This window comes from Hemitrygon akajei, chromosome 20 (assembly GCF_048418815.1).
Source record: "Hemitrygon akajei chromosome 20, sHemAka1.3, whole genome shotgun sequence".
NCBI lineage: Eukaryota > Metazoa > Chordata > Chondrichthyes > Myliobatiformes > Dasyatidae > Hemitrygon > Hemitrygon akajei.
In genome coordinates this window covers 71,339,797-71,411,885 of record NC_133143.1, presented here as the reverse complement: position 1 = coordinate 71,411,885, position 72,089 = coordinate 71,339,797, and the positions used below count along the sequence as shown (strand labels likewise).

Sequence of the window (72,089 nt, the reverse complement as noted above, 5' to 3'; positions counted from 1 at the left end):
TGGTCAAAGGAAGAATGCCTGTTTTAAAAAAACAGAAGTTGTTACTATATGAGTGGTCATTGATAATGATCGTTGACGTGGCAGCAATTATAGTAAAATTGATGAGATGATTCAGATTTAGAATTATTTGTCACATGCACATCAAAACAAACAGTGAAATGTGGTGAGGATGTGCTGGGGGCAGCCCACAAGTGTCGCCACATATTCTGGCACTAACATAACATGTCACAATGTTCAGCAGAACAACACAAACAACAACAAAACAAGCCCCTTTCCCACCCTCCCACCACTCACACACTCACAGACAGGTCTCCAACTCTATATACTCTGGTTCTTGAAGGGAGAGGCCGGGCTAATCTCTGAAATTTACTGGCCCGTGCACGAATCACTGAAATGTCCTGGAACACAACAGAAGCTAATCAAGGTCTGATGAACGGTCTGAGCTTCATGGCCACTATTTCTTATCACTGTCCCCACCTCCCAGTGAATAAGCAAATGATTAGCACGAAGGTCCCCAGAAGTGGAGGGGTCAATGTGAAATAAAACAATGAAGGGTGCACAAAAATAATGCTTGTATAGGATTTTTACAAAAATGTCTTTGTTCACTTTGTGTGGGCTGGAAATCAGTAGTTCAAGTTGTTTTGGGGAAAAGACTACTAATTTTATATAAGACCACAGGACATAGGCACAGAATTAGGCCATTCGGCCTATCAATTCTGCTCCACCATTCCATCATAGTTGATTTATTATCCCTCCCAACCCCTATCTTCCTGCTTTCTCCCTGTAGCCTCCACTTTAAACATACTTAATGACTTGGCCTCCTCAGCCATCTGTGCCAAAGAATTCCACGGATTCACAACCTTCTGACTAAAGAAATTCCTCCTCATCTCTGTTCTAAATGGATGTCCCTATAACCTGAGGCTGTGTCCTCTGGTCCTGGACTCCCCCACTATCGGAAACATCCGCTCCACATCCATTCTATCTAGGCCATTCAATATTCAACAAATTTCAATGAGATCTCCCTTCATTCTTCTAAACTCCAGTGAATACAGGCCCAGAGCCATCAAATGCTTCTCATACATTAACCTTTTCATTCCTGGGATCATTCTCGTGAGCCTCCTCAGGACCATCTCCAATGTCAGCATATCCTTTCTTAGGTAAGAGGCCCAATAGTGAGGGGAACAGACAGGAGATTCTGTGGATGTGAATGGGACACCCGGGTGGTATGTTGCCTCCCAGTTGCCAGGGTCAAGGATGTCTCAGATCATGTCCACAACATTTTGGAGGGGGGGGAGCCAGATGTCTTGGTACATATTGGTACCAATGACATAGGAAGGAAAAGCAAAGAGGTCCTGAAAAGAGAATTTAGAGAGCTAGGTAGAAAGTTGAGAAGCAGGACTTCCAGAGTAGCAATTTCTGGATTGCTGCCTGTGCCACGCACCAGTGAGGGTAGAAACAGGGTGACTTGGCAGATAAATGCGTGGCTAAGAAGCTGGTGCAAGGGGCAGGGTTTCAGATTCTTGGATTATTGGGATCTCTTCTGGGGGAGGTAAGACCTGTTCAAAAGTGATGGTTTGCACTTGAACCCGAGGGGGACCAATATTCTCACGGACAGGTTTGTTAGAGCTGATGGGGAGGGTTTAAACTAACTTGGTAGAGGGGTGGGAACTGGAGTGAAGGGACTCAGGATAGGACGGATAGTGAAATTAAAGATAGAGTGCAGTCAGACTGTCAGGAGGGGCAGGCAGTTGATGGGACTCAGGTCCAGCCAGCAGGCTGAGTATCAAAACATTAGGGATGCAGAGTCAGAAAGGATAGCAAAACGGTACTCAAGGTGTTGTATCTAAATGCACGTACTATCAGAAATAAGGTGGATCATCTTGTTGCACTATTAGAGATTGCCAGGTATGATGTTGTGGCCATCACTGAGTCGCGGCTGAAGGATGGTTGTAATTGGGAGCTGAATGTCCAAGGTTACGCGTTATATCAGAGGGATAGGAAGGTAGGCAGAGGTGCTGGTGTGGCTTGACTGGTAAAGAATAGCATTAAATTAGTAGAAAGATATGACATAGGATCAGAAGATGTTGAATCCTTGTGGGTTGAGTTAAGAAACTGCAAGGGTAAAAGGACATTGATGGCAGTTATATAACCTGCCTCCTAACAGTGGCTGGGAGGAGAACCACAGATTACAACAGGAAATGTAAAAGGCGAGTCAAAAGGGCAATGTTATAGTAGTCATAGGAGATTTTAACATTCAGGTCGATTGGAAAAATCAGATTGGTAATGGATCTCAAGAGAGTGAGTTTGTTGAATGCCTAAAAGATGGCTTTTTAGAGCAGTTTGTCGTTTGAACCTACCAGGGGATCAGCTATTCTGGATTGGGTGTTATGTAATGAACCGGAGGCAATTAGGGAGCTTAAGGTAAAAGAACCCTTAGAAACCAGTGATCACAATATGATTGTGTTCTACTTGAAATTTGATAGGGGGAAAGTAAAGTCTGATGTAGCAGTATTTCAGTGGGGTAAGGGTAATTACAGTGGTATGAGAGAGGAGTTGGCCAAAGTAAATTGGAAGGAGTTACTGACAGGGACGTCAGCAGAGCAGCAATGACATGCATTTCTGGGGGAAAAAATGAGGAAGGTGCAAGACATGTGTATTCCAAAAATGAAGAAATACTCAAATAGTAAAATAGTACAACTGTGGCTGACAAGGGAAGTCAAAGCTATTGTAAAAACAAGTGAAAGAGCATACAACAAAGCAAAAATTAGTGGAAAAATAGAGGATTGGGAAGTTTTTGAAAACCTAGAGAGAGCAACTAAAAAGTCATTAAAAGGGAGAAGATGAAATATGAAAGCAAGCTAGCAAATAATATCAAAGTGGATATTAAAAGCTTTTTCAAGTATGCTAAAAATAAAAGAGAAATGAGAGTGAATATAGCACCACCAGAAAATGAGGCAGGAGAAATAATAATGGGGGACAAGGAGATGACTGATGAACTAAATGAGTATTTTGCATCAGTCTTCACTGTGGAAGACACTAGCAGTGTGCCAGATGTTGTAGTGTGTGAAGGAAGAGAAGTGGGTGCAGTTACTGTTACAAGGGAGAAGGTGCTCAAAAAGCTGACAGACCTAAAGGTACGTAAGTCACCCAGACCAGAGGAACTGCACCCTAGGGTTTTGAATGAGATACTGTTAGAGATTGTGGTGGCATTAGAAATGATCTTTCAAAAATCATTGAACTCTGGCACGGTGCCAGAGGACTGGAAAATTGCAAATGTCACTCCAATCTTTAAGAAAGTTGGAAGGCAGCAGAAAGGAAATTACAGACCAGTTAGCCAGACCTCAGCGGTTGGGAAGATGTTAGAGTTAATTGTCAAGGATGAGGTGATGGAGTACTTGGTGACACAGGACAAGATAGTACAAAGTCAGCATGGTTTCCTTCAGGGAAAATCCTGCCTGACGAACCTGTTGGAATTCTTTGAGGAGATTACAAGTGGGATAGATAAAGGGGATGCAGTGGATGTTGTATATTTGGACTTTTAGAAGACCTTCGACCTTTGCTTACCAAGTTAAGAGCCCATGGTATTACAGGAAAGTTACTAACATGGCTAGAGCACTGGCTGATTGGTAGGAAGCAGTGAGTGGGAATAAAAGGATCCTTTTCTAGTTGGCTGCCAGTGAGTAGTGATGTTCTACAGGGGTCGATGTCCGGACCACTTCTTTTTATGCTGTATATAAATGATTTAGATGATGGAATAGATGGTTTTGTTGCCAATTTTGCAGATGATATGAAGATTGATGGAGGGCAGGTAGTGTTGAGGAATGCAGAAGGACTTAGACAGATCAGGAGAATAGGCAATAAAGTGGCAAATGAAATACAATGTTGGAAAATGCATGGTCATGCACTTTAGTAGTAGAAATAAATGTGTGGACTATTTTCTAAATGGGGAGAAAATCCAAATATCTGAGATGCAAAGGGACTTGGGAATCCTTGTGCAGAACACCCTGAAAGTAAACTTGCAGATAGAGTCAGTGGTGAGGAAGGAAAATGCCATGTTAACATTCATTTCAAGGCGTCTAGAATACAAGAGCAAGGATGTGATGTTGAGGCTTTATAAGGCACTGGTGAACCTTCAACTTGAGTATTGTGAACAGTTTTGGGCCCCTCATCTTAGAAAAGATGTGCTGGCATTGGTGAGGGTCCAGAGGAGGTTCACAAGGATGATTCCAGGAATGAAAGGGTTATCGTATGAGGAATGTTTGATGGCTCTGGGTCTGTACTCGCTGGAATTCAGAAGGATGAGGGGGGATCTCATTGAAACCTTTCGAATGTTGAAAGGCCTAGACAGAGTGGATGTGAAAAGGATGTTTCCCATGGTGGGAGAGTCTAGGACAAGAGGACACAGCCTCAGGATAGAGGGGCACTTTTTCAAAACAGAGATGCAGACAAATCTCTTTCGCCAAAGGGTGGTGAATTTGTGGAATTTGTTGCCACATGCAGCAGTGGAGGCCAGGTCGTTGGGTATATTTAAGGAAGAGATTAATAGGTTCTTGATTGGACATGGCATCAAAGTTTATGGAGAGAAGCCTGGGAACTGGGGTTGAGGAGGAGAAAAAAAGTATCAGGTATGATTGAATGGTGGAGCAGACTCGATGGGCCAGATGGCCTAATTCTGCTCCTATGTCTTATGGTCTTATATAATACAGGTCCTCATCCTTTTGACAGGAATTGAGAAATGACTCTAAGCGAAATGTTTACATTTGTAGGAGGTTTAGAGTCAGCAGTCATCATTTAACAATTAGGAGGCTAAGCGTCAGAAAAGCAGGAAATCCCATCATTTGGAATCTTTTTCTATGTCAGTTAATTCACAGAGAAGATTTCTCTGTTTTTTATAATAAAGTCATTAACCTATTTGTTTTAGAACAGGGAAAATTCAGCTCTGAAGGGTAATAAAATTAGGGGAAAAAAACTGATCAGTCCATGCAGCTGAGCGTGTAATCTAATACAGACAATGATTCGGATGGTTGTTTTTCGTTAAGCATGATTTAAAGGAGTTATTCCAAGCACACATAGCAGATAAATACTTTAGAGCAGATAGAACATAGACCACTCTAACTGCCTTTATCTGTTTTTCATCATTTTTCCAGTTCAATCCAAATATGATGGTGCGGTTGAAATTTTATGGTGAAATTGATTTGCCTTGCTTTACTTTAACAATTGTAAAACCTCAGGGAAACAAAAATGTCTTGGCTTTTATTTTAATTCATATGTAAAAACTAGGAACAGCTGTGGTGAATTTAAATTAGAGAAAAGACAAAGGATGCCACGTGAGAAAAACAAAATACAATAATTTGACCCTCATCTGGCAAGGCTACACCATCTTCCAAAACATCAATCATCTGATGTGCACGTTTGTGTGAACTGAGACTTCGCTAGCTGTCTTCTGTATCGTCCCTGACTGGAACTGGCAACATGATGAGTTTCAAAAAGGCAAAGTTCTGAACCTGAATTACAATTGCAGAAGCTTTCTCGAAATAATTTAATTAACCTCCACTTCCCTCTAGTCTAGAGAACGCCAGAAATTCAGAGCCATATACAAGATGGGGTTCCGGGCATCTGAGTTTAGAAGGACCTCTTTCTTTCTTTCTTTATTTATCTATCTATTTAGAACCATAGAACATTACAGCACAGAAACAGGCCTTTTGGCCCTTCTTGGCTGTGCTGAACCATTTTTCTGCTTAGTCCCACTGACCTGCACCTGGGCCATATCCGTCCAAACCCCTCTCATCCATGTACCTGTCAGAGTTTTTCTTAAATGTTAAAAGTGAGCCCGCATTTGTAACTTCATCTGGCAGCTCATTCCACACTCCCACCACTCTCTGTGTGAAGAAGCCCTCACCAATGTTCCCTTTAAACTTTTCCCCCTTCACCCTTAAACCATGTCCTCTGGTTTTTTTTCTCCCCTAGCCTCAGTGGAAAAAGCCTGCTTGCATTCACTCTGTCTATACCCATCATAATTTTATATACCTCTATCAAATCTCCCCTCATTCTTCTACGCTCCAGGGAATAAAGTCCTAACCTATTCAACCTTTCTCTGTAACTCAGTTTCTCAAGTCCCGGCAACATCCTTGTAAACCTTCTCTGCACTCTTTCAACCTTATTAATATCCTTCCTGTAATTCGGTGACCAAAACTGCACACAATACTCCAAATTTGGCCTCACCAATGCCTTATACAACCTCACCATAACATTCCAACTCTTATACTCAATACTTTGATTTATAAAGGCCAATGTACCAAAAGCTCTCTTTACTACCCTATCTACCTGTGGCGCCACTTTTAAGGAATTTTATATCTGTATTCCCAGATCCCTCTGTTCTACTGCACTCCTCAGTGCCCTACCATTTACCTTATATGTTCTACTTTGGTTTTTCCTTCCAAATTACCTCACACTTGTCTGCATTAAACTCCATCTGCCATTTTTTTGCCCATTTTTCCAGCTGGTCCAAATCCCTCTGCAAGCTTTGAAAACCTTCCTCACTGTCCACTACACCTCCAATCTTTATATCATCAGTAAATTTGCTGATCCAATTTACCACATTATCATCCAGAGCATTGATATAGATGACAAATAACAATGGACCCAGCACTGATCCTTGTGGCACACCAATAGTCACAGGCCTCCACTCAGAGAAGCAATCCTCCACTACCACTCTCTGGCTTCTCCCATTGAGCCAGTGTCTAATCCAATTTACTACCTCTCCATGTATACCTAGCGACTGAATCTTCCTAACTAACCTCCCATGCGGGACCTTATCAAAGGCCTTACTGAAGTCCATGTAGACAACATCCACTGCCTTCCCTTCATCCACTTTCCTGGTAACCTCCTCGAAAAACTCTAATAGATTGGTTAAGCATGACCTACCACGCACAAAGCCATGTTGACTCTCCCTTATAAGTCCCTGTCTATCTAAATACTTGTAGATCCTATCTCTTAGTACTCCTTCCAATAATTTACCTACTACCGACGTCAAACTTACCGGCCTATAATTTCCCAGATTACTTTTAGAGCTTTTTTTAAACAACAGAACAACATGAGCTATCCTCCAATCCTCCGGCACCTCACCTGTAGATACCAACATTTTAAATATATCTGCCAGGGCCCCTGCAATGTCAACACTAGTCTCCTTCAATGTCCAAGGGAATACCCTGTCAGGTCCTGGGGATTTATCTGCTCTGATTTGCCTCAAGATAGCAAGCACCTCCTCCTCTTCAATCTATATAGGTTCCATAACCTCCCTACTTGTTTGCCTTATTTGCATTGACTCCATGCCAGTTCCTTTAATACAGACGCAAAAAAAAATTTAAAATCTCCCCTATTCCTTTTGGTTCCATACATAGCCGACCACTCTGATCTTCAAGAGGACCAATTTTATTCCTTACTTTCCTTTTGCTCTTGATATACCTGTAGAAGCTCTTTGGATTATCCTTCACCTTGACTGCCAAAGCAACCTCATGTCTTCTTTTAGCCCTCCTGATCTCTTTAAATTTTTTTTTTGCACTTTTTATATTCCTCAAGTACCTTATTTGCTCCGTTTCCTATACATGTCATATATCTCTCTCTCTCTCTTCTTCTTTATAAGAGTTCCAATATTCTTAGAGAACCAAGGTTCCTTATTCTTATTCACTTTGCCTTTAATCCTGACAGGAACATACAAACTCTGCACTCTCAAAATTTCTCCTTTGAAGGCCTCCCACTTACCAACGACATCCTTGCCAGAGAACAACCTGTCCCAATCCACGTTTTTTAGATCCTTTCTCATTTCTTCATGTTTGGCCTTTTTCCAGTTTAGGACCTCAACCCGAGGACCAGATCTATCTTTATCCATGATCAAGCTGAAACTAATGGTGTTATGATCACTGGAACCAAAGTGTTCCCCTACACACAATTCCGTCAACTGTCCTAACTCGTTTCCTAATAGGAGATCTAACATTGCATTCTCTCTAGTCGGTACCTCTATATATTGATTTAGAAAACTTTCCTGAACACATTTTACAAACTCTAACCCATCTAGACCTTTAACAGTATGGGAGTGCCAATCAATACGTGGAAAATTAAAATCCCCTACTATCACAACTTTATTTACTTATTATTTATCTGTCTGTTTATTTATCTATCTATGTATCTATCATTTCTTTCTTTCTTACATCCAAGGAAGTAAAACTCTTTATGTTCCGTCTCTGTCACTATGTACAAACAATAAGGAAGGAAATGTGGGAGGATATTGTCCAGACACTAAACTTGTAGACATAATTGTTTTGTATACATGTATGTACAGTCAGATATGCAATCAGATCAAAGATACCCTGGTGGAAGAAGCTGTCCCAGAGCCTGTTGGTCCTGGCCTTAATGCTACGGTACTATTTGCCAGATGGAAACAGCTGAAACAGTTTGTGGTTAGGGTGGCTGGAGTCCCTGATGATCCTCCAGGCCCTTTTTACGCAGCTGCTACTGTAAATATCCTGAATAGAGGCAAGTTTATGTCTACAGATTCACTGGGCTGTCCACATCACTCTCTGCAGTGTCCTGCGATGGAGGGAAGTACAGTTCCCGTACCAGCCAGTGACACAGCCAGTCAGGATGCTCTTGATGATGCCCCTGTAGAATGTCCTGAGGATTTGGGGACTCGTGCCAAACTTCTTTAGCCATCTGAGGTGAAAAAGGCACTGTACTGCTTTTTCATCACATAGCCAGTATGTACTGTCCAGGTGAGATCCTCAGCGATGTGTATACCAACGAATTTGAAACTACTCACCCTCTCAATTACTGTCCCATCGATGTCAATAGAGGCTTATCTGTCTCCATTCCTCCTGTAATCCATGATCAGCTGCACACACAAAATGCTGGTGGAACGCAGCAGGCCAGGCAGCATCTATAGGAAGAAGTGCTGTTGACGTTTTGGGCCGAGACCCTTCGTCAGGACTAACTGAAAGAAAAGTTAGTAAGAGATTTGAAAGTAGGACAGGGAGGGGAAAATGCGAAATGATAGGAGAAGACCGGAGGGGGTGGGGTGAAGCTAAGAGCTGGAAAGGTGATTGGCAAAAGGGATACAGAGCTGGAGAAGGGAAAGGATCATGGGACGGGAGGCCTAGGGAGAAAGAAAGGGGGAGGGGAGCACCAGAGGGAGATGGAGAACAGCCAAAGAGTGATGGGCAGAGAGAAAAAAAAGGAGGGGGGAAAATAAATAAATTAGGGATGGGGTAAGAAGGGGAGGAGAGGCATTAATGGAAGTTAGAGAAGTCAAGGAGCCATGATCAGTTCCTTCGTTTTTTCCACATTGAGGGAGAGGTTGTTTTCTTGGCACCACTGTGTCAGGGCATTGACTTCTCCTCTGCAAGCTGTCTCATCATTGCCTGAAATAAGGCCAATCAATGTTTTGTCATCTGTACATTTGATCAGGAGATTGGAGCTTTGTGAAGGAACACAATCATGGGTGTATAGGAGGGGGCTCAGGACACAGACTGGGAGGGCTCCTGTGTTGAGGGTCAGAGGGACAGAGGTGACGGAAACTATCCTTACCCTTTTCTGGCAAATTAACAGCAAGTCCAGGATCCAGTTGTACAAGGCAGGGTGCAGGCCAAGGTCTCTGAGCTTTTTGTCGAGCCTGGGGGAAATTATGGTGTTGAATGCTGAACTGTAGTCCACAAACAGCATTCTTACATCAGCATCCCTCCTCTCCAAGTGTGTAAGGACGATGTGTAGAGCTGTCATCTGTTGATCGGTTGTGTTTGTGGGCAAATTGTAGGGGGTTCAGTGTGGGTGGTAGCATGTTGCAGATGTAGTCCTTGACCAGCCTCTCAGAGCATTTGCTTATAATTGAGGTGAGTGTGACAGAACACCAATTGTTCAGACATCACAAACAAGAGAAAATCTGCAGATGCTGGGAACTCAAGCAACACACACAAAATGCTGGAGGAACTCAGCAGGCCAAGCAGCATCTATGGAAAAAAGTACAGTCGATGTTAGGGCTGAAATTCTTTGGCAGGACTGGAGAAAGAAAACTGAGGAGTAGATTTAAAAGGTGGGGGGAGGGGAGAGAGAGAACCACCAGATGATAGGTGAAACCTGGAGGGGGAGGGATGAAGTAAAGAGCTGGGAAGTTGATTGGTGAAAGTGACAGAAGGCCATGGAAGAAAGGAAAGGGGGGAGGAGCACCAGAGGGAGGTGATGGTTGGGTAAGGAGATATCATGAGAGAGGGAAAGGAGGTTGGGAAATTGTGGTGAACTACATATACCTGTCTGGACACGCCCCCTGCTGACTGCTCCTGCGGCTCCTCCCACAGACCCCTGTATAAAGGCGATTGAGGTCTGAGCCCGGCCTCTCAGTCTCCAGGATGTAGTATGGTGGTCAACCACTGCTTGTTCCTTCTTCCAGTCAATAAAAGCCGATATCGCGCCTTTACGTCTCAGAGAGAGTTATTGATGGTGCATCAGAAATGGAGGTGGAGAGGTCTGGGGGACATTACTGGAAGTTTGAGAAATTGATGTTTATGTCATCAGGTTGGAGGCTACCCAGAGTATGAGGTATTGATCCTCTGATCTATGTGTGACCTTATCATGACAGTGGAGGAGGCCACAGATAGACATGAGAATGGGAATGGGAAGTGGAATTAAAATGGATGGCCACTGGGAGATGCCATTTGTTCTGGCGGATGGAGCATAGGTGCTTGGCAAAATAATCTCCCAATCTACATTGGGTTCAGACATGTTACCTTGGTTTTCTTTACAGGGACAATGGTGGATGTTTTGAAGCAGGAAGGCATTACACACTGGGAGAGGGAGAGATTAAAACCCCTTAGTCTTGTAAAAACGTTGTCATGTTCACTCATGGAAACATAATACAGAGTTTGTTATGGCCTCTTAGTACCTTATATATATATTTTTGTGCCTTTTATTTGGCAACTGGTCAGATTCCTTCTGAAAATCCAAGCTCTGCATCCACACATCCCCCTCCATCTTTTCATGTGATTAAATGACTTGAGCAAGTTGCCAAGCTCAACTTATCTTTCAAAAAACCGGAATCAGAATCAGGTTGATCATCACTGACTTGTATGATGTGAGCAACACACACAAAATGCTGGTCCGGCAGTATCTATGGAGGGGAATAAATAGTCTTTTGGGCCAAGATCCTTCATCGGAACTGCAAAGGGAAGTGGAAGAAACCAGATAAGGTCTCCCTATGTACGACCCTGATTTTCATTATCCTGTACAATTCTATCGGTGTCAAAGTGATTGTTGTGGTGCATCTGATGTGCTTGTGCAGTGGGTAGTGCTTGTTGCTCTCACTTTCAGCTTCTACCGCTGGCTAGCAGTCTTGCGAAAAGGAGAGCTGAATGTGTAAGTTTCTCCCTGCCAGTACACAGCCTCTCTAACAGCAAGCCTCACGTAATGCCTCCTCGCTGGCAACACATGGAAACTGAACTCCTTTTGGACTCAGGCTGAACTACAGAAGATGGGGAGGAGATGTGGCCCCTGCACACGTAGCATGCAGGCTCACCCTTGTGTGGACACACCCTGGTGCTCGTGAACCAGATCCCCAGCTATGGGTAAATAGCCCCACTGCTTTGTGGGCAGACACAGGACAGATGAAGGCTACGGGAGTAAACCGAGACAGAAAATCTGGTGTGGAGCCCCTAAGGCAGCTGGACGTTAGTGAACGTCCTTCCAGTAGCTCCTACAGCCAAGTTGGTGCCAAACGTATTGCTTCAGAAGCTTTCCTTTGGATTACATGGTGAAGCCGAGAGGGGGATCTTGACAACTGGGCATCTCAGGATCTCCATACCTTCTGCAGGGATTGTGATCATAATCATCATCACCCATTGTCCTCCGAGACAGATGGATGCCAACGACGACAACAATTCTAACAATTTTTGATTTTTCTTTGTTGCCATTCAATGCTTCAATTCATTGCTTGCTTGCGCAATTAGCAAGCTAACATCAAAGTTGATTTTATTAATTAATAAGGATTTGGAAGATGGGAATTTAATTTGTGTTTATTTTGGATTGTAAACATAGATAAGTTCTGCATCATTCTGTGAAGATCCACCTAGCATGAAGATTTCAATTTTATTGAGATCTTAACAAGTTCATAACAAGTTCATTATGGGAGGAATATACTGAACGACTGTAAAAACAATAGAAAATTAGTCCTTTAGTGTTCAAAGGTTGAAAGTGATTTAACTCAGTCTGAGGTTAGTTCTTAAATATGAATTAAATGCAGTATGAATGTATAAGATATTGAATTACCAGTGGAGGACTTGGAAATCACATAAGACACCAAACAAGTAGTGTCTGTCATGTCAAGAACAAAAACATAGTTTACAACAAATATCTATTCTGTAAGGCACAAAAACCAACCAGTGAAAGTAATCTATCTATGGGTACCAAGAGAACTGAAGGAATGGAAGTTTGGGGCCAAGATTTGTCATCAGGTCCTAACCTACTGAGTTCCGCCAACATTTGGTGTGTTGCTCTGAATTTCCAGCATCTGCAGAATCTCTTGTGTTCATTTGATGTAAATGTTTTTGTTTTGTGACAGCAGTACAATACAAAGACATAAAATTACTCTAAATCACATCATTAAATAAAAGACGCAGAAAAGAGGAATAATGAGGTAGTGTTCATGGATTGTTCAGACATCTGGCGGATGGCAGAGGGGAAGAAGCTCTTCTGAATTAATTGATTTTGTTTGATTAAACTTCATAAATGACTATTTCTTCCTTGATATAGACTCCGGCATCTTTCCAAAGACAGGTGGTAAACTCACAGGCTGTGGGTTACTGTTTGATTGTCTCCATCCCTTTTTGAACAATAGAGCCACAATGCAAATTTTTAATCTCCTGGTAGATCCTCACAGCTAAGTCAGTGTGGTAAAATTACAGCCAATGGCTTCACTATCTCTGCATCGCTTGATCTAAATTGTTTGCTGTAGGTAATTGGGATCAGTTGACCTGTCTACAGTTACTTTCCCAATACCCAACCCTTGTGTTATTACTGTTGTTACAACTTCTTCCTGTGTTTAACACTTGCCTATCAGATATTATTTCTCCAGTTTAAAGAGTCCCACATTTACCCAAACTCTTTTCCTCCTTTTCATTGATGATGGTGGCATTCATTAAGGACCCTCATCACCCAGGTCATGCCTTGTTCTCATTGTTACCATCAGGAAGGAGGTACAGAAGTGTGAAGGCACACACTCAACAATTCAGGAACAGCTTCTTTCTCTCCACTATCCAATTTTTGAATGGACATTGAACCCATAAACACTACTTCACTATTTTTAAATTTCCATTTCTACATTGTTAACTATTTATATATTGTATATACTTAGTGCAATTCATGCTTTTTCTATTATATATTGATTATTACTGCTGCCACAAAGTCAACAAATTTCACAACATGTGCTGATGATATTAAACCTGATTCTGATTCTGATACATTTGTGGTTCATTTTGACATTACTTCCATATTTTTATCATTATCAATTATTCCCACCTTAATTAACCTTTTAGTTTCTTGGTGAAAGTTCCTGCAACGTTCTCATTCCTTCCACCTATCATTTAACAGCTTCTCACTTCACTCATCCCACCCCTGCACCCCCCCCCCCAATCACCCACCTTCCCCCTCACCTGGTCTCATGTATCACCTGCCAGATTCGACTCCTTCTCCTCCATTCACCTTCTTATTCTGGCTCCTGCCCCCTTTATTTCCAGTGCTAGAAAACTACAGCACAGATGCAGGCTCTTTGGCCCATCTAGTCCATGCTAAACCACTAAACTGCCTGGTACCATTGACCTGCACCCAGACCATAGTCCTCCATACCCCTCCCGTCCATCCAATCTTCTCTTAAATGCTGTAATCAAAGTCACATCCATCACTTGCGCTGACAGCTCTTTGAGTGAAGAAGTATCTTCTCATGTCCCCCTTCCACCTCTGGAGAACGATACTGGAGAGATAGTCATGGGAAACAGCAAACTGGCAGATGAACTGAACAGTAAACACAAAGTACACTGCAGATGCTGTGGTCAAATCAACACGTACAAACAAGCTGGATGAACTCAGCAGGTCGGGCAGCATCCGTTGAAACGAGCAGTCAACGTTTCAGGCCGAGACCCTTCATCAGGACTGAAGAAGGAGGGGGCAGGGGCCCTATAAAGAAGGTGGGGGGAGGGTGGAACATGCCAGGTGAAAAACCAATCAGAGGAAAGATCAAGGGATAGGTTAGGGAAAGCAGGGAGGGGATAGGCAGGAGAGGTGAAGAAGGAATGTAATGGGAAAGCACTATGGATAGTAGAAGACAGAATCATGAGAGAGGTGATAGGCTGCTGGAAGAGGAGGCAGAGTGAAAGTGGAATGGGGGAAGGTGAACTGAATAAATATTTAGCATCAGTCTTCACTGTGGAAGAGACTAACAATATGGTGAAAATTCAAGGTGTCAGGGGTCATGAAGTGTGTGAAGTTACCATAACTAGAGAGAAGGTTCTTGGGAAACTGAAGGTAGATAAATCACCTGGACCAGATGGTGTACACCCCACAGTTCTGAATTAGGTGGCTGAAGGATTGTGGAGGCATTAGCAAAGATCTTTCAAGTGTCACTAAATTCTGGAATGGTTCTGGAAGACTGGAAAATTGCAAACGTCACTACACTCTTGAAGAAGGGAGAGAGGCAGAAGAAAGGAAACTGTAGACCAGTTAGTCTGACCTCAGTGGTTGGGAAGATGTTGAGTCAATTATTAATGATGAGGTCTCAGGGTACTTGGAGGCTCATGATAAAATAGGCCATAGTCAGCATAGTTTCCTCAAGGGAAAATTTTGCCTTAAAATCTGTTGGAATTCTTTGAAGAAATAACAAGCAGGATAGACAAAGGAGAATTGGTTGATGTTGTGTACTGGATTTAGGCACATGAGGCTGCTTAACAAGATATGAGCCCATGGTATTACGGGAAAGATTCTAGCATGGATAAAACGGTGGCTGATTGGGAGGAGGCAAAGAGGGGTCTAAAGGGAGCCTTTTCTGGTTGGCTACCGGGGACTAGTGATGCTCCACAAGGATCTGTGTTGGGGCTGATTCTTTTTGTTTATATATCAAAGATTTGGATGATAAAATTGATGGCTTTGTTGCAAAGTTTGCAGATGCTATGAAGATAGGTGGAGGGCAGGTGGTTTTGAGGAAGTAGAAAGGCTCAGAAGGACTTTAGACAAATTAAGAGAATGGGCAAAGAAATGGCAGATGGAAGACTGTGGGAAGTGTATGATCATGGACTTTGTTAGAAGAAATGAAAGTGTTGACTATTTTCTAAATGAAGAGAAAATACAAAAACAATTGAGGAGCAAAGTACTTGTGAGCTGTGTAAAAGATTTCCTAAAGGTTAATTTGCAGTCAGTGGTGAGGAAGGCAAATGGAATGTTAGCATTCATTTCAAGAGGACAAGAATATAAAAGCAAGGATGTAATGTTGAGACTTTATAAAGTACTGTTGAGGCCTCACTTGGTGTATTGTGAACAATTTTGGGCCCCTCATCTTAGAAAGGATTTGCTGAAACTGGAGAGGGTTCAGAAGAGGTTCACAAAAATAATTCCAGGATTGAATAGTTTGTCATATGGAGAGTGTTTGATGTCTCTGGGCCTCTGATCACTAGAATTCAGAAGAATGAGGAGTGACCTCATTGAAACCTATTGAATGGTGAAAGGCCTTGATAGACTGGATGTGGAGAGGATGGTTCCTTTGTTGGGAGAGTCTAACACCAGAAGACACAGTCTCAGAATAGAGGAGCGTCCTTTTAGAATGGAGATTAGGTGGAATTTCTTCAGCCAGAGAATGCTCAATTCCTGTACTCAATTCTTTGCCACAGACAGCTGTGGGGGCCAAGCCTTTATGTATATATAAGGGAGATGTTGATAGATTCTTGATTGGTCAGGGAATGAAGGGGTATAGGGAGAAAGCAGGGGATTAGGGCTGAGAGGAAAATTGGATCAGCCATGATAAAATGGCAGAGCAGACTTGATGGGCCAAATTTCCTAATTCTTCTCTTATACCTTATGGTCTTATGTTCTTAACCCATAAACTCTAGTTGTAGTCTCACCCAACATCAGTGGGCAAAACCTTCTTGCATTGACCCTATCTGTAACCCTCATAATTTTGTATACCTCTATCAAATCCCCCTCAATTCCCTATGTTCCAGGCAATAAAGTTCTAATCTATTCAACCTTTCCTTATAATTCCTGTCCTCCAGACCCAACAACAATCCTTATAAATTTTATCTGAACTCTTTCAGTCTTATTTACATCTTTCCTGTAGGTCGGTGACCAAAACTGCACACAATACTCCAAATTAGGCCTTACCAATATCTTAAACAACTTCAACATAACATCCCAACTCCTGTACTCAATACTTTGATCTTTGAAGGCCAATGTGCCAAAAGCTTTCTTTACAATCCTATCTATCTGTGATTCCACTTTCAATAAATTATGGACCTGTATTTTCAGATATCTCTTTTCTATCACACTCCTCAGTGCCCTACCGCTCACTGTGTAAGACCTACTCTGGTCAGTCCTCTTCACACCTCACACTTGTCTACATTAAATTCCAGCTGGTGCAGATCCCGTTGCAAGCTTTAATAGTCTTCCTTGCTGTCCACTACACCCTCAATCTTGGTGTGAACTTCAAATTTGCTGATCCATGAACCACATTATCATCGAGATCCTTGTTATAGATGACAAACAAGGGTGAAACATTGACTTTTTATTAATTTTCATAGATACTGCCTGATCTGCTGAGTTCCTCCAGCATTTTGTTGGCGCTTCTCAAAATTTCCAACATCTGCTGAACCTCATGTGGCTACCAAAGAACAAGTGTGACTATCTGTTGAAAGATCTTTAATCTAAACTATTATCTCTGTTTCTCTCTCCACAGATGCTGAGTACTTCTGGAATTTTCTGTATTTACTCTGTATTTCCAAAATGTAGTTTTTGTTCAGGATTCAAGATTGTTTAATACCATTTCCTGTACACAAGTGTAAAGGAAAATGAAATAATTGTTACTCTGGATCTAATATACCAGAAAAAAACACAATTAGATAAAGAATACAATACTAATAAAACACACAATAAAAATAAATACATAAGATACCTTACATACGTAGACTGAATGTATGTCCATTAAGTGACGCTTGGCACAGGAGGTCTTTGATATGTCCTTGATGGTGGGTAGGCTGGTGCTGGGTGATGTGCTGGGCAGTTTTGACTACCTGTAGTAAAGCCTTGCAGTTGCCACAGTGCAGCTTCTGTCCCATGCAGTGATGTGGCTTGTCAGGATGCTCTCTACAGCTCATCTGAGGAATAACGTGAGTATAGAGGTGCAATTATAATGGATGCTTGATCCTTCAGGTGTGACCAACACCTGACCATGACAATGCAAAATTTGAAAACACATACCAATAGGCTCAAGGACAGTTTCTATCCCACCGTTATCAGATTCTTGAATGAGCCTCCTGTACGATAAGATGGACTCTTGGCCTTGCAATCAAACGTTGTAATGATCTGGCATTTTATTGTTTACCTGCACTGCACTTTCTCTGCTACAGTTTATTTTGTTTTGTTATTGTTTGACTTTGTACTACCTCAATGCACTGTGTAATGATCTGATCTGTATAACGATATGTAAGGAAAGCTTTTCAGTGTAACTGGGTACATGTGACAACAATAATCCAATACCAATACCAATACTGGGAGATTGCTTGTGAATTTAGTCAGGATATCTCTTGTTCCTCCGAAACACATAATACCAAAGCAGGTTTGGACACAGACTAGATTTGACATTGATCATCAGTATACCTTACCAGTAGGGATTCTCAACAATCATCAGCTTCCAGCAAACAAGCTCCCAGGGATGAGGGGGTCAGTTGAGATCGTAAGACATAGCAGCAGAACGAGGCCATTCAGCCTATCGAGACTGCTTCACCATTTGATTTATTCTCCTTCCCAACCCCGTTCTCCTGCCTTCTCCCCGTAATGTTTGATATCTTGACAACAAAAGAATCTATCAACCTCTGTTTTAAATATATTTGATGACTTAGCCTCCACAGCCATCTGTGGCAATGAATTCCACAGATTCACCACACTCTGACAAAAGAAATCCCTCCTTATCTCTGTTCTAAAGGGTCGCCCTTCTATTCTGAGGCTGTGCCCTCTGGTCCTGGACTCTCCCACTATAGGAAACATCCGCCCCACATCCACTCTATCTAGGCCTTTCAATACTTGATTGGTTTTAATGAGACTCCCTCCTCGTTCTCCTAAACTCCAGTGAGTACAGGCCCAGAGCCATCAAGCTCTCTTCATATGTTCAAAATTCAATGTTCAAAGTAAATTTATTATCAAAGTACATAGATGCCACCATATACAACCCTGAGATTCATTTCTTGTGGGCATACTCAATAAATCTATAGAATAATAACCATTACAGAATCAATGAAAAACTGCCCAAATAGGGTGTTCAACCAGAATGCAGAAGACAACAAATAGTGCAAATGCAAAAGAAGAAATAATAAAATAACTAACTAACCAAGTAAATAATAAATAAATAAATAAATAGATAGATAAATAAATGGATAGATAGATGAATGAATGAATAAATAAATAAATAAATAAATAGATAAGCAATAAATATTGAGAACCATGAGATGAAAAGTTCTTGAAAGTGAGTCCTTTGGTTGTGGGAACATTTCAGTAATAGGCAAGTGAAGTTGAGTCAAGTTATCACCTTTGGTTCAAGAGCCTGATGGTTGAGTGGTAATAACTGTTCCTGAACCTGGTGCTGTGAGTCCTAAGGCTTCTGTACCTTCTTTTTGATGGTAGCAGTGAGAAGAAAGCCCAATCTGAGTGGTGGGGGTCCCTGATGATGGATTCTGCATTCCTATGAAAGCATTTCATATAGATGTGCTCAGTGGTTGGGAGGGGTTTATTCATGATGGTCTGGACCCTTAATTCCCCAATCATTCTCATAAACCTCTTCTGGACCTTCTCCATTGCCTGAACATTCCTTCTTAGATAAGGGGCCCAAAACTTCTTACAATACTCCAAGTGTAGAAACTGAGCCTGATCTCAGTCCACAAGAATCTATTTTGAATTAATTCATTGTTCTTAGTGAATAAATAATAAACTTGGATTTGGAAACACTTGAACCTGGGCTGTAAAGAATTAATTAATTAAAGAAAAGTCCTTACATTAAACATTGTAATGACAAAAATGGACAATGATCAGTTTATGTCTAAAAGCATATTAAGGGGGCAGTATTTTAATATCAGAAGCAGGTTTAATATCACCAGTGTATGTCATGAAATTTGTTAACTTTGTTATATATGTTTATTAAATAGTTAAGTAAAATTAGTAGTGGAAGAAAAACAGAAATAACAAGTAGCGAGATAGTATTCATAGGTTTAATGTCCATTTAGAAATCAGATGACAGAGGGGAAGAAGCTGTTTCTGAATCACTAAGTATGTTCCTTCAGGCTTCTGTACCTTGTTCTTGATAGTAACAATGAGAAGAGAGCATGTCCTGAGTGGTGGGGGTCCTTACTGATAGACACTGCCTTCCAAAGGCACTGTTCCTTTAAGATATTTTGGATACTACGGAGGCTAGTACCCATGATAGAACTGACTAATTTTACAACTTCATGCAATTTGCTTGATCCTGTGCAATAGCCCCACATACCAGACAGTGATGTGCCTGTCAGAATGCTCTCCACGGTACATCTATAGAAGTTTTTGAGTGCTTTAGTTGATAAACCATAATCTTATCAAGCTTCTAATGAAATATAGCTGCTATTTTGCCTTCTTTATAGCTGCATCAATATGTTGGGACCAGGTTAGGTCCTCAGAGATATTGACACCTAGGAACTTGAAATTGCTCACTCTCTACACTTCTGATCCCTCTTTGAAGATTGGTTTGTGTTCCCTCATCTTATCCTTTCTGGTCCATAATCAGCTCTTAAACCCTAATTCACTAAGCAGTTAATTACTGATCCAGTCTGTATTACGCAATGCTTTCATGACGTTGCTGACATTTGGAAAACGTACTGAGCTGCAGGCTCGCTGTGTGATAATTGCAAATATTCAACTCCCATGGTTTTCCCTCATCACTTTACAGCACGGCAGAGAAGTGATGCTTTGTTACTGACTAAGTAGCTCAGATCATGACAAATTCAGATATTGGTGAACAAAACTTCTACTCGGGCTTACACATCAGGCCAGAGTGGGTTAAAAGTAATGGCTTGGATACATCTGGAAAACTAATTCCCAGTCCAGCAAGTTCTGAAGAAAAGTATCAGAATCAGGTTTATTATCACTGGCTTGTGCCATGAAACTTGTTGTATTGCAGTAGCAGCACAGTGCAATACATAAAAATTACTATAAATTACAATAATAAATATTTAAAGATTAAAAGTAGTGCAAAATTGTGGCCCATATCAGTCTAAAACTTTCCATACACCAACCCACCTCCACATTTCTCTTTGTATATCCCACACCATCATCTCTGAAAGACACACGACCCTTGGGTTACCTTAAAGTCTTTCCTTTCTGACCTTGTACTTAGATTTACCCAAACATGTACAACTGGTATCAACCTCAATCTATCATTTCAAGTTCAAGTTTATTGTAATCTGACTGTAGATATATACATCCAACCAAAACAACATTCCTCTGGACCACTTCCTTCAGCACCGACAAAACATATATCATACACAGCACATAAACCAAAATATTACCACAAATAAGTTAATAAAATATACATGTAGTTCAAAATGCACATAGTGCATACCACAGGCAAACGGTAAACAGTTAACAGCTCGTTGTCCTAGTAACGAGACCTCGGTGGTGGCAGGGTATTCATTAGTCTCACAGCCTGAGGGAAGCTGTTACTCAGTCTTGCAGTCCTAGTCCCGATGCTCCTATACCTCCTTCCTGGGTCAAAGAGATTGTGGGTTGAGTGGAAGGAATCCTGAACAATGCTTCCCATGCATGAAGACTTGAATTCACCTTTGAGTTTTACCTGTGCAAGCCTCAGCTGCCTTCCTTCCTCAGTGAACTTTACTCAGAGTGGTAGTGGGTTTGGTTAATTCATTCCCTTCAATTAGGCTTTTGTGAGACAGCATTAAACCTTTTTGCTAAGTATTTAGAGAAATACTTGCAATATTTAGTAAAAGTAATAGAGTAAAATGAAAAATAATTCAGAAATACATTTATTTTAAAATGCTGTTTCTCTGCACACAAATTGCCCAAAAATCAATTTAGCCTTATATTTGATTGAATTTGTTTGTAATGGGAACTCACTCCAAAGACGGATTTAATGATACTTATCTTGACCAGCATCCTGTAAAACTAAAATACATTGTGCACAGCCCATCTAAAAAGACTGTGAAATGTATTTGATAAAATTAACCCCATGTGAGATTCATTATTGAAATGGTTGTTGCTAAGCAAAGAATGGATCAGGGTGCAATCACCATGTCTCTGTGAACTGCCTACAGAATTTCCTCAGGCATGTGACTGATACAATCGGCTGTATTAATAACATGTGTGGGTACACACACACACACACACACACACACACACACACACACACACACACACACACACACACACACACACACACACACACACACACACACACACACACACACACACACACACACACACACACACACACACACACTTATATTTGGTCACACACGGAGTACTCTGGTCCAGGATTGGTTTCATGATGTGAACAATGGTTTGTTAGGTTAAACACTGGTGCCACTGTTATTTAATTTGTTGTATTCCAGCAAAGTTGAGGGTGTTTCTTCATTGGGTAATTTTAAGCTTTGAACCAGATTGTAACGCTGGAGGCAAAGTTCTGATACCAGGCTATTTTTAAAAATTCCAGCAGACTTGCACCTTTTCATAGAGCCAACCTCTTACATTCATTTTTAACCATTCCTAAACAATTTCACACTTTAGAGCAACAATCTGTTGTAAATGTGCACACAGTAGTATTACCAAACCATCAGTCTTCACCTTTTACACTCTAATGGTTAAAGTAACTTTCAGGAAAGAAATCCTAGTTTGTTGTTTCAATTTCAGTTACCAAGAAACTAAAATACTTACAGTATATAACTTAAGACCATAAGACACAGGAGCAGAATTAAGGCTATTTAGCCCATCGTGTCTGCTCTGCAATTCCATCATGGCTGATTTATTATCACTCTCAACCCCATTCTCCTACCTTCTTCCCATAACCCTGACTAATAAAAAACCTATCAACCAAGCACACACAATGACTTGGAACTCAACACATTTTGCGATATCAGTACCCTGGTTTGATATCAACCTTCCTAAAGCAGAGGTCAGAAATAGTATCAGATTTAATAACACTCATATGTGTCATAATATTTGTTGTTTTGCGGCAATGGTACAGTGGAATATATAAACAATTACTATAAATTACAATAAGAAATTTACTCTTAGTGGCCACTTTCTTAGATATTTCCTGTATGTCTGTGAACTTCTGCTGCTGTAGCCCATGGATTTCAAGTTTCACTGTGTTAACAATTCAGAGATGATCTTCTACACACCACTGTTGTTTCGTATGGTTATTTGAGTTACTGTTACTTCCCTGCCAGCTTGAACCAGTCCAGTGATTCTCCTCTGAACTCTCTCATTAACAAGGCATTTTCGCCCACAGAACAGCCACTTACTCAATGTTCTTTTTTTGTTTTTCACACCATTCTCTGTAAACTCTAGAAACTGTGGTTCATGAAAAACCCAGGAGATCAGCAGTTTCTGAGATACTCAAACCACCCTGTCTGGCACCAACAGTCATTTCACATTCAAAGTAACTTAGATCACATTTCTTCCCCATTTTGATGTTTGGTCTGAACAACAACTGAATCTCCTGACCTTGTCTGCATGCTTTTATGTATTGAGTTGCTGCCACATGATTGGCCGATATAGATATTTGCATTAACGAGCAGGTGTACATGTACACCTAATAAAGTGGACACAGTGCATATTTTAAAAATTTAATTAAATAAGTCATGCAAAAAGAGAGCAAAATATCTTCTATCTTGAGTGCTTTAAGCAACTATAAAATAAACTTAAAGGAACAGAAATGGAATGGAAGAATTGGAGGTGCATTGAAAGGGAAAAAGAAATGTCAGTATGCAGACTCCCTGTTGTTACCAATTTGACCTGTTGAGGAGTAATAAGATCGCTGTGTGCTCCAAATCCCACTGAGCCAAATGTTAATGATACCACTCTGTAGAGTAAAGTCATGATTGAATGAGAGTCTGGACTGGAATTTCACCTTGACACTCGGTAAAGGACAGCTCCAGTCTCGAAACCAAAGCCACCAGCTGTGTTCTGCCTTTGTTCTAAATTGAATATGATTCTGTTGTGATAGCTTGTGCTTTGTTGATAAAGGACAGGTGATATTGACATATTCTGAAGGAAATGTTAGTACTTGTTTAGAGGTAGACGGAAGGATTTAATGAACCCACACGACTGATCTACATGATCCTGTAGATCACAGTGTCCCTCTGTAGCTCAGACACAGAGCTCAACAACACCGAGAGATTTTCCATTCATTCATCTTAAGTGCTGCTGAAACATTGCCCTGTCTCTGGCTGAAACTGTTCACAGTCTAATTCCTAACTGGAATTCTAAGCCCCAGATGAGCCTACGCTTTCATCAAACACACTCACTCATTTAGTTGCCACTAAACCATCAGTTCTGCTGACATTGAAGAAATACCAAGATGACAAGACCTGACGGAGCATTTTCAAGTTTTTCCCTTCACCCTCTAGCCCAGCTACATGGGAACCATGCCTCAGATGTGTGCTGCACAGGTGTCCCCCTCCAAATCTCACCTGGCAACTCATAACCACCATTGGGAGTGGATTAATTCCAATGAAGCTGCAGGGGTTTTAATGAGATGTAGAGATTTTCAGAGACATGTACAAACTATTAAAATTATGAGAGGTATCGATATGGTAAAAGCAAGCAGGCTTTTTCCACAGGTTGGGTGAGACTACAACTGGAGTTCATGAGTTAAGGGTGAAAGGTGAAATGCTTAAGAGCAACCTGGGGTGAACTTTCTTCACTCAGAGGTTGAGGAGAGTGTGGAATGAACTATCAGCAGAAGTGGTGGATGTGGATTCAATTGCAACATTTAAGCGGAGTTTAGTCGAGTACATAAATGTGAGGCTATAACACTGTTGTGGGTTGATAGGACTAGGCAGAGTAGCAGTTCAACATGGACTAGATAGGCTGAATGGCCTGTTTCTATTCTATGGTGTTCTATGACTATGTACTAAATAAGGAAAACACAAATCTACCAGAAACAAAAGTGTGCAAAAAACAAATAAATAATTTGAAGTTTTACAGAAAAGCAAAATAACTTTAAAAAGTACCTGACTTTATTCTTTGTTTCCTGATCTGTAGGCAGAGAATCCTCACTGAAGTTTTGTGTGTCAGATCTAGGTTGGGACCTTGAGCTTTGCTTCTCAAGGAGGGAGGTGAAACTATTATTCCGAATCTTCAACTTACATTGAATCCTACATCTACCTACAATTAAATCAAATTCAAGTTTAATAGCCAAACATGAACACAGCTGAATGAAGCAGCATTCCTCTGGTGCCGAGGTGCAAAACATACACAACACATGAATGAAAATAGCAAACAAAACAAAAAACATTGTCATGTAAAAAACATATGTATAGCCCAAGTCCCTGAGCGACATGTCCCACAGACTGATGGTGCAGTTCTCAGCAGTGTGCAGCCTGTTATTCCATAGATCAAACACTGGAGGGCAGCACCAACATGAGAGGACAGCCCCCAACTGAGCGCAGAAGCCACACTACACTGCCTCTGGTGTCTCCTTTCGTGGACTGCAGCAGCAGGCAAGACTGTGGCTTGAGGTCTAGACCTTGCTACAACTGAGGTCATGCCACCAAACAAGGATAACAGACCTGTGGCATCACTTTCCAAAAGGGACTTGCAATCGCAAGAGAAACATCTAAGACAAACACCCAAGGTTATACTGCACGCTGCCTCCACAGACCAACTCTGATGCATTTGATGCCGTCCTGTAGTAGGCAACAACATGGTCTGCACCCAGTTCAGCTCCTCCAACATCCTGTCCAGCTCCTCTGACACCCAGACCAGCTCAGCCAATCAATAAGCAGCTCATTGATGGGTAGATTTGCAGTACCCTAAGTTCTCGGAGTCCAGTATTGTTTCGCAATTGTTAAAAAGACATTTAACAAACACAAAAACTTTTTGGTTGGCCCCCAGGAGGCCACTGCATCCAATCGTGCCACCATCTTACCAGAAGTAACCTATAGGACTTCAGTCTGAAATGCCCAACACTGAAATTTCCATTTGGAAATACCTACCACAACTACCCTGAGTCAACAAATTAGAAAATTTAATCTGCAAATTTCGCTAGAAATCATCGCACACTGAATTTTATTCATCAAATATCTAGATCAACATTGAAGACACCTTCAAGAGGTAGTGTCTCAAGAAAGCAGTAGCACAAAGGACCCTCACCATACAGGACATGCCTCTTCTCATTGCTACCATCAGAGAGGAGGTACAGGAGCCTGAAGACACACCATCAACATTTCAAGAATAGTATTGTTCCTCTGTCATCATATTTCTGAATGATCTATGAACTCATGAACACTATCTCACTATTTGATCATTTTTGCACTATTTATAGTGCAAATATATTCTTATTGTAATTTATAGTTTTTATCATTGTGTATTGCAATGACCTGCTGCAAACAACAAATTTCACAACATATGTCAGTGACAATAAACCTGATTCTGATGCTGACTGATCCTGATTCTGATTGATTCAATACTTTGCTTCAATATTCACCAGGGAAAAGGACCTTGGCAATTGTGGGGATGACTTACAGCAGACTGAAATGCTTGAGCATATAGATATTAATAAAGAGGATGTACTGGAGCTTTTGAAAAGCATTAAGTTAGATAAGTTGCCGTGACCGGATGAGATATACCCCAGGCTACTGTAGGAAGCGAGGGTGGAGATTGCTGTACTTCTGGCAATGATTTTTGCATCATCAATAGGGACAGGAGAAGTACTAGAGGATTGGAGAGTTGGAAATGTTGTTCCCCTGTTAAAGAAAGGGAGTAGAGATAACCCAGGAAATTATAGACCAGTGAATCTGACTTCAGTGGTGGGCGAGTTGTTGGAGAAGATCCTGAGATGCAGGATTTATGAGCATTTGGAGAGACATAGTCTGATTAGGGATGGTCAGCATGGCTTTGTCAAGGGCAGGTCGTGCCTTACGAGCCTGATTGAATTTTTTGAGGATGTAACAAAACACACTAATGAAGGTAGAGCAGTGGATGTAGTGTATATGGATTTCAGTAAGGCATTTGATAAGGTACCCCATGCAAAGCTCCTTCAGAAAGTAAGAAGGCATGGGATCCAAGGAGACCTTGCTTTGTGGATCTAGAATTGGCTTCCCACAGAAGGGAAAGGGTGGTTGTAGTTGGTTTGTATTCTGCATGGAGGTCAGTGACCAGTGGTGCTTTCCAGGAATCTGTTCTAGGAATTCTCATCATTGTGATTTTTATAAATGACCTGGATGAGGAAGTGGAAGGATGGGTTAGCAAGTTTGCCAATGACACAAAAGTTAGGGGTGTAGTGTATAGTCTTGAGGGTTGCCAGAGTTTACAGCAGGACATTGATAGGATGCAGAACAGAGCTGAGAAGTGCCATATGGAGTTCAATCTAGATAAGTGTGAAGTGGCTCATTTTGGTAGGTCCGATTTTTAGACAGAATATAATATTAATGGTAAGACTCTTGGCAGTGTGAGGATCAGAGAGATCTTGGAATCCATGTCCATGGGACACTCAAAGCTGCTGCACAGGTTGACAGTGTTGTTAAAAAGGCGTATGGTGTGTTGGCCTTCATCAGTTGTGGGACTGAGTTCAAGAGCCAGGAGCTAATGTTATAGCTATATAAGACCTTGGTCAGACCCCACCTGGAGTATTGTGTTCCGTTCTGGTCACCTCACTACAGGAAGGATGTAGGTACTATAGAAAGAGTGCAGAGGAGATTTTCAAGGATGTTGCCTGGATTGGAGAGCATGCCTTATGAGAATAGGTTGAATGATCTTGGCCTTTTCTCCTTGGAGCATTGGAAGGTGAGAGGTGACCTGATAGAGGTGTACAAGGTGATGAGAGGCATTGATCATGTGAATAGCCAGAGGTTTTCTTTTCCCTGGGCTGAAATGGCGAACATGAGGGGGGCATAGTTTTAAGATGCTTGGAAATAGGTACTGTGGAAATAGGGGATGTCAGGGGTAAGTTTTTCACACAGAGAGTGGTGGGTGCATGGAATGCACTGCCGGTGATGATTGTTGGGGGGGGGAATACAATAAGGTATTTTAAGAGACTCTTAAATAGATACATGGAACTTAGAAAAATTGAGGGCTATGCACTAGGGAAATTCTAGGCAGTTTCTAGAGTAGGTTCAATGGTTGGCACAACATTATGGGCCAAAGGGCCTGTGATGTGCTATAGTTGTCTATGTTCTATGATTCTGATTGTGACTGATTCAGATTTTGATTCTGACTGACTCTGATTCTGATATTCTTTCAGGTAAAGTACCAGAGTTAAAGACTTACTCATAAAACCTGTGACCTTCTCAGACCCAGAGGTCCTTCTCATGAAAGAAGATATTTCTAATTTTTTCAGTAACTACTATTATTTATGTTTCCACGATATACTTCATGTACTTTTTTTGTTATTTGAATTGATTCTCCATTTTTGGATTTTTGGTCTAATTCCCACTTGTTTATTTCTCCCTGCAGAATTAGTCGTAGCTCATGATGTAGGCAGAAGATGGTGTTTCTCTGGGAGTTCTGAATGTACCACTAGGCTGAGTTGTGCAATAATCCTTGTGGTGAGCTCCCTTAGGCTTGAGCTGCCCTTCTACAGAATGGGTTTCCACATTCTCGAGGTAAAACTGCTTTGCTTCATGCTTTACACCATGGGGTGCCCCAGACTTGGAAACACGATTGCCTGCAGTCAACATTTGCATCAGGGACTGCTTCTGCTTTGGAAGTGAAGATTTCCACAGTGTGAAACCTTTATGAAGCTACATTCTTCCCAGTCACTCCAGGAGACAATTAGATCAGGCAATCTTTAGCGCAGACCTAGGTGTGACTCAAGCAGCCTTCAAAATCCAAATCACTTATTGCTTTTCCTTTGGGGGTAAAAGGTTTTTCCAATTTGTGGAGTTCCTTCAAATACAGGACAACAAAGCTGGGCTGCATGGTGATGTAATGGTTAGTGTAATGCTCTTACAGTGCCTGAGACTCTGGTTCAATTCTGTCACTGTCTGTAATGAGTTTGTACATTCCCCCTAAGTCCATGTGGGCTTCTTCCAGATGCTCCAGTTTCCACCCAGAGTCCAAAGACATATGGGTTGGTTGGATAATTAGTCACATGCTGTAATTGGGCGGCGTTGGCTTATTAGGCCAGAAGAGTCTATTCCTGCATTGTATCTCCAAATAAAATAAATAAAATCAGTATAGTCAATTTCGATATCAATACCAAACCTTTGCAAATGTAAGGCCTTTGTATCTTGATTCAGTTATTGTCTTATACTAGAATCATTGTTAGTACTTACATAATGCAAATATTACTTGTAACTTAATCCACCTGTGTCTGAATAACCAGTCCTGATGAAGGGCCTCAGGCTGAAACATTGACTAAAGTCCATGAAGACAATATACCCTACCCTCATCAATCATCTTGTCACTCCCTCAAAAGACACCATCACAATAATGAGACAAGACCTACCCTACCCAAAACCATGTTGACTATCCCTAACGAGTCTCCTCTTCCAAATGCCAGTAAAGTCCATTCCTTAGAATTTTCTCCAATCATCTCCCTACCATGAATGTTGCAGGGAATGGATGGTATCTAGCAGCTTCCAAAAAGAAAAGAATATGTGTTTATCAGAACAGACCCAAAGAAATTGCAGACACATTGCTTGCAATTTATATCAATTAATTTAATGGAGACTTTAAAACTTATATGGCATAGCAAAGTTCTAAGTTGTTCAAAAATAAGTGAAACTTATCCAATGATTGGAATGAAGATAATACAATAAACTGAGTGCAGCACTGAGTTCAGTCAGCTATGCCAGTAAGATACAATCTAATGTGAAGGAAACAGCTGTCACTGTAATTGGAGTCACTCAGACAGATTTATCCTTGAGCTGGAAGTGATTGGCATGAGTAACTGGTGACAGCACATGAATAGAGAGGTGAGTTAGAACACCATCTCTGTTGAAGATGGGATTTGGCTTGAGGAATTATTGTGCTTCACTGAACCATCAGTACATTTTGTTGAGTAATAAAGCAGACTCATAAAATAGGTTTTAAATTATTTTTAAAGGGCAAACTCAGTTTTTAAAGAAATATTTTTACCACTCTTGAATAAAAGCTGATAATAGAATCATGAATGAAGAAGCTGCTCTGACTGAAAAATCAGACCTTTATTATTGGCTCCTTTACGCAATTTTAGATTACAAATCCTGGGTTATTTTCAACTCATTTATGTGTTCAGAATTACTTGTTCTACCTCCTCATACTTGCAGGTCTATTTATGTATAAGTTCATGTTTTAAGGTGCAACTTAACAATATTATAATTTAATAATTCCATAGGCTACAGATGATCACATGATTACAATGAGGTGTAATTATGAATCTATACATTATATACGTACAGAAATGCCAACAGAAGCTCCAAAGACCTTATCTCTGAGAGAGGAAGGATATTCATCTAGAAGATGTATGAAGCAGTGCGATGAAAGCTGAAGCCACAGGGCCAATCAATCTCCTATCAGCTCAGGTTGGAGGATTCTGACGAGCTGCCTATGTTCCAGTAGGGATAACGGGCTTAAGATACACATCTAACCTCTACGTATAACCATGCAGAAGGAAACAGGCTGGTGCCTAACGAGGATAATGATTTTTCAAATCATTTATCACCTTCATAACTTCAAGCTCCTTTCTAAAGCTAGACCATAGTTAAACTTTCATTCATGTTGATAGATTATCCCATATACAGCCCAAAATCAATTGGGATCATTTTAAGTTTACCTTAGGATGACAAGGAAAAAACCATTAGACCATACAATATGAACTCAGAAAGAGTCCTGTTGATCCACTGTAAGTAAACGAGACTCTTGCTGAAGCAGTGTAAGTGCATCCCTTCATCAACCCCCCCCGCCCCCCCACCACATAAAAGCCTTAAAGAGGCTGTTTCCTTCTTTACTCTGCCTAGGACGCCCAGCAACCCTTATCCTTAAGAAAGGATATCCTTATATCCTATATCCTATACCCTATATCCTTATCCTTGGGAAAGAATTTCTCTCATCTGATCCTCTGGCAGTCCTCCACAAGGAGACAATTTGCTCCCCTCCATTTTAGTGACAATATTACTTTGCTGAATCCTGCTAGTGACTCCACATGTACAGGACCATGTCTTTCACTATTCACCACACTAAAATAGTTCATTGGGAAAAACTTAACTGTGTCAGTTGGAAGAAGTTGGGGGTTAACTCCATGAAGCATGGCACTCCTTCAGAAACTAGGCAGCTGGTTTACACATTGAACCCTTTTGCTACAAATTCCTCCAGAGAGAGGGGTGGGGTTATCAATTTCAAATGCTATTTGTTCATTAAACAAGTATTTGAGTCTTCAACTTGGTGCGCTTTGATTTATTTCTTGACACATATCCTTGCAGATGGAAGAAGTGCTGTACCTGGCCATTCACCACCTCCCTCAACTCCATTCAGAGCCCGGTCTTTCCAAGTGAGGCAACACTTCAACTGATAGTCTGTATCTGGTGCTCCTGATGTTCCCTCCTCTACATTGTGAGACCTGACATAGATCTGGGGACTGCTTTTTCAAGCAACTTTGCTCCATCTGCAAAAAGCAGGATTTCCCAGTGGCCAACCATTTCAATTCCAATCACAATTCCCATTCCAACATGTTGGTCTATGGCCTCCTTTTCTGCCATGATGAGGCTACGCTTCTGGGTAGCCTCAAACCTGATGGGATGAACATATTTTCTCCAACTTTCAGTAACTTTCCCCCTTCCCTCTTCTATTCCTCATTCTGACCTTTTCTCTTCTCCTCATCTGCTTATCACCTCCCTCTGATGCTTCTTCCCCTCCTCCTCCTTCCTTTTCCCATGGTCCACTCTACTTTCCTATCAGATTCCTTCTTCTTCAGCCTTTTGCCTTTTCCACCTTTCTCCTCCCAGCTTCTCACTTCAAACCCTCTCACAGCCACCTGGCTTTACCTGCCATCTTCAATCTTGTTCTCCTTCTCTCTCCCACTCCTTCTTGTTCTGACATCTTTCCTCTTCCTTTCCAGCCCTGATTAAGGGTCTCAGGCCAAAATATCAACTGCTGCTGTGAAAGCTTTTTTCTCACATTAGGAGTTATTTGAGAAACATTGTATATTTCATTAGTACTTTAGCTAATTTTTTTAGTTGTGAACTTTGCTGATTGTTTTTTAAGGTTGAAAGTGCTAATATATTGTTGTCACCTTGCAACTCTGCAAAGTTACACCAAGTTTTAGCAGGAGCTTGGCAGGTGTGCAGCACCTTTGGAGAGGAATAAAGTGTCGATGTTTCAGGCCAAGACCCTTCACCAGAACTGGAAAAGAAAGAGTCAACGTTTCAGACTGAGATCCTTCATCAGGACTGAAAGGAAGGGGTCGATGTTTCAGGCCAAGACCCTTCATCAAGACTGGAAAGGAAGGGTGCAGTAGGCACAATAAAAAGGTGGCAGGAGGGAATGGAGTAAAACCTGGCAGGTGACAGGTGAGACCAGGTGAGGGAGAAGGTGGATGGGTGAGGCTGTGGTAGTGAGTCTGGGTGAGTACATATCATCGAAGAGGTGGAGCAAGTCGGGAATCTCTGGGTCTCGGATCAGAAGGATACTATCTTGATGGAACAGACACACTCTCCAGTAGGCTAGGGGAGAGGCTATCGGGTTACATGCATGTTGTAAAGTCACCATAATGCACAGCTTCCTCCTTTTTTGCAGGGAGGGCACTGGGTGGGTGCTCAGTCTGTGGCTCTCTCTCATTCATGGAGGGGTCATGGACTGCAAACTGATGGCAATCAAAACACCCCAGATCACCCAGGAATGTCTTATCTTCTTAAGACATAACTGGCCCTAATGCAGGGTTCTATCAGAAGGAGCACTTGAGGGGCATTTGGTGATTCTGGGCCTGTATTTGCTGAAGTTCAGAAGAATGAGGGGGAATCTCATTGAAACCCATTGAATATTGAAAGGTCTAGACAAAGTGAATATGGAGAGGATGTTTCCTATAGTGGGAGAATCTAGGATCAGAGGGCACAGCCTCAGAATAGAGGGAAGTCTATTTAGAACAGAAATGAGGAGGAATTTCTTTAGCAAAGGGTTGTGAATCTGTGGAATTCATTACCACAGTTAGCTGTGAAGGCCAAGTCTTTGAGTATATTTAAAGTGGAGGTTGATAAGTTCTTGATTAGTCAGGGTGTAAAAGGTTCCAGGGAGAAAGCAGGAGAATGGGGTTGAGAGGGATAATAAATTAGCCATGATGGAACGGAGGAGTAGACTCAGTGGATCGAATGGTCTAATTCTGCTCCTATGACTGATGATCTTATGGTGTTATGTTGAAACGGGAGGTCACCAAAGAATCTCAGAGTCCACAGTGGCATCTGTAAATGGGACACCATACTGTGTGATCAGGGGGATGCTGAGAATTCACCAAGGGATTGGAGGAAATCTGGAGGGTTCTCCTTCATTAGCCAGCACGGAGAATGAGATTACCTATATCTTCTACACAACATGATGCAGCAGAGTGCAACTGGAGCACCATGGCCACCCCTCCCCTCCCATTATGGGAAGGCTGAGGAGGCTAAAGGGAGCTGGACTTTGAACGTCCATACTCACGTCATTCTACAGATGCACAGTAGAGAGCATCCCAACATCGCTGCTTGGCACGAAAACTGCACTGTGGCAGTCAGATAGGCTCTGCAACCAGTAGTCAAACCTGCCCAATGCATCACCGACACCAGCCTATCCGCTATCGAGGACATATATTCAGGAAGTTGCTGGAAAAGGGCCAGAAACATCATGGTGGATCTCACTCACACTTCTCATGGACTGTATGTCCCACTCCCATCAAAGTGGAGGCTATGTAGTATCCAGTCCAGCAGCACCAGACTCAAAACAGACACTTTCCCTAAGCTGTAAAGCTAATCAACATCTCTGCCCTCTAACCCACCCCTCCACACTCCACCATCACTACATTATCATTTCCTGTCAGTCACCTTATGTACAGCCGAGTGTCATTTTATGGACATACAATCAATCAAAAGGTAAGCTCTCTTATGTATTTATATTTATTAAGGTGTATTTTATTATTGTATTTTTATTTTTTCTCAGCTCAAACTGGTAAAACCTGAGGTACAGCCATAGCCAAGCACACTCATTTCTCTATTGCTAGGAACTTTCGGACTATTCTAGTGGTGTTCAGTATTGTGGTTTTCTGAAGATTTATATAACTATTGTTGTGTAGCCCTAATTGTTTAATGCTATTAGTACACAATTGGGATGACACCAGTTGTAGACATTACTATTGGGACAATGTATACCCTGTTCATGCTCCATAGTCTTTCAATTTCCTCTTCTATTTCAGCAAATTTCTGGTGTTTTCGCTTATTGACTTCTGTAAGTTATGTGTGTTTGGAACGGCTGTATCGATTAAATGAGTTGTTTATCCTGTTTCATTATATCTGGATGTCCTATCTGTAACAACAGATTGGTTGTAATACAATCTGTGGGACTCTGACTCTAAAACTTGATCAGGTTTGTACTTATAGTAAGGTATAGGTTCTTTTATGAATCAGTATTTTAATGCAAGATTTTGGTGAATGATGTTTGTCATTTGACTGTCTATGTAAGTAATCAGATTGAGTTAAACTTCTGTACGATCTTGTAATGTGTTGGATTATTTCTGGCTTTCATTGGTGTTTTCAGCATTTATTATCTTGAATTTGTCAGACTTTTATTATGTATTTTTGACATTTTTGTGTTTACGACCTGATCCTGTATTACCACAAGGAACCCCTCTGTTTCTGGGAAGAGGTCTTCAACTCTGAGCCAAGTATTCGATGCTTCCTTGTCGATAATCTAGTCTGCTCAGATCACGGGGATGTCTTCTATGGAGGGTCATGCTCTTCCATTGGTTAACATTTTTCTTCTATAGTGATAATTTCTTCATTTTTCTGGGTTGTGATTTCATTTAAGTTTAGTGGTGTGTGCTTCTTAACAGAATGCTTGCATGGACTGCTAAATTATTATTATTATTATTATTATTATTATTATTATTATTATTATGTTCTTTATTTTTAATGTTTTTTTGTGCTACATTTGATCCGGAGTAACAATTACTTTGTTATCCTTACTCTTGTGTACTGGAAATGATATTAAGCAATCTTGAAGGAGCCTTGGGGTTGGGGGAAGAGAATGCAGTGTGCCCTCACCTGGCAACACAAGGAACTGCAGGGTGCTGAAATCGCACAATCTGCTCGAGCAACTCAACGACTTTATTGTGTTCAATTCTGGTCGCCTCTTTATAGGAAGGATTTTGCCTTTATAGGAAGCTTTTGAGAGAGTGCAGAGGATTAACCAGGATGTTGCCTAGATTAGAGGGCACATCTTTTGAGGATAGGTTGAGAGACCTGGGACCTTTCTCTTTGGAGCAAAGGAGGATGAAGGAAAGCAAGAGAATGGGTTTGAGAAAGATAATAAATCAGCCAAAATGGAATGGCAGAGCAGACTTAATGGCCGTAATGGCATAATTATGCTCTTATATCTTATGGTCTTCTGGCTTATGGACTTGTTAAGGATGTACAAGATAATAAGTGGCATAGATAGAGGGGACAGTCAAGATATTCCCCCAGGGTGGCAATACCTAATTTGAAGGAGATTGGAGAAAGATATAAAAGGGGAAGTCAGGGGTAAGTTTCTTACACAGAGAATGGTGGGTGCATGGAATACCTTTCCAGGGGTGGAGGGAGGGGCAAATACATTAGGGACATTTAAGAGACTCTTATATAGGTATGTGGATGATAGAAAGATGGAGGATTATGTAGGTGGGAGAGGTTAGATTGATGCTAGAGTAGGTTAGAAGGACACCACAATATTATGGGCTGAAGGGTCTTATGGTGCGGTACTGTTCTGGATTCTACCTTCTCTGATCAGCAGGCCAAGCAGCATCTGTGGGGTGAAAGGAAATAGGAGGGAAAGTTCTTCAAATTCGGCACACCTTGAATAGGTGTTTCAGTGGAGTCTTCACAGTACAGTGAGACTTTGGGTCAAAGCAGGCTTCAGCTGTTGGCTCTGGGTAAATTGTCCGGATAAGTTTCTGTTTTCTTACAGTGTCAGGGGTACTTAGTGTAGTTTAAATGGCCAGTTGGGTTCTTCATGCCAGATGTTGGAGTCCTGGGAAATCCAGAGACTCCCTGGGAACTACATCTGTGTAAAGAGCATCCGGCTGCAGCTCCTTGAAGACCGTGTTAGGGATCTGGAGCAGCAGCTGGATAACCTTCAGCTCCTACGGGAGAATGAAGAGATCATCGATAGGAGTTACAGGGAAGTAGTCACTCCTAAGTTGCAGGAGGCAGGTAACTGAGTGACTGTCAGGAGAAGAAATGGGAAGGAAAATAGGCAGTTAGTGCAGCGCACCCCGTGGCCATTCTCCTCAATAATGAGTAAACAGTTACGGATACTGTTTGGGGGATGACCTCCCAGGGGAATGCCATGGAGACCAGGTTACTGGCACTGAGCACAGGTCCATGATGCAGAAGGGAAAGAGGGAGAAGAGAGGAGCAGCAGTAATAGGGGACTCAATGGTCAGCAGAACAGACAGGAAATTCTGTGGATGTGAACAGAACACCTCCTGACGAAGGGTCTCGTCCCAAAACGTCAACAGCGCTTCTCCCTATTGATGCTGCCTGGCCTGCTGTGTTCTACCAGCATTTTGTGTGTGTTGTTTGAATTTCCAGCATCTTCAGATTTCCTCGTGTTTGCACCTGAATGTTATGTTGCCTCCCAGGTGTCAGTGTCAGGGACATCTTGGATTGCGTCCACAGCATTTTGGAGATGGAGGGGGAGCAGCCAGATGTCTTGGTAGATATTGGTACCAATGACATAAGAAGAAAAAAGCAAAGAGGTCCTGAAGAGAGAATTTAGAGAGCTAGGCAGAAAGCTGAGAATTTAGACCTCCAGGGTAGTAATTTCTGGATTGCTACCTGTGCCACGCACCAGTGAGGGTAGAAACAGGATGATCTGGCAGATAATTGTGTGGCTGAGAAGCTGGTGCAGGGCTTCAGGTTTTTGGATCATTGGGATCTCTTCTGGGGGAGGTATGACCTGTTCAAAAGTGACGGGTTGCACTTGAACATGGTGGGGGGGGGGGAGCAATATTGTCATGGGCAGATTTGTTAGAGCTGTTGGGGAGAGTTTAAACTCACTTATCAGGGGGCTGGGAACTGGAGTGAAGGGACTCAGGATATGACAGATGATAAAGAAGTGAAAATACCATGTAGTCAGACTGTCAGGAAGGGCAGGCAGATGATAGGACAAAATTGCAGTCAGCAGGGTGAGTATCAATACATTAGGGATGCAGAATCAAAAAGGGTAGCAAATACAGTATTCAAAGTGTTATATCTCAATGCACAGAGTATAACAAATAAGGTGGATGGTCTTGTTTCACGTTTACAGATTGCCAGCTATGATGTTGTGGCCATCACTGAATCATAGTTGAAGGTTGGTTGTAGTTGGGAGCGGAATGTCCAAGGTTACACATTGTATCAGAGCGATAGGAAGGAGAGGGAAGGGCAGGAGTCAGAGGGTAGAGAGCACCCCTGTGGCTGTACCCCTTGACAACAAGTACTCCTACTTGAGTACTGTTGTGGGGGGCGGGGGAGACGGCCTACCTGGGGGGAAGCAACAGTAGCCATGCCTCTGGCACAGACTCTGGCCCTGTGGCTCAGAAGAGTAGGGATAGGAAGAGGATGACGGCAGTGTTAGGGGACTCTATAGCTAGGGGGTCAGGCAGGCGATTCTGTGGACGCAGGAAAGAAGCACGGATGGTAGTGTTACATGGAGTGACTGGGGGTGAATCCAAGTGCTGGACACAGACACGGAGATAGGGCTGAGAGGTACTTGCTCAGTCACAAATGTGGAACAAATAACCAGGAGGAATCTTGACATGGAGCTCTGATATAGAGTCTTGGCATGGAGACAGGGTTTTCATGGAATAACTTGAAACTAGAGCTGAACTTAGAACTAACAGTCCTAAGTATTGGGAAACAAAGTTATCACATGGGAATCGACCAACGAACTGGCGACCCGTGGTTGTGACGCCAGAGTTCTTATCCTGCAGTCTCTGATGGAAACCAGGTATGTTGTAATTAAGTGAACTAGCAGCAATTGGGGATGTAACAACTGGAATTAAGATATAATCAAGGAGATAGGAGCGAGATGGGGGACAGCCAGGCAGGACCATGACAAGTAGTTTGCCTCCCAGATGCCAGGATCCGGGATGTTTCTGATCGCGTCCATGATATCCTGAAGTGAGAAGGAGAACAACCAGAGGTCATGGTGCATATTGGTACCAATGACACAGGCAGGAAAAGGGAGGAGGTCCTGAAAACAGACTACAGGGAGTTAGGAAGGAAGTTGAGAAGGCAGGACCACAAAGGTAGTAATCTCAGGATTATTGCCTGTGCCACATGACTGTAAGTATAGGAATAGAATGAGGTGGAGGATAAATGCGTGGCTGAGGGATTGGAGCAGGGGGCAGGGATTCAGATTTCTGGATCATTGGGACCTCTTTTGGGGCAGGCATGACCTGTACAGAAAAGATGGGTTGCACTTGAATCCCGGGGGGACCAATATCCTGGCGGGGAGGTTTGCAAAGGCTGTTGGGGTGAGTTTAAACCTGAAGATTAGTCTGAAGAAAACAGAGGTGATGACTTCGAACATCTCAAACCCCTCAACAATCCAAGTGAATGGAGAAGACCTTTCTACAACAGAGGAGTTCACCTAGCTGGGCAGCACTGTCAAACACGATAGAGGAGCAGGCAACGCCATCAAGAACCGTCTAAGCAAGGCCAGAAATGCCTTCAGAATGCTCAGCAATGTATGGAGATCCCAAAAGTGCAACACCAAGACCAAGCTAAAATTGTATCAGAGCTGTGTTCTTTCTACCCTCCTCTTTGGATCAGAATGTTGGAGAATGACGCAGTAAGTGACCTCACTAAGTTGTCAGTCTTCCACACAAAGAACCTGAGAAGAATCTTAAGAATATTCTGGCCAAACATCATCTCAAATGATGAACTACTTGCTCAATGCCATCAAGAGAGCATTGAAACCATCCTCATGAGAAGGTGATGGAGCTGGATCGGGCATGTGCTTAGAAGGGAATCTGATAATATCACGTGTATAGACCTCCAACGGACACCAGAAGGAAAGAGGAAAAGAGGAAGATTCAAGAATATCTGGCGTCGAACTGTAGAGGGAGAGCTGAAGACCCTGAACTACACCTGGGGTACCATTCAGAAGCTATCCCAAAATAAACAGGAGCGGAGGACCTTCGTTGCTACCCTACATGCAACTAGGCATAACGGGCAGTAAGTAAGCAAGTAAACTAGGATTGCTGGGGGGTGGGAACCAAACTGATAAGATGGAGGAAGCGGCGGTTTGCTCACAAATAGAGAAAGCTTGGATACAGTGTGAAAGGGAGAATAGGCAGGTGATAGAGAAGGGATGCGCTCAGACCAATGGTTTGAGAAGTGTCTATTTTAAAGCAGGGAGTATTATGAACAAAGCGGATGAGCTTAGAGCATGGATCAGTACTTGGAGCTATAATGTTGTGGCCATTACAGAGACTTGGATGGTTCAGGGTCAGGAATGATAACTTCAAGTGCCAGGCTTTAGAAGTTTCAAAAATGACAGGAAGGGAGGCAAAAGAGGTGGGGGCGTGGCACTGTTGATTAGAGATTATGTCACGGCTGCAGAAAAGGTGGAAGACATGGAGGGATTGTTTACGGAGTCTCTGTGGGTGGAAGTTAGGAACAGAAAGGGGTCGATAACTCTACTGGGTGTTTTTATAGGCCACCCAATACTATCAGGAACATTGAGGAGCAGATAGGGAGACAGATTCTGGAAAGGTGTAATAATAACAGGGTTGTCGTGGTGAGAGATTTTAATTTCCCAAATATCGATTCACATGTCCCTAGAGTGAGGGGTTTAGATGGGGTGGAGTTTGTTAGGTGTGTTCAAGAAGGTTTCTTGACACAATATGTAGATAAGCCTACAAGAGAAGAGGCTGTACTTGATCTGGTATTGGAAAATGAACTTGGTCTGGTGTCAGGTCTCTCAGTGGGAGAGCATTTTGGAGATAGTGATCAGAATTCTGTCTCCTTTACCATAGCATTAGAGAGGGAGAGGAACAGATAAGTTAGGAAAGCATTTAATTGGAATAAGGGGAAATATGAGGCTATCAGGCAGCAACTTGAAAGCATAAATTTGGTACAAATGTTCTCAGGGAAATGTATGGAAGAAATATGGCAAATGTTCAGGGGATATTTGCACGGGTTCTGCATAGGTATGTTCCAATGAGACAGGCAAGGGATGGTAGGGTACAGGAACCGTGGTGTACAAAGGCAAGACAAAAATCTAGTCAAGAAGAAAAGAAGAGCTTATGAATGGTTCAAAAAACTAGGTAATGACAGAGATCTATAAAATTGTAAGGCTAGCAGGAAGGAGCTTTAAGAAAGAAATTAGGAGAGCCAGAAGAGGCTATGAGAAGGCCTTGTCGAGTAGGATTAAGGAAAACCCCAAGGCAATCTGCAAGTATGTGAAGAGCAAGAGGATAAGACATGCGAGAATAGGACCATTCAAGTGTGACAGTGGAAAAGTGTGTATGGAACTGGAGGAGGTAGCAGAGGTACTTAATGAGTACTTTGCTTCAGCATTCACTACAGAAAAGGATCCTGATGATTGTAGGGATGACTTACAGCAGACTGAAAAGCTTGAGCATGTAAGTATTAAGAAAGAGGATGTGCTGGAGCTTTTGGAAAGCATCAGGTTGGATAAGTCACCAGGACCAGATGAGATGTACCCCAGGCTACTGTGGGAAGTGAGCGAGGAGATTGCTGAGCCTCTGGCGATGATCTTTGCATCATCGATGTGGACGGGAGAGGTTCTGGAGGATTGGAGGGTTGTGGATGTTGTCCTCTTATTCAAGAAAGGGAATAGAGATAGCCCAGGAGATTATAGACCAGTGAGTTTTACTTCAGTGGTTGGTAAGTTGATGGAGAAGATCTTGAAAGGTAGGATTTATGAACATTTGGAGAGGCATTATATGATTAGGAATAGCAAGCATGGCTTTGTCAAAGGCAGGCCTTGCCTTACGACCCTAACTGAATTTTTTGAGGATATGACTAAACACATTGATGAAGGTAGCACAGTAGATGTAGTGTATATGGATTTCAGCAAGGCAATGGACAAAGCACCACATGCAAAGCTTATTGAGAAAGTAAGGAGGCATGGGATCCAAGGGGACAATGCTTTGTGGATCCAGAACTGGCTTGCCCACAGAAGGCAAAAGTGGTTGTAGATGGGTCATATTCTGCATGAAGGTCGGTCGCCAATGGTGTGCTTCGGGGATCTGTTCTGGGACCCCTACTCTTCATGATTTTTATAAATGACCTGGATGAGGAAGTGGAGGGATGGGTTAGTAAGTTTGCTGATGACACAAAGGTTGGGGTGTTGTGGTTAGTTTTGAGGACTGTCAGAGGTTCCAGCGGGACATTGATAGGATGCAAAACTGAGCTGAGAAGTGGCAGATGGGGTTCAACCCAGATAAGTGTGAGGTGGTTCATTTTGCTAAGTCAAATATGATGACAGAATATAGTATTAATGGTAAGACTCTTGGCAGTGTGGAGGATCAGAGGGATCTTGGGGTCTGAGTCCATAGGACAATCAAAACTGCTGCACAGGTTGACTCTGAGGTTAAGAAAGCTTATGGCGCATTGGCTTCATCAATCATGGGATTGAGTTTAGGAGCTGAGGGTTAATGTTGCAGCTATATAGGACCCTGGTCAGACCCCACTTGGAGTACTGTGCTCAGTTCTGGTCATCTTACTATAGGAAGGATGTGGAAACCATAGAAAGGGTGCAGAAGAGATTTACAAGATATTGCCTGGAATGGGGAGCATGCCTTATGAGATTAGGTTGAGTGAACTTGGCCTTTTTTCCTTGGTGGATGAGAAGTGACCTGATAGAGGTGTATAAGATGATGAGAGGCATTGATTGTGTGGATACTCAGAGGTTTTTTCCCAGGTCTGTCATCATATTTGACCTACCAAAATGAACCACTTCACACTTATCTGGGTTGAACTCCATCTGCCACTTCTCAGCTCAGTTTTGCATCCCATCAATATCCTGCTACATCACTACAATCACCAAGATCCTTTTCCTTAGCGAATACTGAAGTAAAATATTCATTAAGTATCTGTGCAATTTCCTCCAGTTCCATACACACTTTCCCACTGTCACACTTGATAGTTCCTATTCTTTCATGTCTTATTCTCTTGCTTTTCTCACACTTGTAGAACGCCTTGGAGTTTTCCTAAATCCTGCCCACCAAGGCTTTCTCATGGCCTCTTCTGGCTCTCCTAATTTCCTTCTTAAGCTCCTTCCTATTAGCCTTATAATCTTCTAGATCTCTGACATTACCTAGCTCTCTGAACCTTTTGTAAGCTTTCCTTTTCTTCATGACTAGATTTATTACAGCCTTTGTGCACCACGGTTCCTGTACCCTACCATAACTTCCCTGTCTCTTTGGAATGTACCTATACAGAACTCCACACAAATATCACCTGAACATTTGCCACATTTCTTCCATACTTTTCCCTGAGAACATCTGTTTCCAACTTAAGCTTCCAATTTCCTGCTTGATAGCCTCATAATTCCACTTACTCCAATTAAACACTTTTCTAACTTGTCTGTTCCTACCTCTCTCCAATGCTATTGTAAAGGAGACAGAATTATGATCACTATCTCCAAAATGCTCTCCCCACTGAGAGATTTGACGCCTGACCAGGTTCATTTCCCAATACCAAATCAAGTACAGCCTCTCCTCTTGTAGGCTTAGCTACATATTGTGTCAAGAAACCTTCTTGAACACACTTAACAAACTCCACCCCATCTAAACCCCTTGCTCTAGGGAGATGCCAATCGATATTAGGGAAATTAAAATCTCCCATCACGACAACTCTGTTATTATTACACCTTTCCAGGATCTGTTTCCCTATCTGCTCCTCTATATCCCTGTTACTATTGGACGGCCTATAAAAAAACCCAGTAAAGTTATTGACCCCTTCCTGTTCCTAACCTCCAGCCACAGAGACTCCGTAGACAATCCCTCTATGGCATCCACCTTTTCTGCAGCCGTGACACTATCTCTGATTCACAATGCCACGCCCCCACCTCTTTTGCCTCCCTCCCTGTCCTTTCTGAAACGTCTAAAACCCAGCACTTGAAGTAACCATTCCTGTCCCTGAGCCATCCAAGTCTCTGTAATGGCCATCATATTATATCTCCAAGTACTGATCCACGCTCTAAGCTCATCCGTTTTGTTCACAACACTCCTTGCATTAAAATAGACACATCTCAAACCTTCAGTCTGAGCATGTCAAGTCAAGTCAAGTCAAGTCAACTTTTATTGTCATTCCGACCATAACTGCTGGTACAGTGCATAGTAAAAATGAGACAACTTTTTTCAGGACCATGGTTTACATGACACAGTACAAAAAACTAGACTGAACTATGTAATAAAAAAAAACACAGAGAAAGCTATACTACAGACCTACACTGGACTGCAAAAGGTGCACAAAAACAGTGCAGGCATTACAATAAATAATAAACAGGACAGTAGGGCAAGGTGTCAGTCCAGGCTTCGGGTATTGAGGAGTCTGATAGCTTGGGGGAAGAAACTGTTATATAGTCTGGTCGTAAGAGCCCGAATGCTTCAGAGCCTTTTCCCAGACGGCAGGAGGGAGAAGAGATTGTATGAGTGGTGCATGGGGTCCTTCATAATGCTGTTTCCTTTGTGGATACAGCGTGTAGTGTAAATGTCCGTGATGGCGGGAAGAGAGACCCCGATGATCTTCTCAGCTGACCTCACTATCTGTTGCAGGGTCTTGCGATCCGAGATGGTGAATTTCCGAACCAGGCAGTGATGTAGCTGCTCAGGATGCTCTCAATACAACCCCTGTAGAATGTGATAAGGATGGAGGGTGGGAGATGGACTTTCCTCAGCCTTCGCAAAAAGTAGAGACGCTGCTGGGCTTTCTTTGCTATGGAGCTGGTGTTGAGGGACCAGGTGAGATTCTCCGTCAGGTGAACACCAAGAAACTTGGTGCTCTTAACGATCTCTACCGAGGAGCCGTTGATGTTCGGCGGGGAGTGGTCACTCAGTGCCCTCCTGAAGTCAACAACCATCTCTTTTGTTTTGTTCACATTAAGAGACAGGTTGTTGGCTCTGCACCAGTCCGTTAGCTGCTGCACCTCTTCTCTGTAAGCTGACTTGTCATTCTTGCTTCTCTATCACCTGCCTATCCTCCCTCTTGCACTGTCTACAAGCTTTCTCTATTTGTGAGCCAACCTCTTCCCCAGTCTCTTCAGTTCAGTTCTCACCCCCCAACAATTCTAGTTTAAACTCTGCCCAGTAGCCTTAGCAAACTTCCCCGCCAGGATATTGGTCCCCCTGGGATTCAAGTGCAACTCATCCTTTTTGTACAATGAGGGGAGATCTCATTGAAACCTTTTAAATGTTGAAAGAACAAGACAGAGTAGATGCAAAAAGGATGCTTCCCATGGTGAGGGAGTCTAGGCCATGAGGACGCAGCCTCATGATATAGGGACGTTCAGTTATAACAGAGATGCAGAAAAATTTCTTTAGCCAAAGGGTGGTGAATTTGTGGAATTTGTTACCAAAGGCAGCTGTGGAAGCTAGGTTTGGTTGGGTGTATTTAAGGCAGAACTTGATAGGTTCTTGTTTGGACATGGCATCAAATTTATGGGGATAAGGCCGGGGAGTGTGGCTGAGGAGGGGAAAAAAGGATCAGCCATGATTGAATTACAGAGCAGACTTGATGGGCCAAATGGCCTAATTCTGCTCCTATGTCTTATGGTCTTATGAAGATACAAGAGACTGCAGGCTGGCAGGTCCAAATGCAGAGTTTCCATCCAAAGCACCGATAACTCCTCCCCAACCACACCCCCCCCCCCCCCCCACCCATCCCCACAGGCACCACTCGACTTGCCTAGTTCCTCCGGCAGATTGTGTGCCAATAATAATTTTATTTATAGAGTACTTTTCATACAAATGATGTAGTTCAAAGTGCTTTACAATGGGATTAGCGTGCAAATAAGAAAAATAAAATAATAATAGAAATAAATATAAACATGAAAATAACAGACGAAAAAAAGTTAGTTAAAATAAAGTAAATACAGTAAATAGATTTTGAGCCGGTGTTTGAAAGTGACAACAGAGTCTGCATCCCTTATAGTTTAGGAGCATAGTTCAGAAAGTCTGACCTGCCAATCATCAGTGGAAGAACACCAGAGAGTTCAAACTGGATTATAAAACGAAAATGTTTTGTGCTGTACTCTGGTCCCAGAACATTAAGAGCATTAAAAACAAGTAAGAGAACTTTAAAATCAATTTTAAAAGATGCAGAGTAGCTCGTATGGGATGATATGCTCCCTCATCCTGGTTTTGGTTGAGTTCCCACACATCTGCCCTTACCCCATCCGCCCACCACCCCACTCGGGATAGGGTTCTCCTTGTCCTCACCTACCACCCCACCAGCCTCCGGGTCCAACGTATAATTCTCCATAACTTCCACCACCTCCAATGGGATCCCACTACCAAGCACATCTTTCCCTCCACCCCTTTTTCTGCTTTTCGCAGGGATCACTCCCTACGCGACTCCCTTGTCCATTCGTTCCCCCCCCCCCACCCCCGTCCCTTCCCACCGATCTCCCTCCTGGCACGTATCCTTGTAAGCGGAACAAGTGCTACACCTGCCCTTACATTTCCTCCCTCACCACCATTCAGGGCCCCAGACTGTCCTTCCAGGTGAGGCGACACTTCACCTGTGAGTCGGCTGGTGTGGTATACTGCGTCCGGTGCTCCCGGTGTGGCCTTTTATATATTGGTGGGACCTGACGCAGACTGGGAGACCGTTTCATGGAACACCTACGCTCTGTCCACCAGAGAAAACAGGATCTCCCAGTGGCCACACATTTTAATTCCATGTCCCATTCCCATTCTGATATGTCTATCCATGGCCTCCTCTACTGTCAAGATGAAGCCACACTTGGGTTGGAGGAACAACACCTTATATACCGGCTGGGTAGCCTCCAACCTGATTGCATGAACATTGACTTCTCTAACTTCCATTAATGCCCCTCCTCCCCTTCTTACCCCATCTCTGATATATTTAGTTTTTCCCCATCCTTTTTTTTCTCTTTTTCTGCCCATCACTCTGCCTGTTCTCCATCTCCCTCTGGTGCTCCCCTCCCTCTTTCTTTCTCCCTAGGCCTCCCGTCCCATGATCCTTTCCCTTCTCCAGCTCTGTATCCCTTTTGCCAATCACCTTTCCAGCTCTCAGCTTCACTCCACCCCCTCCAGTCTTCTCCTATCATTTCGCATTTCCCCCTCCCCCCCACTTTCAAATCTCTTACTATCTTTCCTTTCAGTTAGTCCTGACGAAGGGTCTCAGCCCGAAATGTCAACAGCGCTTCTCCCTATAGATGCTGCCTGGCCTGCTGCGTTCCACCAGCATTTTGTGTGTATTGCTTGAATTTCCAGCATCTGCAGATTTCCTCGTGTTTGCGTTGTTAATAGACCTGTTAGGTTTCAGTAACCCAAAAACAAGATTCAAGATCAAAGCAACACACACAAAATGCTGGAGGGACTCAACAGGTCGGACAGCATCCAAAGAAAAGAGTAAAGAGTCGACTTATAAGAGCATAAGACATAAGGGCAAAAATAGGCTATTCAGCCCATCGAGAGTGCTCCATCATTTCATCATGGCTTATCCCGGGTCCCACTCAACCCCAAAGATCTGCCTTCTCGCCATATTCTTTGATGCCCTGGCCGATCAGGAAATGATCCACCTTCGACTTAAAGATGCGCACGGACTTGACTTCCACCGCAGTCTGTGGCAGAACATTCCATAGATTTACTACTCTCTGGCTAAAACAAATTTCACCTTACCTCTGTTCTAAAGGGTCGACCCTCAATTTTGAGACTGTGCCCTCTAGTTCCTGATACCCCCACCATAGGAAATATTCTCTCCACATCCACCCATCTAGTCCTTTCAACATTTGGCATGTTTCAATGAGATTTCCACACATTCTTCTGAATTCCAGTGAGTACAGGCCCAAAGAGTACAGCTGCCAAATGCTCCTCATATGATAACCCCTTCATTCCTGGAATCATCCTCATGAACCTCCTCTGGACTCTCTCAATAACAACACGTCTTTTCTGAGATATGGGGTTCAAGCTGTTGACAATACTCTCTAAGTGCTGCCTGACTAGAGTCTTATAAAGGCTCAGCATTATCACCTTGCTTTTATATTCTATTCCCCATGAAATAAATACCAACATTGAATTGGCCTTCTTTAACATAGACTCTACCAGTAAATTAACCTTCTGGGAGTCTTGCACGAGGACTCCCAAGTCCCTTTGCACCTCTGATGTTTGAACCTTCTCCTCATTTAGACAATAGTCCTTACTACTGTTCCTTTTATCAAAATGCATATTATCATACATTTCGTAACACTGTTTTCCATCTGCCACTTTTTTACCCATTCTTCCAATTTGTCTAAATCCTGCTACAATTGCATTGCTTCCTCAGCACTTCCTACCCCTCGACTTATCTTTGTGTCATCCACAAACTTTGCCACAAAGCCATCAATTCCATTATCCAAATCATTGACAAACAATGTGAAAAATAATGGTCCCAATACTGACCCCTGAGGAACACCACTGGTCTCTGGCAGCCAACCAGAAAAACCCCCTTTTGTTCTCACTCACTGTCTCCTGGCTGTCAGACATTCCTCTATCCATGCCAGTATATTTCCTGTAATGCCACAGGATTTTATGTTTTTAAGCAGCCTCATGTTTGGCACCTTATCAAATGCCTTCTGAAAATCCAAGTAAATGACATCCACTGCCTCTCCTTTGTCCACCCTGCTTGTTACTTCCTCGAATAACTCTAACAAATTTGTCAGGAAGATTTCCCTTGACAGAAACCATGCTGACTTTTTATTATTAGTCTCCAAGTACCTTGAAATCTCATCCTTACTAATAGACTCCAACACTTTCCCAACCACTGAGGTTAGGCTAACTGGTTTATCATTTTCTTTCCTTTGCCTTCCTCCTTAAAGAAGAGCCTCAAAGAGTGGAGTTAAATTGGCAATTTTCCAGTCCTCCTGGACCATGCCAGAATCAAGTGATTCTTGAAAGATCATGACCAATGCATCTGTTCTCTCTTCAGCAACCTCTCTCAGGACTCTGGGATGTGGTCCATCTGGCCCAGGTCACTTATCCACCTTAAGACCTTTGAGTTTGTCTAGCATTTTTCCCTTTGTAATAGCAATAGCATTCACTCTTGCTCCCTGACACTCACGGACCTCTGACATACTGCTAGTGTCAATGACTTTTCACCCCGAGGCCCTTCTTCAGCACCCTTCATCAAGATTAAAGATCATTTAATATCATTTCCAGTACACACGTGTAAAGGAGATCAAGATAATTGTTACTCTAGATCTGGTGCAGCACAAAAAAACACAAGAAGATAAAGAACACAATAATAAAAACACATTAAATATAAGTACATAAGATATCTTATATAGATAGATTGATTGTATGTCCGTAAAGTGACCCTAGGCACAGGAGTGTCTGTACATAAGGTTTCTGACAGGAAATGATAAAGTAGTGGTGGTTGGGGTGGTGGAGGGGTGGGTTAGTGGGTGGAGGTGTTGATCAGGGAAAGTAACTGGTTTTGAGTCTGGTGGTCCTGGCCTGGATGCTACTTAGCCTCCTCCCTGATAGAAGTGGGACAAACATGATGTACCTTCTCTGTAACTCGGACATGCGGTTTCCTGTGCTCTCTGCACCAGGCGCTTTTACGTAAATTACCGTCCGCCGGGCTATCATCAGAGTCAGGTTTAATATCACCGGCATATGTCGTGAAATCTGTTGACTTCGCGGCAGTACAGTGCAATACATAATGATGGAAAAACATGAATTATAGTAAGTATATATGTAATAGTTAAGTAGTGCAAAGATGGAAATAAAAAAAGTAGTGAGGTAGTGTTCATGGGTTCAATGACCATTCAGAAATCGGTTGGCAGAGGGGGAAGAGCTGTTCCTGAATCGTTGAGTCTGTGCCTTCAGCTCTTATACCTCCTTCCTGATTGTAGCAATGAGAACCAGACGTTCATACTTCAGACTGATTAACACCTCCCCCACTAACCCATCTTATCACTCCCCTCACCACCACTACTTTGTCATTTCCCGTCAGTCATCTGTCCGTAGCGTCATTTTACGTATAAACAGTCTATGGAAATAAGCTAATCTATATATTTATAGTTATTATGTATTATGCTTGTTATGACTTTGTGCTGCATCATTTCGCTCTCATTTACGCTTTGTACTGGAAATGACAATAAACAATCTTCAATTTTGAAATGCTGTCTTTATGGATCGGACCGTCAACAGGATAATAAAGGATTACAGGCTCGTGAAGAAAATATCTGTCGCAGTATTCCAAAATATTCCAACGTAGATATTAGTTAGAACATAAAACATAGAACATTATAGCACAGTACAGGCCTTTTAGCCCACGATGTTGTGTCGACTTATAATCTTATAAAATCGATCCAACCCTTCCTTTCTTCATGATCCTCCATTTTTCTATCATCTATGTGCCTATCTAAGAGTCTCATTACCTAATGTATCTGCCTCTACCACCAGCCACCAGCCTCTGACACCCCCACATACTTTCCTCCAATCATCTTTAAATAGTGACCCTTTGTGTTAGTCATTTCGCCCTGGGAAAAAGTTTCTGACTATGCTGATCGATGCCTCTTATTATCTTATACACCTCTATCAAGTCATCTTTTATCCTCCTTCACTCCGAAGAGAAAATCTCTCGTTCGCTCAACCTACCCTTATAAGACAGTTAAATATCGAACCTTGCTCGGGTGGAATTGGTAACTCGCTTTATCACTGTCACGGGTACCGAGATACGGTGAAACAGGTCAGATCATTGGGGTAGAACAGGTGAACGTGCAATGCAAGTGAAAGAATGGTACAGTATAATAAGGAAACAACGTGTGGAGAAGGCGCGGAACTGGATGTATCTGAATAACATCTTTGCGGCTGCAGTCGAGTTTGTTGTAATATCTGCAGAATTACTGCATTGCATTAAGGACCCCCACCACCCAGGAGATGCCCTCATTTCGTTGCTACCAACAGGGTGGAGGTACAGGAGCCTGAACACCCACAGGAATAGCATCTTCTCTCCACTATCAGGTCTCTGAACTCATGTACACTACACTATTCTTGCTCTCTTTACGCACTAATTCAATTGTTTATGCTTCTTATTGTGATTTATAGAACCTTTATGTATTGCACGACAGATCTGACGTGCAAAGACGCTGTTCCATACGCAGTAGCGCATCGGCTGTGGAGAACAGCATTCCAAATGGAGTTTCTCATTTGCACACATCCAGGTATAAACAGGTGCAAAGAAAGAGTTAGGGTTAGACACGGTACACAGAAGAACGATGTTAATTCCCCTTTATGCAGTTACGATAAATTAAACATTTACCGACAAATAATAAACACAAGAGATTCTGCAGATATTGGAAATCCAAAGCAACGCGCACAAAATGCTGGAGGAATTCCGCAGCTCAGGCAGCATCGATGGAAACGAATCAGGCCGAGACATTTCATCCTCTTGATGAGGACTCCTGAAGAAGGGTCTCTAGCCGAAACGTCGACTTTTTATTCTTCGCCATAGATGCTGCCTGACTCGCTGTATTTCTCCAGTATTTGTGTGCGTAAATGACTAAATAAAGCACTTAAAACAGATTTGCCGCGAATTTCCGATTTCCGCAACAATGCTTTATAAGTTATTCCAGTGGTTTCAGAGATCTTCAGGGATGCATCCGAACTTGTTGAACTAAATGTATGATTAAACGACACATTCTTGCTCAGACTGAGTCTATATGGCGGTTGTTATACATAAATCGGGAAAATATGACCACATTCTAACTGTACTCTCCATATCGGCGAGTTCATTTAAAATATGCTTTTAGTAGCGTTATCTGTATTTCATTAAATCTCTGTCGCCTGGATACTGTATCTCATTTAAAGTAACAGAATTCGAAATCAAAAGATGTGGGTCTGTTTGGGGAAATTTCGGTCTATTTTATAGACAACATACCAATTAAAACGGGAACTGTGTGCTTCCGGATACGTCGAGTGCATTTTCTGACACCGAGTTTCAGGAACACCGTAAGGATAGTGGGAGACCGCAAACACTGATTCCAGTCACAGCCCAGTCAAAGGCATAGTTTCGGCTCGCTGTCCGGGTGTATTACTGACGCTTAAGAGAGGCCGGGGTTTTTACCTCAACGCAACAAGACAGTATATTCATTCCCGGAGGATGGGGCTGGCGCGGAGGTGTGCCCAATCACTCTGATCAGGACTTCAGTGACAGGTACCCTGCAACGTCGCATCTGACGTTGTTTGGGCATTGCAGGAATGTGCACGCGAATTGTGGTCACTGAAGCGTGACCAGGAACCTCCCTCGCCTCATCGAGTGAAACACATAAAACGCAGGACATGCCAATACTTCCCCAAACAGCCTCAAAAAGGCAGACAACGACCAGAGGGGCAGAGTGAGAGAGAGATAGAGAGAGAGCGGCGGCGGATTTCCAGCACACTCTGTGGATCCAAAACGTGAGTAACACGGACAGCAATCCACTTTCATCCACTTAGTCACTGCACAGAACGAAACGTGTTAAAGTACATTATATTGCAGAAAGAAAAAAATGTTAACTATAATATTGATCTAATTCATTATAATCGCAACTGCTCCAATGGAATTTAATGTTATGATAATAATGTGAAGATTAAATACAAATTTATTATCAGAAATAGCAATATTTTGTTGTTTTTTTACTAATATACATGACGATTATTTAAAGTTTATAAACGATTTATAAAAGTGATGCACGGAATTGCTTTTGTCCATATCCTGGAATTTAAACATAATCAGGAGGGTGGGTGTGGGCGCCATTCGGAGAAGAATTGTTCAGTATAACGACTTGAAGACTGAAACGACTTACAGTTTCGGGGCAAACAATAAAATGTGTAACAGCGGTTGATCGGAATGACCATTCGAGTACAAACATTTCTTGACGATAGCATATCGGGAAATACCAGTTATCGTCTTCTTTTTTAGCTTGCCTCGTCCGGTTTTCACGCCGTGCGCCGATTTGAACCGAGTTCGCTGACGGTAGCTCTCCTTACAGATGCAGACTAATATGAAGCTTTGGCTGGGGGTCTCCACGTTTGCGTTCTGCATGCTCATCTGCATAGGGACTTTCGCCGACGCCTACCCCTCCAGACCTGACAATCCCGGGGAAGGGGCGCCTGCAGAGGATTTGGCCAAGTATTATTCGGCTCTGAGGCACTACATCAACCTCATAACCAGGCAAAGGTGAGACCGCCAGCGTGTGAACCGTGTGGCCTGTCTTCTCGTACATCGAATTGGCTTTGCAGCACGGAGCAATGAGTGGGGCAAAGCGCAAAACCAACAAAAGGGAGGGGAGGAAGAGGGTGAAATAAACGACAAGAGATATAGAGTGCACTTAACTATTTTAAATTAATCAAACCCAACGATAAAGCTTCCCAACCCCGGATTCTATTAGGTTTAGTAAGTCAAGTACTAAAAACTACAAGAGATATGGCTGTGTCTCTGGTCGACCCATTTCTGGTCGCCTCATTAGAGAAAGGATGTGGAAGCAGAGGAAATTTACCAGGATGTTGCCTCGATTAGAGAGCATGTCTGATGAGGATAGGTTGAGTGAGTTAGGTTTTTTCTCTTGGAGGGAAGGAGGATGAGAGGTGACTTGATAGCGGTATACAAGATGACAAAAATATGAGTGGATAGCCAGAGACTTTTCTCAGGGCAGAAATGACTAAAACAACAGACCATATTTTTAAGGTGATATGAGGAAAGTATGGTGGGGGGGGGGTGTTAGAGGTACTTATTAAGCAGAGAGTAGTGGGTGTGTGGAATTCCCTACCATGGGCGGTGGTAGAGGTAGATAGATTAGGGACGTTTAAGAGACCCTTAGATAGGCAAAAAGATGATAGAAAAATGGGGGGCTATGTAGGAGGGAAGGGCTAGACTGATCTTGGAGTAGGTTAAAAGTTCGGCACAACATTGTGGTCCGAACGGTCTGTACTGTGCTGAAATGTTCTGTGTTTAATGTTTTATTGTGACTGAAATTCTGACGGCGTCCTGTCCGGTAAATGAATGCATTTATATTTGAAATAGATCTGAACTTTAGATAGCCATCAGTCCGGATTTGAGCTGCCGGACGGAGAATGGTCGCCTGAGTAATAGTTCAAGTTTCTGCTGAATAACTAAAGTAGCTATACTCCCTTGATCCTGTATGCCAACTCCGGGAGGCTGAGCCCAAAATATAGAGAGGGAGGGGTGACAACGCCGGACCTATCATTTTCATCTTTACAAATACATTGAATTATCATAAAGTCACGTGCGTGTTTTAGCATTAACGCCAATCCTTCCCCACTGCACACACGCGTCCTACCGGGATAGTCCACAATTAATGGTCTGTTATTGAATACGTCTGGAATCGCGCTAATAAATTGACCGCAATCAATCTGCTTTAAACACCAGTCAACATTTTTTGGAGAATAAAAAACACGAAATGCTGGCAGAACTCAGCAGGCCAGACAGCATCTATGGGAGAAGGTAATAACGACGTTTCGGGCCAAAACCCTTCATCAGGAGTGAAGTAACATGTGATGGTCGAGGGGGGATAAGAAGTGGGGGGAGGGATAAAGTAGAGAGCTGGGAAGTGATAGGCTGGAGGGAAATTGGCTAGGGGGAAGGTGGAGAATTATGGGAAATAAAAGAGAAAGAAAGGTAGGGCTGGGGGGAAAAGAGAGAGAAAGAGAACCAGACTAAAATAATAGATAGGGATGGGGGTAAGGGTGGGGGGCAGGGGTATCAACGGAGGTCTGTGAGTTGGATGTTCATGCCGGCAGGGAGGAGGTTACCTGGGCGGGAGATAAGGTATTGCTCCATCGACCTGCGTGTGGCCTCATCTTGACGGTAGAGGAGGCCATGGACAGACATGTCGGAGTGGGAGTAGTCTGTGGAATTGAAGTGTGTGGCCACAGGGAAATCCCGCCACTGCTGGAGGACCGAGCGCCGGTGTTCGGCGAAATGGTCTCCCAGTCTGCGGCGGGTCTCCCCAATGTATAAATGGCCACATCAGGAGCACCGGATACAGTATATCACCCCAGTTGACTCGCAGGTGAAGTGGTGCCTCACCTGAAAGGACTGTCTGGGGCCTGGGATGGTGGTGAGGGAAGAAGTGTGAGGACAGGTGTAGCACTTCCGTCTGCAGGGATGAGTGCCTGGAGGGAGGTCCGTGGGGAGGGATGGGGGGGGGGGTGAATGGACAAGGGAGTCGCGTAGGGAGCGATCCCTGCGGAAAGCTGAGAGTGGGGGGGAGGGGAAGATGTGGTTGGTGGTGGGATCATGTAGGAGGTGGCGGAAGTTACGGAGGATTATTCGTTGGATCTGTAGGCTGTTAGGGTGATAGGTGAGGACCAGGGGATCTCTAACCCTGGTGGGCTGGCGGGGGGATGGGTGTGGGCAGAGGTGCGTGAAATACATGTGAAGTACATTGCTCCAATTCCAACCTTACCCCCTCTGAACGCTCTGCTCTCCATTCCCTCCGCAACAATCCCAACCTTACCATTAAACCCGCTGATAAGGGGGGTGCTGGTGTCGTCTGGCGCACCGACCTGTACATAGCGGAGGCACGACGACAACTCGCCGACACCTCCTCTTATCTACCCCGGACCATGACCCCACTAGGGAGGGAGCTCCAGTCCATTGTCTCCCAAACCATTTCCGATCTCATCAGCTCGGGAGATCGCCCATCTACGGCCACCAAACTTATAGTTCCCACACCATGCACTTCCCGTTTCTACCTCCTACCTAAGATTCACAAACCTGCCTGTCCAGGTAGACCCATTGTCTCTGCTTGATCCTGCCCCACTGAACTCATTTCTGCCTATCTCGACTCTTTTATCTCCCCTTGTTCAATCCCTTCCCACCTATGTCCGTGATACTTCCCATGCTTTACATCTCTTCAAAGATTTCAACTTCTCTGGTCCCCACCGCCTCATTTTCACCATGGACATCCAGTCCCTATATACCTCTATCCCCCACCAGGAAGGTCTCCAAGCTCTCCGTTTCTTCCTGGATTCCAGACCCAACCAGTTACCTTCTACCACCAATCTTCTCCGCCTCGCGGAATTAGTCCTCACCCTTAACAATTTCTCCTTTGCTCCTCCCACTTCCTCCAAACTAAAGGTGTAACCATGGGCACCCGCATGGGTCCTAGCTACGCCTGCCTTTCTGTCGGCCATGTGGAGCAATCTATGTTCCAAGCCTACACCGGTATCTGTCCTCCTCTTTTCTTGCGTTATATCGACGACGGCATCGGTGCTGCTTCCTGCACGCATGCTGAGCTCGTCGACTTCATTAACTTCGCCTCCAACTTTCACCCCGCCCTCAAATTCACCTGGTCTATTTCTGACAGCTCCCTCCCCTTTCTAGATCTTTCTGTTTCTATCTCTGGAGACAGCCTATCCACCGACGTCTACTACAAACCTACTAACTCCCACAGCTACCTAGACTATTCCTCCTCCCACCCTGTCTCCTGCAAAAATGCTATCCCTTTCTCTCAATTCCTCCGCCTCCGCCGCATCTGCTCTCAGGATGAGGCCTTTCATTCTAGGACAAAGGAGATGTCTTCCTTTTTTAAAGAAAGGGGCTTGCCTTCGTCCACTATCAACTCTGCCTTCCATCGCGTCTCCCGTATTTCACGCACCTCTGCCCTCACCCCATCCCCCCGCCAGCCCACTAGGAGTAGAGTCCCCCTGGTCCTCACCTATCAGCCTACCAGCCTACAGATCCAACGCATAATCCTCCGTAACTTCCGCCACCTCCTACGTGATCCCACCACCAACCACATCTTCCCACCCCACTCTCGGCTTTCCGCAGGGATCGCTCCCTACGCGACTCCCTTGTCCATTCATCCCCCCCATCCCTCCCCACGGACCTCCCTCCGGGCACTCATCCCTGCAAACGGAAGAAGTGCTACACCTGCCCCCACACTTCTTCCCTCACCACCATCCCAGGCCCCAGACAGTCCTTTCAGGTGAGACACCACTTCACCTGCGAGTCAACTGGGGTGATATACTGTATCCGGTGCTCTCGATGTGGCCATTTATACATTGGGGAGACCCGCCGCAGACTGGGAAACCGTTTCGCCGAACACCGGCGCTCAGTCCTCCAGCAGTGGCGGGATCTCCCTGTGGCCACACACTTCAATTCCACAGACTACTCCCACTCCGACATGTCTGTCCATGGCCTCCTCTACCGTCAAGATGAGGCCACACGCAGGTCGATGGAGCAATACCTTATCTCCCGCCTAGGTAACCTCCTCCCTGCCGACATGAACATCCAATTCACTGACCTCCGTTGATACCCCTGCCCCCCAGCCTTACCCCCATCCCTATCTATTATTTTAGTCTGGTTCTCTTTCTCTCTCTTTCCCCCCCTCACTATAATCTCCCCCCAGCCCTATCTTTCTTTCTCTTTTATTTCCCATAATTCTCCACCTTCCCCCAGCCCATTTCCCTCCAGTCTATCACTTCCCAGCTCTCTACTTCATCCCTCCCCCCACTTCTTATCCCCCCTCGACCATCCCATGTTACTTCACTCTTGATGAATGGTTTCGGTCCGAAACGTCGTTATTACCTCCTCCCATAGATGCTGTCTGGCCTGCTGAGTTCTGCCAGCATTTCGTGTTTTTTTATTTATTTCCAGCATCTGCAGATTCACTCGTGTTGTTATTTTTTGGAGAATCCCGTTTTAGGAGCTCATTTCTAAACGGAAGCTACTTTCAACGAATATTCTTTTTCAAACGTAGAACAGTTCAGTACAGGAATAGGCTTTCGTCCCACGATGTATATGCTAACCCTGATACCAATTTAAACTCATCCCACCTGCTCGTACATAATCCATACCCCTCCCCCCTCCTTCTGCTGCCTGTTTGTGTATGACTAAATGTCTCTTTAAATGTTGTTATTCTGTCGACATCTGCCCCTCGAGAACGATCCCGGCACCCATCGCACCCTGTGTACAAAACTTACCTTATAAATCTTCTTTAAATGTACTCCCTTTCACCTTAAATCTATGCCCTCTAGTATCCGTTTGGGTTAGCGCCACGCTTTACAGCATCAGTGACCTGGGTTCAGTTATTGCCTCTGCCTGTAAGGACGTTCTCCGCGTGGTTTTCCTCGGGCTTTTCCGGTTTCCTCCCACAGCCCAAAGACATACGGGTTAGGGTTAGTAAATTGTGAGTATTCTATCTTGACACCGGAAGCGTGGCGACACTTGCTGTCCCTAGCATAATCCTCGCTGATTTGATTTGACGCATTTCGCTGTACATGTGAGAAGTTAAGCTACCCTTCAACTCTTTATTTGTCCCCATCCTGAGATCGGGACTCCGTAATGTTACATTCTCCAATCAACCTTCTTCACTCCAGAGAAAACAATCCATGTTATCCAACCTCTCCTTATAACTCATACCCTCGAATCCAGGCAGCATCCTGGTGACACCCAAAATGCTGGAGGAACTCAACAGGCCAAGCAGCATCGATGGAAAACAGTAAACAGTTGACATTTCGGGCCAAGACCCTTCATCAGGGCTCATCCTGGTGAATCTCATCAAGGCTCCACATCCTACCCGTAATGAGCTGAATGGAATTATCCAGATGCTGCCTGACCAAAGCTTTGAAAGGCTGCAGCACGATGCCCTGACTCGTGGGCCTAGTCCTGATGAAGGGTTTCGGCCCGAAATGTCAACTCTCTGTTCCTCTACATAGACGCTGCCTGACCTGCTGAATTCCTCCAGCATTTTATGTGTGTGTGTTGCTCTGGATTTCCTTTCATCTACAGAATCCTTGTGTTTGTGCACCCAATGCCCTGCCACGTTCTGTCAGTAACGCTAATAACCGCGGACTGTTTGCCCACCAGATTGGTGGGTTTGAAAATGCCCCCGGTAACTGAGAACCGGGTTTTGTCTGAATACACTGAGCTGAGTGGAATTGGCACCGAACGCTAGACTGAACTATAAGACCAGTCCCAAACACAAACAGACAATGATCTTAAAGCAATGTCTGGGCTGGCCTCCCGCTGAGAAACTACACTGCGATTAAGGAGCGTTCCGCAAGAATTGAGTCATAGAGCACAGAAACAGGCCCTTCGGCCCATCTAATCCATGCCAAACTGTTATTCTGTCTAGTCCCATCGACCCGCACCTCTACCATAGCCCTCCATACCCTTCCCACCTATGTACTTATCCAAACTTCTCCTAAACATTGGCATTGAACCTGCATCCACCAATTCTGCTGACAGCTCTTCCACACTCTCACCACCCTCTGAGTGAAGAAGTTTCTCTTAAATATTTCACCTTTCATTCTTAACCTATGATCTCTAGTTCTATTCTCACTCAACCTTAGTGGGAAAAAGCTTGCTTGCATTTACTCTACTTATGCCCCTCATTATCAAATCTTTCCCCATTCTCCAGGGAATGAAGTCCTAACCTATTCAACCTTCACCTATAACTCAGGTCCTCAACTCTTAGCAACATCCTTGTAAATGTTCTATGTACTCTTTCAATCTTATTGATATACCTGTAGAACTGCGCACAATACTCCAAATCTGGCCTCATCGACGACTTATAGAACTTATACATAACATCCCTACTCCTGTACTCAACACTTTCAGAAAGTGAGGTAGTATCTATAGGAAGAGAAACCAGGAGACAGTTCTGGCCCGGGGCTCCGGTCTGTTGTAGTTGTCCCGCTTAGTCGGCCGGACCAACGGTTGCTGCCGTTGTCTCGATCAGCGCAGGTCCGCCTTCTCACCCGTGTAACGTCTGCATGGCTAATGCCGTAAATGAGCAAAGCGTAGACAACTCACAAACTGGAGTTCCCACAACATTAAGTGTAATTACAACGGTGCCGACTGGAAAGAAAGATTTCTTCGGAGATGTCCCTATTTTGCTACTAATATATTGGGATACAGTTTAATCCACTGTATCGGGTCCCGAGTCCGGTTTACGCCCTGTTCCGCATTGTCTTTATAATACGATGCCGTTATGAGGCTGAATTGGGTTAGTATGCAGCGCCGCCCCCTGCGATTGAACTCAGACCGAATGCGCTCCGTATTATTCCAGCATAGAATCAGAATCAGGATTAATATCATTGGTTTATGCCATGAAATTTGTTGTTTTGCGGCAGCAGTACATTGTAATACATAATAAGAAAATTAAATTACTATATATATAAGTAAGTAATGTAAAAAGAGAAAAAGAAAAAGTGAAGTTCAAAGTTCAAAGTAAATTCATTATCAAGGTACATATATGTTACCATATACTGTAGAACACTGAGATTAATTTTCTTGCGTGCATACAAGGTAAATCCAGGAAACTCGGTGTAGTGTACATGAATTCATTATCCATTCGGAAATCTGATAGCGGAGGGGAAGAAGCTGTGCTTTCAGGCTTCTGTATCTCCTCCTGATGATAGCATTGAGAAGAGGGCATGTCCTGGGTGATGGGGGTCCTTAGTGCTGGATGAATCCGTGAGGCACACAGTTTCCCAGTATTTAACGTTCACCAATTCTGCATTTTTTTCCTATATCTGGATATTCCTTCCATATGGTGTTTATGATTAGCTTAAATTAATGTTTTCTACTATTAATCGTTTGACAAGATTGAACATGTAACTTTGTATATCTTGTAATTAACAAAAAGAATCAATCCTGCCTTTCTGCTCAGATAAGTGTTTTTCAGCTTACTCCAGAGAAAGGGACTATTTGGCTCAAGGAGCTTCTATTGGCTCATGGCAATTCCCTTTCCCACTAAATTTCCCTGAAACATCAAATAATGGCCTTATAGTACTTCTTTTCCTTTTTTGGTATTACTGTAAAATCGGGTGTCCTTTATTTATACTTGCAACTGTTAACACTCTTCCTCTTCTGCACAACATTTTACATTTTTGGTGTCTGCATTAAACATGAATTGCCAGCTTACTCTCAAATTGTAACCTGGTTCCTCCAAGTCCCATTGGTTTCCAGCAGACATGGACAATCTTCTGAACTGAAATTTTGATAATTTAACCATTGTTTGCAGCACAAGGAATTAATTCCACATATTTAGAGATAACAGTGCAGAACAGGCCCTTCTGGCCTACTGAGCTGCACTGCCCAGTGACCCCTGATTTAATCCTAGCCTAATCACAGAATAACTTACAATGACCATTTAACATACTAATCAGTATATCTTTGGACTGTGGAAGGAAACCAGAGCATCTGTAGGAAACCTACACGCACATAAGAAAAACGTTCAAAGTTCAAAGTAAATTTTTTATCGAAGTACATATTTGTCACCATATTCTGTATAACCCTGAGATTCATTTTCTTGTGGGCAATAACAGAAAATACAAGAAACACAACAGAATCAATGAAGTACTGTCCCCTACAGGGCAGACAAACAACCAGTGTGCAAGAGTCAACAAAATGTGCAAATACAAAAAAAGAGAAAAATAAGAAATAATAATAATAATAACAAATAAATAAGCAATAAATATTGAGAACATGAGATGAAGAGTCCTTGAAAGTGAGTCCATAGTTTGTGGGAACTGTTCAGTGATGGGGCATTCCTGAACCTGGTGGTATGAGTGCAGAGGCTCCTGTAGTTTCTTCTTGATGGCAGCAGCAAGAAGATAGCATGACCTGGATGGTGAGGGTCCATGATGAAGGATGCTGCTTTTCTGCAACTCTGTGCCATGGAGATGTACTCAATGGTAGGGAAAGTTTTACTCCTAATAGACTGGGCCATTTCCATTACATTTTGTAGGCTTTTCCATACAAGGGCATTGGTGTTTCTTTACCAGGCTGTGATGCAACCAGTCAATATACTCTCCAACAGTGTGTCAAAGTTTTAGATCACATTCTAAATCTTCGCAAACTTCTAAGAGATTAGAGCTGCTGCTGTGCTTTTCTTGTAATGGCACTTATGTGCTCAACCCAGGACAGATCCTAGGAAATGATAACACCAAGGAATTTACTGATCCCCTCCACCTCTGATCCCTCGATGTTAACTGGCTCATGGACCTTCGGTTTCTTCCTTCTCCTGAAGTCAGAAATCATCTCATTGGTCCTGCTGACATTGAGTGAGAAGTTGGTGTTTTGACACCACTCAGCTAGATTTTCAAACTGCCTCCTGTATGCTAATTTATCACCACCTTTGATTCACCGAACAACAGTGGTGTCATTGGCAAACTTAAATATAACATTAGATCTGTGCTGAGCCTTATAGTCATAAGTGTAAAGTGAGTAAAGCAGGAAGCTAAGCACACAGCCTTGTTGTGCAACTGTGCTGAGGGAGATTGTGGAGATCAAAACTTCTGGGGTCTGCAAGTGAAGTAATTAAGCATCCAGTTGCACAAGGAGGTAGTGAGGCCTCGGACTTGAAGCTTATAGAGTCATAGAGAAGTACAGCACATAAACAGTCCCTTTGGCCCATCTAACCCATGCTAAAACCACTTAAACTGTCTACTCTCATTGCCTTGCACCAGGATTATAGCCCTCCATTCCCCTATTATCCAAGTACCTATCCAAACTTCTCTTAGACATTGTAATCAAGTCAGGACTGAAGAAGGAGGGGGCAGGGGCCCTATAAAGAAGGTGGGGGGGAGGGGAAGGTGCAGGTGAAAAACCAATCAGAGGAAAGATCAAGGAGTGGGGGAGGGGAAGCAGGGGGGATAGGCAGGACAGGTGAAGAAGAGAGGTAAGGGGAAAGCACTATGGGTAGTAGAAGAAGGCAGAATCATGAGAGAGGTGATAGGCAGCTAGAAGAGGAGGCAGAGTGAAAGTGTGATAAGGGAAGGGAGAGGGAGGGAATTACTGGAAGTTGGAGAATTCGATGTTCATGCCAAGGGGCTGGAGACTACCCAGACAGTATATGAGATGTTGCTCCTCCAACCTGAGTTTGGCCTCATCTTGGCAGTAGAGGAGGCCATGTATGGACATATCCGAATGGGAATGTGAAGGACAGTTGAAGTGGGTGGCAAACAGGAAATCCTGTCTGTTGTGGCGGATGGAGCGGAGGTGCTCGATGAAGCGGTCCCCCAATCTGCGTTGGATCTCGCCAATGTAGAGCAGGCCACACCGGGAGCACCGCAACAGACTCACAAGTGAAGTGTTGCCTCATCTGGAAGGACTGTTTGGGGCCCTGAATAGTGGTAAGAGAGGAAGTGTAGGGACAGATGTAGCTCTTCTCAATCCTCTATGTTTTAAAGAATATAGTCCTAACCTATTCAATTTTTCCTTATAACTCAGGTCCTCCAGGCCTAGCAACGTCCTTGTGAATTTTCTCTGTATTCTTTCAAACTTGTTTACATCCTTCCTGTGACCAAAATTTCCCACAATACTCCAAATTAAGCCTCACCAATGTCTTATACAACTTCAACATAACATCTAATCTCCTGTACTCAATTATGAAGGCCAACATGCCAAATGCTTTCTTTATGACCCTATCTATCTGTGACTCCACTTTCAATGAATTTTGGACCTGTATTCCCAGATCCCTTTATTCTACCATACTCCTTTGTGCCCTACTGTTCACTATGTAAAACCTACCCTGATTGGTTCTACAAAAGTGCAAAACCTTGCACTTGTTTGCATTAAATTCCATCTGCTATTTTTCAGCCCATTTTTCCAGCTGATGCAGATTTCACTGCAAGCCATGGTGCCCTTCCTCACTGTTCACACCTCCAGTCTTGGTGTCATCCACAAATTTGCTGATCCAGTTAACCATACTATCATCCAGATCATGATGTATATTAGATGATAAACAACAAAGGACCCAGCCCCAATCCCTGTGGTATACTACTAGTAACCAGCCCCCAGTCAAAGATGCAACCATCTACTACCACTCTCCAGCTTCTCTAACAAAGCCAATATCTAATCCAATTTACTACCTCATCCTGAATGCCCAATTAGTGAACCTTCTTGATCAGCCTCCCATGCAAAACCTTGTAAAGTGTCTTTACTAAAGTCCATGCAGACAATATCCACTGTTTTGCCTGCATTAATTAGTTTTGAGGGGATGATAGTATTCCCCTCAAAAGTTTGTAGGAGCCTATAAACAAGAGAAAATCTGAAGATGCTGGAAATCCAGGCAACACACACAAAATGCTGGAGGAACTTAGCAGGTCAGGCAGCATCTATGGAAAAGAGTAAAGTCAACAATTCGGTCTGTGATCCTTTCGCAGGACTGGAGAAAAAAGAAGAATGTACAAACTTTCTTACAGAAGATGCTGGATTGAACTCCCAGCTGTAACACCCCAAGCTGTAATAGCTGTAACATTTCTAGTGTTAAGATAGCTACTTTATTGATCCCAAAGGAAATTACAGTGTCACTGTAGCATTACAAGTGCACAGATATACAAATATTATAAGTGAAGTAAAAAAGAATAAAAATAAATTATCTCAAACAGTCCAATGGGAGGGGCTCGTCACTTCCCTGGCTATAGGTTGACTCATTATAGAGCCTAATGGCAGAGGTAAGAATGATCTCATATAGTGTTCTTTGGAGTAGCACAGTTGTTATAGTCTATCACTAAAATTGCTCCTCTGCTCAGCCAAGGTGGCATGCTGTGGGTGAGAAACATTGTCCAGAATTGCCAGGATTTTCCACAGGGTCCTTTGTTCTCCAATGTGTCTAGTTTGACTCCTATAACAGAGCCAGCTTTCCTAATCAATTCATTGAGCCTGTCGGTATCACTTGTTTTGATGCCATTGCCCCAGCACATCACTGTATAGACGATTGTACTGGCAACAACAGACCAGTAGAACATGTGAAGGAGAGGTCTGCATACTCCAAAAGACCTCAATCTCCTCAGGAAGTACAGGTGACTCTGGCCCTTCTTGTACACAGTCTCTGTGTTAGTGCTCCACTCAAGTCTATCATCCAGGTGCACCCCCAGGTACTTGAACATCCTCCCCACATCATCATCTTCACCATCAATAGTAACAGGGGGCAGTGCAGGCTTAGTCACTATCTCCTTTGTCTTACTGATGTTGAGCTGCAGATGATTCAGCTTGCACCATTTGACAACGTCCTTCACCAGGGCCCTATATTCATCCTCCCATTCTCCCTTTATACACCCAACTATTGCTGAATCATCAAGGAATTTCTGCAGATGACATGACTCAGCCTTGTATCTAAAGTCTGAAGAATACAGGGTAAACAGGAAAGAAGCCAATACAGTCCCAATGCTGCTTATTACCACCTGCTGAAGGGTTTTGGCCCAAAATATCAACTGTACTTTTTTCCATAGATGCTGCCTGGTTTGCTGAGTTCCTACAGCTTTTTGTGTGTGTTGCTTGAATTTCCAGCATCTGCAGATTTTCTCTTGTTTCTGCTTATTACCATGTCTGACACAAGCTCTGAAGCTGCACAAATTGTGGTCTGGCAGTCAAGTAGTCCATAATCCAGGATACAATGGAAGTGCCAATCTGCAATGAATGGAGCTTTTCCCCAGCAATGAGGGCTGTATGGTATTGAAGACACTTGAGAAATGAAAAAAAAACACAATCCTCACAGTGCTGCCAGTGGGAGTAGGCTCTGTTCAGCAGGTAGATGACAGCATCATCGACTCCAATGTGCTCCTGGTAGCAAACTAACTGCAGGGGATTGGGGGCTGATCTAACCAGGGGTCAGAGGTGAGCCAGGACCAGCCTCTCTAGGGTCTTCATGATGTGTGAGGTCACGGCCACAGTACGGTTATCATTCAAGACTTTCAGCTGGCCCTTCTTGTGTACTGGGACCACACATGATGTTTTCTACACAGTCAGCACAGTCAGGACTCTTTCCAGGCTGAGACTCAGATTGAAAATGCATAGAACATAGAACATAGAATAGTACAGCACATTACAGGCCCTTTGGCCCACAATGTTGTGCTGACCCTCAAACCCTGCCTCACATATAACCCCCCATCTTAAATTCCTCCATATACTTATCTAGTAGTCTCTTAAACTTCACTAGTGAGTCTGCCTCCACCACTGACTCAGGCAGTGCATTCCACGCACCAACCACTCTCTGAGTGAAAAACCTTCCTCTAATATCCCCCTTGAACTTCTCTCCCCTTACCTTAAAGCCATGTCCTCTTGTACTGAGCAGTTGTGCCCTGGGGAAGAGGCACTGGCTGTCCACTCTGTCTATTCCTCTTAATATCTTGTACACCACTATCATGTCTCCTCTCGTCCTCCTCCTCTCCAAAGAGTAAAGCCCTAGCTCCCTTAATCTCTGATCATAATGCATACTCTCTAAACCAGGCAGCAACCTGGTAAATCTCCTCTGTACCCTTTCCAATGCTTCCACCTCCTTCCTATAGTGAAGCGTCCAGAACTGGACACAGTACTCCAAGTGTGGCCTAACTAGAGTTTTGTAGAGCTGCATCATTACATCACGTCTCTTAAACTCTATCCCTCGACTTAAGAAAGCTAACACCCCATAAGCTTTCTTAACTACCCTATCTACCTGTGAGGCAACTTTCAGGGATCTGTGGACATGTACCCCCAGATCCCTCTGCTCCTCCACACTACCAAGTATCCTGCCATTTACTCTGTACTCTGCCTTGGAGTTTGTCCTTCCAAAGTGTACCACCTCACACTTCTCCAGGTTGAACTCCATTTGCCACTGCTCAGCCCACTTCTGCATCCTATCAATGTCTCTCTGCAATCTTTGACAATCCTCTACATTATCTACAACACCACCAACCTTTGTGTCGTCTGCAAACTTGCCATCCCACCGTTCTACCCCCACATCCAGGTCGTTAATAAAAATCACGAAAAGTAGCACTCCCAGAACAGATCCTTGTGGGACACCACTAGTCACAACCCTCCAATCTGAATGTACTCCCTCCACCACAACCCTCTGCCTTCTGCAGGCAAGCCAATTCTGAATCCACCTGGCCAAACTTCCCTGGATCCCATGCCTTCTGACTTTCTGAATAAGCCTACCATGTGGAACCTTGTCAAATGCCTTACTCTCTGCTCTGGAGAACTCCACACAGCTGCTCAGTACACTCCTTCAGAACCTTAGGGTTCACACCATCCGGTCCTAATACTTTGCCATACCTGAGTTTTCCCAGAGCCCTTCACACCTGCTCAGTAGTGAAGATGAGTCCATGATGACTAGAGAAGGAGGAGGCTGTGGAAGGTGAAGATTGAGATGATAGCAGTTGGTATGTGGAGGTGTGGATAGTAGGTGCAGGGCAAGTAGGGGACATAGACAGTGGTAGCCCGTGTTGTTCATTAAGAAATGTGTCTTAGCTTCTATTCAGTGTAGCCTGGTCCTGATTTTATGGTTGTCTTCCTGGTGAAGGAGTTTGTTCAGGCAGGAACATGTGTTTATTTAAACTAACATTCCTTTCACCTTTTCAGAAAAACTGTAAAATTATTCCGATTAGAAAAGGATAAATGGATTATATCACACTAACTGCTATGATGTGGCGCTCTAAGAAGATAAATTATTATCTTCCATTGCTTTATCGGCATCTCTTTGAGCATTTTTACAAAGTGAAATGAGATTAAATTTAACTATGCAACATGTATCAAAAACAAAATTATTATTTTATAATTGCTTTGCAGGTACAAAAAATCTCACAGATGTTGAACAGAATGTTACTTCAGCAAATGTGATTAAAGCTAATGAGAAACACTAGTTTCAAGCTGGCTCCAACAATAACTGACATAGCACATAATTAATGCTAATGACAAATTGTGCCTCAACTGTTAATGACTGCCTGCTGTGCATTTTCAGTTCTTTATAGCAGAATTAGGACACGAGGAGTCCATTCAGCCTTACATCCCACCGATGGCACTGGGCCTGATCTTTATCCTGCTTCTCATTTCCCACCTTCACTATCTTACACTCAGATTAGGAACTAAACATCTCCTTACAGAACATACAAGCTCCTTTCCAGACTGTGACGTGATTTGAACCTTGTTTGCTGACACTGCAAAGCACTACACTAACCACTGCACTACCATGCTGCCCTGGTTATGTCTCATAACTTCCCTCTGCAATGATTTGCCCCTGATTTTATGGCTGTCTTCCTGGTCAAGCAGGCAGAAACATGTGTCCATTTAAACTAGCACTTCCAGAGAACTGTAAAATAATCCCGATCGGAAAAGGTTATATAAGTGAAGGATGATGGGTGGCCTTTAAAATGACAAAAAAAATTTGATGGAAGAGACACTGTTGCCACTGTGAAGAAGAATGAAACTGCAGAGCATGAATATGATATGAGCATCAAGAGCTTTAGCGGCATAAAACAATACAGCACAGGAACAGGCCCTTTAGCCTACAATGTTATGCCAACCCATAGATCAATCCAACCCATCCTCCCACATAGCTCCCCATTTTTCTTTCATTCATGTGCCTAACTAAAGAGTCTCTTAACTGGCCTTAATGTGTCTGCCTCTACCATCAACCCTGGCAGATTGTTCCAGGCACCCACCACTCTCTGTGTAAAAAAATCTATTTCTACATTTCCGTAAACCTTCCTCCACTCATCTAAAATGGATGCCCCCAGATATTGACCGTTGCCGCCTTGGCAAAAAGTGCTGGTTATCCACTCTCTCTATTGCTCTCATAATCCCATACACCTTTTTCAAGTTACCTTTCATCCTCCTTTGCACCAGAGAAAAGACTTAGCTTGCTCTTTCCTAATAAGACATTTTCTCCAATCTCAGCAGCAACCTGGTAAATCTCATCTGCACCTTCTCTATAGTTTTCACATCCTTTATATTATCAGGTGACTAGAACTGAACACAATACCCCAAGTGTCATCGGACCAGAGTTTTATAGAGCTACAACACTACCTGTGGCTCTTGAACTCAATCCCCTGACAAATGAAGGTTAAAATACCATATGCCTGCATAACTATCCTATCAACTTGCACAGTAACTTTGAAGAATCTATGGACGTGGACTCCAAGCTACCTTTGTTCTTCCACACTGCCAAGAATACTGCTATTAACATTGTACTCTCCCTTCAAGTTCGACCTTCTGAAGTGAATCACTTCACAATTTTCGATTGAACTCCATCTGCCACTTTTTTGCCTCGCTCTGCATCCTGTCAATGTTTCAATGTAACCTTCAGCCTTCTACACTATTCACCAAACTACCAAACCCTCATGTTATCTGCAAACTTACTAACCCACCCTCTGCTTCCTCATCTAAGTCATTTATAAAAATTACAAATAGGGGTTCTGGAACAGATCCCTGCAGAACACTACTAGTTACCAACCTCCAAGCAGAATAAGCTCCATCCATTCTCACTCTCTGCCTTCTGTAAACAAGTCAATTCCAAATCCACACAGCCAAGTTTTCCTGTATCTCGTGCTTCTTGACTTTCTGAATGGGCCTACCAAGGGAAACCTTATCAAACACCTTACTAACATCTGTACACACCATATCCAGTGCTCTACCCTCATCGATATGTGCTTTATCACATTCTCAAAGAATTCAGTCGGGCTCATGAGGCATGATCTGCTCCTCACAAAATTCTGCTGACTATCTGTAATCAGACTACGCTTCTCCAAATACTCATTAACACTGCCTCTAAGAATGCTCTCCAACAGTTTGCCCACCACTGATGTAAGACTCACTGGTCTAGAATTTCTCTGGATAATCCCTATTTACTTTCTGCATCAAGGGAACAACATTTGTCATTATCCAGGCCTCTGGTACTACACCTTTAGCCAGGAAGGACACAAAGGTCAACACCAATCTCTTTCCTTGTTTCCTGTAGAAACCTGGCGTAAATCCCTTCTGGCCCATCTTAATGTTCTTCATAACTTCTAGCATATCCTCATTCTTAACTTCAATTTTAATAAAGAATTCATGAGAGACTACTTACTTAGAAAGTGGCAAGAATGTAGAATCCTGCCACTGAAAGGAATAGCCAAAAGAAATTCTGGAGATGCTGCTACACATTGCAATGAGAGATGAAGAAATGGAGTTAAAAGATAGAGAAGTGTAAGTGGGGCATAAGCAGAGAGACTTGCAGGCTAACCTAGCACATTCACGCTGATTTGTCTTGACACAAATGACACATTTCACTGTGTGTTTCAATATATGTACATGTGACAAGGAAAGCTTTAGATATATGATTCCATTTACATGGTTGACTCCTAAACAGCTTGGATCAAGGGTAGTTATAGATTATCAATAAATCCTGGCCCTCCCATCAGATATCCAGATTAAAAGATTACCTGTGTTTGAAAAATGTCAAGATAGTCATTTGAATTGACTTTATTTCTTAGATCCTTCACGTACATGAGAAGTAATAGTCTCCAAGTTACATCTCCATCTAAATGTGCAATGTGCAATTTATAGTAATTTGTAATAAATAGTATGTACAACAGGACAGTCAATATAGCATAGAAATATAATTGTATCAGCATGAAATAATCAGTCTGATAGCCTGGTGGAAGAAGCTGTCCTGGAGCCTATTGGTCCTGGCTTTAATGTGGCGGTACCGTTTCTTGGATGGTAGCAGCTGGAACAGTTTGTGGTTGGGGTGACTCAGGTCCCCAGTGATCCTACGGGCCCTTTTTACATACCTGTCTCTGTAAATGTCCTGAATATTGGGAAGTTCACATCTACAGATGCACTGGGCTGTCCACACCACTCTCTGCAGAATCCTGCAATTGAGGGAAGAACAGTTCCCATACCAGGCAGTGATGCAGTCAATCAGGATGTTCTCAATTGTGCTCCTGCAAGAAGTCCTTGGGATTTGGGAACTCATGACGAACTTCTTCAACCATCTGAGGTGAAAGAGGCGCTGTTGTACCTTTTTCACCACACAGACCAAGTGAGATCCTCGGTGATGTGTAAGCTGAGGAACTTAAAGCTGTTCACCCTCTCAATCCCAGATCCATTGACATCAATAGGGGTGAGCCTGTCTCCATTCCTCCTGTAGTCCACAACCAGCTCCTTTGTTTTTGCAACATTGAGGGAGAGGTTGTTTCCTTGACACTACTGTGTCAGGGTGATGACTTCTTCTCCATAGGCTGCCTCATTATTATTTGAGATAAGGTCAATCAATGTAGTATCATCAGCAAATTTAATTAGCAGATTGGAGCTGTGGGTGGTGACACAGTCATGGGTATACGGAGAGTAAAGGAGGGAGCTTAGGACACAGCTCTGAGGGGCTCCTGTGTTGGGGGTCAGAGTGGCAGAGGTGAGGGAGCCCACTCTTACCACCTGCCGGTGATCTGTCAGGAAGTCCAGGATCCAGCTGCACAAGGCAGGGTGAAGGCCGAGGTCTCTGAGCTTCTTGTCAAGCCTGTAGGGAATTATGGTGTTGAAGGCCAACTGTAGTCGAAGAACAGCATTCTCACATCAGTGTCCTTCTTCTCCAGATGGGTAAGGATGGTGTGTAGGGCTGTGGCTCTTGCATCGTCTGTCAATCAGTTGTGTCGGTAGGTGAATTGTAGGGGTCCAGTGTGGGTGGCACAAGCTGCAGATGTAGTCCTTGACCAGCCTCTCAAAGCATTTGCTTATGATTGAGGTGAATGCGATAGGATGCCAGTAGTTCATACATGTTACCTTGGTCTTTTTAGGTACAGGGACAATAGTGGATATTTTGAAGTAGGAGGTATGAATGGAGTTGTTTTACAATTATGGCCTTTTAATAAAAATCTGCAGGTGAATATATTATTTGTAAATCTAATCAATTGAGTGACTTTAGCAATTTTCTAACAGAAAAGTGTGTTGATTATTTGCCTACATCAGGTATGGGAAGAGATCCAGCCCTGAGGCACTGGTGAGGACAGATTTGATGCTGAGAGAAAATGCTGAAAGTTTTCCTAAATATAGGTGAGTACAGAAAATTTTATAGTTAAAAAAGATGAACTGCGCTGGGTGTGTTACTTTGAAAGATAGGGGAGTGTAGAAAGAAAGAGAGAGAAATTAGCTTTATTTGTCACATCTCCATCAAAACATCGAAATGTGTGTTTTGGACTGTGGGAAGTAAGTGGAGCAGTTGGAGATCACGTGATCATGGGGGGAATGTACAAACGCCTTACAGACAGCAGCAAGATTTGAACCCTAATCTTACAGCTGGCATTACAAAGCAATGGCACTAACCGCTACGCTACCACGTTGCCACCCTATGCTATTGTGCTACCCCTACGCTACCTTACCATATTATTAACTGAATATGCATTCAATTCATGCATATGTATTGTTAAATTCAATGGCACCTGGGTAGAAGGAGCATAATTAATGGTATGTCAAACATTTCAGAATTAATAACCTGAAAGTGTTTTATTTTACCTGCTGACAAAATGGGCACATCTCCCATGAAAGGATTTCTTTCATGGAGGAACACATGAAATACATGAGGAACTCAATGTGTCATCTGTTGGGGGGAAGTGGACAGACAACGTTTCAGGCTGAGACCCTTCATCAGGACTGAATTCAGAATGCCTCGGCCCAAAGTGTCAACTGGTCATTCCTCTCCATAAATGCTGCCTGACCTGCTGAGTTCCTTCAGCATTTTGTGTGTGTTGTTTCAGATTTCCAGCATCTACAGAATCTTGTGTCTTTACATGCAAATGTCAGCAGTTATATTTACTCAGTTTATTTCTGTTTGCAGGTATGATGAACCTTCCATGTGGTGATGAAGGTGCACACTTTCTGTAATGTGAACATACATTCCAGTGAACACATCATTGCTCTGAAAATGAAACATTCCCACTATCCTTAAAGAAGCCAGTGCATGTCGCTTTCATCTGAATCTGTACAACTTTCTTTCCCCTGCATCATAAACTGTATATAAAGTTTACTTAAATAAACTACATGTACATTAAATATGTAATGCATTACAAAGCTGAAAAAGAAATTATTCTTTGTATGGTAAGGACAGGTTTGTGCTATTAAAATTCAATAATAAAACAATACAATCTAAATGGAGAATTGTATAAACTTAACTGTGCTATAAAGCTGCCTAAGAAAGTTTATTAACATTATCAAAGAATAACACATTTGAGATTTTGTTCTATTATAGAACCCTGAACTCCTCTATGATTATAAGTGAATTTCTACTACTCTCTTTAGCCAGTGTCAAAACATTTGACATGTTTACCTATCCTCTCAAGATTCAAGATTTAAGATACTATTTAATGTTATTTCCAGTACACAAATGTAAAAGATAATGACATAATAATCACACCAGATCTGATGCAGCACAAAAATATACACAATACGATAAAGAACACTATATTAATTTAAGAAAACCACAATAAATATAAATACATATGATAGCTTATATTTTACAGTATA

At 43.0% G+C, this 72,089-nt stretch overlaps 1 protein-coding gene across 2 annotated transcripts; it reads left to right on the top strand.

Annotated features, from left to right (window-relative positions):
- The first annotated feature begins 50,906 nt into the window (after positions 1–50,906).
- On the top strand, positions 50,907–71,737 carry npy (neuropeptide Y). Of its 2 annotated transcripts, none has more exons than XM_073024674.1 (4): positions 50,907–51,277; positions 51,783–52,040; positions 70,539–70,622; positions 71,404–71,737. In XM_073024674.1, exons 2-4 carry the CDS (start codon positions 51,853–51,855, stop codon positions 71,426–71,428), a joined length of 297 nt encoding a protein of 98 aa, XP_072880775.1. In that variant the 5' UTR covers positions 50,907–51,277; positions 51,783–51,852; the 3' UTR covers positions 71,429–71,737. The 2 variants fall into 2 exon arrangements, with proteins under 2 accessions (XP_072880775.1, XP_072880774.1); XM_073024673.1 differs by having other exon boundaries at positions 50,927–51,277; positions 51,853–52,040.
- The last annotated feature ends 352 nt before the right edge of the window (positions 71,738–72,089 follow it).

Coding starts and splice junctions, on each gene's coding strand:
- npy (XM_073024674.1), top strand. CDS start 51,853: ATGCAGACTAATATGAAGCTTTGGCTGGGGGTCTCCACGTTTGCGTTC. Junction 52,041..70,538: donor AACCTCATAACCAGGCAAAG/GTGAGACCGCCA, acceptor TGCCTACATCAG/GTATGGGAAGAGATCCAGCC. Junction 70,623..71,403: donor GAAAGTTTTCCTAAATATAG/GTGAGTACAGAA, acceptor TTCTGTTTGCAG/GTATGATGAACCTTCCATGT.